A 72089-nucleotide genomic window follows, 5' to 3' on the forward strand; every position below is an offset into this window, starting at 1 on the left:
TCTACTCCATAAAATACTATTTACCTTCTACTTTACAATTTACCTTCTACTGACAATCAAAGTCTGCTATTCAAAGATACCTTTGCCATGTGGAAGCTGGTAATGCAAAAAATTGGCCTTTCATTTCAATGCTCCAAATATCTAGACCCCCTGACATTATGTTTGCCAATTACAGGGAAGGCCCCACATTGGAAGGGACTCAGAACCATAATAGACTTTTGGAAAGCAGAAGATAAATGATACTATACTTTCAGGAATTTAGGAGTAGGACTGAGATAGGAGAAGCCTATTTTCTGATTTATTACAGGATGAAAGACTGCTTGGCAGAACTCCAACAAAACCAATTGGATTTAATGATGGGACAATCCGCAGCAGAATCAACATTGTCCTCTTTTTATGGAGACCTCCATCATTTTCTGTCTAAGAAATAGTATATTCAACTTTTAAAAGTTGGAAAAAAGACTTGCCAGAGACAGAGCTGCCAGCAGATATCCTAGGGGGATGGGAGATGATGATGTACCACCACTGTTAATGAGGTATGGAGAAAAACTCAATATAGCATCACGCATGGAGCAATATGTGGCTTCTTCGGCAGGAAGTGTCAAACAGATAAGATGTATAGTTGCCCCAAGTATCAACAACAGAACACGAACCTATGCCATGGCTTATGGACTTGTCCAAAGGCTCAATCATTTTGGGAGCAAACACGACAATTTATAAGGGATAAACTCCACTTCTCAATCTCAAATGACCCACGATCAATAATATTCCAAATCCAAACTACTAAGCCATCAACCCCTTCCAAAAATATTGCACTTGATGTAATTAGCAGCTAAGCGATGCATTCTGGCTAGCTGGCTACACTCAGATTGTCCAGCAACATCTGAGATAGTTAAATAGGTGAAGCGCAAGAAATCCCTACTGTCCGCAGCTTTTTTTTTATTTATGTTTTGTTGATATTGTTACACCATTTTGTACAACAGCATGGTATTGTAAAGGGCTTTTAACAAAGTCTCTGGGAAGACTGAACACTGGAATGTAGAAAGTGATAAAGTAGATACTTGACCACAAAAAGTAGTGAGATACGGATGTAGTAGAGTTAACACACATGCTTTATGAGACGTATGTGGAGCTCAAACTCTAGTAGAAGGTATCATGTGGGATCTTTTTCTAATTCTTTTCCTTATTCTTTTTCTTTTCTTTAATCAATTCTATAATTGACTCCTTTATATATGACAGAAAAATGAATGGTGCCATTGTCTGTGCTGAGAGGGAGGGGAGGGGGGGGAATGAGGGTGGTATCATGTGTTTTATGTATATGTTTTCATTGTGAAAGAACTTCAGCTGCATGTACTGTGACCTCCTCTGTAAAACCTCAATAAAAAGTGTTTTGTTTTTTAAAAAAAATGAACTTAAGGCATTCGTGGCATATACCCTGATGCCAGTGCCAGCAGCGGCTTAATACACTGGCTTTATTAAAGATGCCGCCAAGTCTAAATTCCACTGACACATGTGTTTCATTAACCAATGTGGCAGACATCTAAAATGGTGCAGCAACCCAAGTATGTAGATAGAAAAGGGGTAGAAAATGGTGGGATATAAGTTGCATGTAATATTTCACAGCTCTATTTTCCAAAACTAATCAGAGTCCTTTGTATTGAATACCATTCTTTTGTAATGCAAGTATGCCATAAAACTGACCTAACTGAATTGACAAATGTGATACCAGCAGTCCAGGCCTGCCACCATCTCCTTTTCCCAGTGGGCACAGCCCCCAGAGTGCAAAGGTGTGCTATTGTATGTTTTGACCTCCCATGCTTGACTGTTTACCATATTGACCCTGTGTCTCCTGTCCTGACCTCTGTCTGGTCATCATATTGACCTTGTGTTGCCTTCCTTGACCTACTGCCTGTTTAGCATTTTTACCAAATTGTTACCGGACAGAAAAAATCGCAAAGAATTGCGGACCCACAAGGAGCCTTAACTATCACCAAAGAAATTGCACAAAAATCTTTGCATAGTAAATATAAATAAACTTTATTGACAATGTAAAATACATACATGAAGATAAAAAAAGGCAGCACAAAGGTGGAACACAAGGGAGAGGAATAGGACCCTGAAGAAGCCAGATCACTGGCGAAACAGCATTGGGTCAGGAGGTGGCTGAGAGATCGACACACCACTCAGGGTATGCAGGGCCGTTTGAAGGAATTTGGGGGCCCCAAGCAAAATAGACATGGAGGCCCCCCCTCCACGCCCTCCCCACCTTACGCACGCAAAGCCTACAGGAACCACAGTTTAGCCATACAGTTTAAGTTCACCCACACTTTATATAAATAAAAAAGGAGGTTTACAGTGCAAATACTGCTGTTGCATTTAATGTGCATGAAATTTGAACATTTTCAACAAATGTCCTACTTACTCTCCCCCTCCCTGTTTTTTTTTTTTTTTACTCCCTACCCTACCTTAGATAAGTTCCTAAGTTAATTCAGTCCTCCGGCTCCTTCCCTGGACCCTGTAGCGTGGCCGAGCTCCTCGCTCTCTACCTCCAGTCCTGGCTGTCACTCAGTGCGGCCGGGAACCGCGTGGTACAGGTCAGGAGATTCAGTTTCCTGTTCCCGGCCGCGGCCGGACTAAAAGGAAGTGAGCACTCCAGTGTACACTTCCTGTCAGTCCGGCCGGGAACAGGAAACTGAATCCCCTGTTCCTGTACCGCGCGGTACCCGGCCGGACTGAGTGACAGCCAGGAGGTAGAGGAGGAGAGCTCGGCCACGCTACAGAGCAGCAGTCAGCAGAGGAGGAACTCGGGAGGTAACCAGGAGTGCTGCAGCCACCTGAGCAGGGGCGTAGCTAGAAATGCATGGGCCCCATAGCAAAAAAAATTATGGGCCCCCCCGGTGCCATCCACAGATCCCCCTCCCCTAAACAGTGCCATCCACAGATCTCCCCCCTAAACAGTGCCATCCACAGATCCCCCCCCTAAACAGTGCCATCCACAGATCCCCCCCCTAAACAGTGCCATCCACAGATCCCCCCTAAACAGTGCCATCCACAGATCCCCCCCTAAACAGTGCCATCCACAGATCCCCCCTCCCCTAAACAGTGCCATCCACAGATCTCCCTCCCCTAAACAGTGCCATCCACAGATCTCCCCCCTAAACAGTGCCATCCACAGATCCCCCCCCCTAAACAGTGCCATCCACAGATCTCCCCCCTAAACAGTGCCATCCACAGATCCCCCTCTAAACAGTGCCATCCACAGATCCCCCCCTAAACAGTGCCATCCACAGATCCCCCCTAAACAGTGCCATCCACAGATCCCCCCTAAACAGTGCCATCCACAGATCCCCCCTAAACAGTGCCATCCACAGATCCCCCCTCCCCTAAACAGTGCCATGATGGCACTGTTTATGGCACTGTGGATGGCACTGTTTAGGGGAGGGGGGATCTGTGGATGGCACTGTAGGGGGATCTGTGGATGTCACTGCCATCCACAGATCCCCCTACAGTGCCATCCACAGATCCCCCTCCCCGACGCTCACAGCAGTATATTTATAAACTAATCAGTAACTACTTAAACTTTAATCATTGCTCATTGCTGAGCTCTTTACTTGGATTATTTGGATATCTTACTTTGTCTTAGCTCCGGTAATAGCAGGCAGTGCGGGGGGCGGCGCTCACTCACTGACGTCACGTGCCTGCGCCGCCTAGTGGGAGGAGCAGGCGCGTGACGTCAGTGAGAGAGAGCCGCTCCCCGCACTGCCTGCTATTACCGGAGCTAAGACAAAGTAAGATATCCAAATAATCCAAGTAAAGAGCTCAGCAATGAGCAATGATTAAAGTTAAAGTAGTTACTGATTAGTTTATAAATATACTGCTGTGAGCGGAGTGGCCCTGTCACCATGGGAACGCCTGGGGGTTAGAATATACCATCGGATTTGAGTTTTTACGATCTCACTGAGCTCGTAAAACTCAGATCTGATGGTATATTCTAACCCCCAGGCAAGCGTCCCCGTCACCATGGGAACGCCTGGGGGTTAGAATATACCATCGGATCTTCTGAGTTCAGCTGCAGCCTTAAAGGAATCAAAACAAGCACCGGCTCTGCTTGGCCCCGGGCCAGCTCGGGGCCCCAAGCAATTGCTTGTTTTGCCTGTCTGTTAGCGACAGGCCTGAGGGTATGCTTATCCTTTTCTTTTAATCACCAAGTCTGTTTATCCTCACATTTGTCTCCATTTGCCATTGCTTGGGGCTTATTGTCTTGAGGTGTCTTGGTGACTAGCATCTGCTTATTATAATATATTTTTCCCTGACTCCTGGTGTGCTGACCTCCCAGGCCCTCCTTGGGTCCTATTCCTCTCCCTTGTGTTCCACCTTTGTGCTGCCTTTTTTTATCTTCATGTATGTATTTTACATTGCCAATAAAGTTTATTTATATTTACTATGCGAAGATTTTTGTGCAATTTCTTTGGTGACTGTTTAACATTGTGCACAAACTCTGCCAGTCCTGACCTTGGCTTGCCCTCTGAAAACACTTCTGCATGTCCCTTTAGTGCCATGCATCGGTATCTCTTAATACACCTGGGACAGCAGCATCTGAATGGAGACCCTGCCGTGAAGTGCAGATTCCTGTACGGGGGAGTAGACTAAAGTCAAATCTGTTCAGTGGAACAGTAGGTCCACATCCACTGCATTACAACAAATCTCTCTCAATGAGAAGATTCCTGGTGGAATATGGTGGTTTATGATAGTGAAACAGGATGCAAGCACATTGGGCGTTATTTACTATCAGATATACGCTAGATTTGCAATCTGCGACTTTTCCCTACTCACACCAGGTCTAAAAAAGGGGGAGTGGCATGGGTGGGGAAGGCCTGCAGGCCCATCTCATTTATCATTTTCTACACCTGTTTTAGGTGGATAAAATGTTCTAAATCTTCGCCAGAGAGGAAGCTGGTGTAGATTTAGACTGGTGGTGGATGCGCCAAAGTTATGTAGAGGCCTGTGCCTCTACATAACTTAGGTGGGTCCACCGCCAGCACAGGGGCTATTAAGACTGGCGTCTAAAATGCCGGTCTTAATAAATGACCCCCACTGTGTTTAAAGTATGTTGAGGTATACAGGATGTCAGGAGGATGTTCCAACATATACCTCCGATGGATGCTTGCGACGTATGCCATTGTATAGCCAAGAATACCCACGTTAAAAACAAAATCAAATACTGCATGGTATGTTTTTTTGCAGGATACCTCTGGATAAGATAGCATTGTTGACTAGGCTATTCTATCCAACACAAAAAAAAACACAACCTTTTTTGTCTTCCTTCAGGTGGCTGGAGGACTATGGATATGTTCATACAACCCTCATTATATCTGTGATAATCTGGGGAAATAAAAGGAATAAACCTTACCTGTAATTCCATTTCATAAGGCTCTGTTAACATCTTCACAGAGCATGCTCCATTATGCAATGACCACTAGCATCCAAAGAAGTCCATTAACTTACAATTGACTTACAATGGGATCCATCATGTTCCATCAAGGTGTTGGTTTTGACCAGAAAAATAGTGCTGCAAATTACAAATATCAGGCTTCAAGCTTCTGAGGCATATGTGAACATAGTCTTTATCTAAATTTCTGTGCTGATTATGTTATATCTTTATACAGTAGGTGTCGGAGCTCTGTTTTTCCTTACAGAGCTAAAAAAAAAATGCTACAAGGTTAATGAAAAATTCTGGTGTTTGCAGCTTTCACTAGCAAGAGTTCACTGCATAAAATGTGTGCATTTTCCCTTGAACTCAATATGAATTATATTATCTACTTAAAGTAAGATCTACTTAGTAGCACAATTAATTTTGTCATTTTTTTCTCGGTTGTCAGGCTGTACATTAGGCCATTTATATAGTGGGGCCACAGAGGGCAGTACTACTTGTACTACCCCGATGGTGACCATTCCAACAGGGCAGCAGAGTGCATGCAAGAACTGTGTGTTATAAACACTTTCACAGTACACACAGTAAGGGCCCATGCACACGACAATGGGGAAGCCGTGCACTTGCCTCTGCAATGCAAAAGATAGGACATTTCCTAACTTTCACTGCAATTTGTGGATCCTGAACCCATTGAAGTCAATGAGTCCACAATGTCGCGTACAAGCGGCAGTGCCCGTGTATTGTGGACCCGTGCTATGAGGTCCACAACACAGGCGGGGCTGCCCCAGGGTTATGTGCATGAGACCTAAAGGGGTGACCAGGGCAAACAACCAAGGCAGTGCTATCAGTTAACCGCCCAAATATTGTAAAGGAAACTGTCACCAAAGAACTGCTTAATGGGAAACTGTCACAACAGTCAGTAAAAAGGTCCCCTTATATAAGTTCCACTTTTAAATAAAAATGGTGTTGGAGAGAGCAAAAGTAACAAACAGTAAAAAAGTAACAAACGAGTAAACTCACCATACCAGTCCTACACTGCTACTGTTCCGACTCTGTTATTTGTCTGCTGCTCTCGTCACTGCTCCTCTCTACTTCCTCTTCTCCAGAAAGGCCAAACTGGAAATGTATTGGCCTGACTGCTCAGCCATTGGTTAGCGAGGGATTGGTAGTAATTAGAGTTGAGCGAACCCGTACTGTAAAGTTCGGGTTCGTACCGAACATTAGGTTTTTCGGCACCCGGACCCGAACCCGAACATTTACGTAAAAGTTCGGGTTCGGGTTCGGTGTTCGGCGCTTTCTTGGCGCTTTTTGAAAGGCTGCACAGCAGCCAATGAACAAGCGTCATACTACTTGCCCCAAAATGCCATCACAGCCATGCCTACTATTGGCATGGCTGTGATTGGCCAACTGCAGCATCTGACCCAGCCTCTATTTAAGCTGGAGTCACGTAGCGCAGCCCGTCACTCTGCTCGGATTAGTGTAGGGATAGGCTGCAGCTGCTGTGAGGGAGAAATCTTATGAAGAACTGCTTTTTTACTCAGCGATCGACAGCAAATGTGTTTTGTGGGTGCAGTGCACAATTTTTTTAAGCCTGCCCTGAGCCAACTACTACTAAAAAACGAACTTCTTTTACTTCAGTTTGTCAATATCTATACATAATCGGCAGCCATTTTATGCAACGATAGTGCACCAGCACAGGATATCTGCATGTCTGCAAGTCCAGAAATACAGCTTTTTACTTACTGGGGTTAAAATAAAAAGGTCCTAATGTCTATCCCTACAGGTAAGAGCCCCGGGCCTGATGGGTTCCTAATCTCTTATTATAAAAAGTATAAAGATATCTTAATCCCGCACTTTGTTGATGCATGTAATCTCCTCCTCACAGGTAATTCCCTGACCCCACAGGCCCAGGAAGCACACATAACGATCATCCATAAAGAAGGAAAGGACAAGGAGGTCTGCGGTAGTTATAGGCCGATCTCATTATTGAATACTGATTTGAAGTGGTGGGCCAAGTTGCTTAATAGTAGGGTGTCTAAATTGCTTCCTGGGCTTGTGGGTGAAGAACAAGTGGGATTCGTGGCGGGTAGGGAAGGTAGACATAATGTCAGCAGAGTGATACATGCGATCACTCACTCCATCAAATTTGGGTCCCCTCTTGTTCTATTAGGCACAGATGCGGAGAAGGCGTTCGATAGGGTCAGCTGGGCCTATATGAGTAAGGTACTAAATGCCTTTGGTTTTCCTGAAAACTTCATTAAAGCTATTTACACTTTATACTCTGCACCATCTGCGAGAGTACTGGTTAACGGCACCCTATGGAACGCCTTCCAAATTAGAAATGGTACGCGTCAGGGATGCCCTTTGTCCCCTACTTTATTTGTACTCACCCTAGAGACGCTTCTTCTTAAGTTCCGACAATCCCCCTTGATCAAAGGTGTGAAAATAGGCAATTACACCCACAAGATGACCGCCTTCGCGGACGACTTACTGCTTCTGATGACTAATCCTGAAGAGGCTCTACCGGAGGTTATGCAGATTTTCGAATCCTTTGGGGTTATATCAAATTTCAAGATTAATTTTGATAAGTCGGAGGCCCTTGGAGTTTCCCTTTCGACTGCTTTACGTAATAAAGTCAAAGCCTTCACGCCATTCAAATGGCCTTCACAAGCAATAAAATACTTAGGGGTGATGATACCGATGGACCCCAAGATGCTGTTTAGGCTTAACTTTCCTCCACTGCTCTCCAAAGTCACCTCTGTTCTCTCTAAGAGCAGTTCTCCTTTCCTTACCTGGCTAGGCAGGAAAAATGTTCTCACCACCTATATCCTGCCGTTGATTATGTACACATTAAGAGACCTTCCCATTTCAATCCCAGCTAACTTCATTAATAAACTGCAATCCACCATGAGCAGATATTTATGGGATAAGGGCCGCCCTAGAATGTCCTTTCGCCTTCTTTCCCGTAGGAGGAAAAATGGGGGTATCTCATTACCTGATCTACCGACTTATATGCAGAGTATCAGTTTGGAGAGATGGCTTAAATTGACCAGACAAGAGACGAACTGTATGCATATAGACTTAGAATTGGCTCTGTTGGGTAAAGAATCTTTTCACAGATTGTGGACACCTGGGGAGGACAGGGGAAGGATATTTGGCTAGCACTTTCACACCATAGAATAGGAGACATGAAAAAGTTTCAAACCTCATCCGACTTCTATACTGCCCTCTCAGGTGATCCAGCTCCTGGCAAAGATTTCATCCAAAGAAATGACTTTGAGAGTATCTGTAGACAGTTTTTGACCTCTAAGTTCATCCCAATTCCAGATCCGACGTGGTTGGAGAATTATGTATTATTACCGAGTTTACCCCATAAATGTACCACCCTCATTTATAGACAGATTCTATGCGCAAGAGATTCTAATGTGCCGCCATGGGTAGCCGAGTGGGGAAAAGAGTTCCAACTTAAGTATGATGACGCTGATATTAAGTGGATTCAAAAATCTTCGCATGGCTTCTCCAAGTGTATAAAAATACAGGAAAATTCTGTCAAGACAGCGCTGCGGTGGTATAGAACGCCCGAGTACCTTTTTAAAATCAAGATACTCTCCACTGATCTTTGCTGGAGGTGTACTGCCGCCACTGGCTCCCTATCTCACATCTGGTGGTCCTGCCCGGCCATCAGACCCTTCTGGGAAGGTATTGAGTCCGCTATTAATGTAATTTGTGCAATGACCCTGAAGCCCCCAGCCCAGCTGGTCTTACTCTGGTTACCTACTCCAGACTTTCGTCCGGGGAAAAACAATTTGGCCACACATCTGCTCATGGCCGCAAAGCTTTTGATCCCAGTAAAGTGGAGATCAATTGATCCACCATCACTAGGGATGTGGCGTGACAGGGTCCACCAGATGTGCCAGATGGAAGAATTGATAGGTTGGACGTATCACAACAGAGACAGATTCTTGCAGCTCTGGCAACCTTGGTTAAACTATAGATCAGATCTTCTCAACTCTCAGCAATGGGACTCTGAATAAGATTTTTGGTAGGTGGCCAACTTTTTCTCCCCTCCTGCCCGTTCTCTGCCCGGCCCATTATAGAGACCTACTCTGGTGACACACAGTCAATATATATGTTTGTACCATACCTCAGACAATACGAGCAGTCCTACCTCCACTACCGACCTGAGCGGGTTACACAATATACTTAGGGTTGACACAATGTTGGGGCTTTGTTTTTTCCCCTTCCTTTATTTATATGTAACTGTTGTTATGTATATTTGTACTGTAAGATCGATCACTTTAAGGGCCTTTTAGCCCTAGACAAGTGGTGGTCACATTCTAGCTTGTATTGTTAGGCAATGCCTTTGATGCTGTATACCTAAATTTGATTGTGATGTTAAACACGCTATATTACGCTTTATACTATGTGATGACCTTTGTTTATTTGATCAATAAAAAGATTTCAAACATATAGTGCACATCTAGGATTAGACGTGCATAAGTGAGTGTCACATTTAGGCCAGAAATACAGATTTTTACTTACTGGGGTGAAAAAAAACCATCTGTTTCATATAGTGCACATCTAAGATTAGATGTGCATAGATGTGCATAAGTTAGTGTCACATTTAGGCCAGAAATATAGCTTTTTGCTTACTGGGGTGAAAAAAACCCATCTGTTTCATATAGTGCACATCTAGGATTAGACGTGCATAAGTGAGTGTCACATTTAGGCCAAAAATACAGCTTTTTGCTTACTAGGGTGAAAAAAAAACATCTGTTTCATATAGTGCACATCTGGGATTAGATGTGCATAAGTGATTGTCAAATTTAGGCCAGAAATACGGCTTTTTGCTTACTGGGGTGAAAAAAAACTCTGATATACTGCACATCTGGGATTAGACGTGCATAAGTGAGTGTCACATTTAGGCCAGAAATACAGCTTTTTGCTTACTGGGGTGAAAAAACCCTCTGATATACTGCACATCTGGGATTAGACGTGCATAAGTGATTGTGAAATTTTTTTTTTTTAATTCGTTTTATTGAAAACACAAAGCAAATAGTAATGACAATCTCAGTACAAAATCCAGCATTATTTGTACAATATTATTATCATGTAGAGATGTACATATGATTTGTGCATTATAATGCTAAATAAAATAAACAAAATAGTAAAATAACAATTGACAATAAACTTCTGTGCTGTATCGCTACTTTGCCTCTTTTATTACTAGGTGAAGGGTCTTCTTCCCCAGAACAAATAGAGTCACATAGACATTATAGATCTATCCCAGCTTATTTATTTCAGAACTTTCTTTTATATTCTATTCCCCTTTCACATCACTAAATCACTACTATTCCCCTTGTTCTGCCCTTAAGGCCTCAGACAATCTATGTGCAGAGTAAGCAGTACTCAGGGAGGTGCACCAAGTCCCCCACACCTTTTGAAATTTAGTTGTACATCCTCTATTCTTAAATACTACATTTTCGTATGGTATAATGACATTGACTAGTTGTTTCCATTGTGCTAAAGTGGGTGGCCTATCTCCCATCCACCTCATGGCGATCGCCTTCCGCGCCAAGAATAGTACTTCCCTAAGGAATATCCTGGTATGATGTGAGTACATATTCTCATCCATTATCCCAAAGAGGCAGATCTTCGGGTGCAATGGTACTACAAATCCCAATAAATCAGTGAGTAGTTTAACTACCCCTTCCCAAAACGTATGCACATAAGGGCATTCCCATATAAGGTGCCAAAAGTCAGCATCCACTGACGTGCACCTATGACACTCAGAATGGGTAAGTCTGCCCATTCTATTTAGCCTCAATGGGGTCAAATAGCTCTGATGAATTATGCAAATTTGAATAAACTTGTTATTCACGGCGGGTGACACTAATGTGGGGGATTCTAGAATATCTACCTCATCTTCATTACTTAAATCTGGAATTTTAGCTTTCCATTTACTAAGTGCTTGAATTGGGGTGCCCTTCAGCTTTACATCCAGTAGGTGGGTATATAAAGCTGAAATGAAGCCACGTGGTCCTTGTGAGCGGATAACTCCAATCATTGGGAAATTGGACAGTGAGATTGGGGTATCCCTGTAATGAGTTTGCATGGCGTGCCTCAATTGTAGAAATCTATAGAAAGCATGTCTAGGCAGCCCGTGCCTATGATTCATGGACTCATAGTCATTGAAAGTATTATTACTGTAGAGATCGCCCAATGTGACAACCCCATGTTCCTTCCAGAATGTATTTTCTTGCATTGCCAGTAAATCAGGGAACATAGGGTTATCCCAAATCAGGGTCTCCTGCAGATCCGTTTCTATGCTGTGCATGCCTTTACTAGCTTTCCAAATCTGAATGGCCACCCTATGAATTGGTAGTAGCTTCCGTGCGAATAAACTAGGTTGCTCCAGTACCGGCCACAAATTGGAGATGCTCAGGTATTCAGCTAGATGTTTCTATTGTCTGCATAATTCACCTCCCTGTGACAACCAAGATTTAATATTTCTCCACTGTCCAGCTAAATAATATAAATATACATCAGGTAGAGACATGCCTCCTTCCTTTTTAAAGCGAGTCAAGTTAACTATTGATAACTTGGGCCTGTTGGTGCCCCAAATAAAGGGTGACATCAACGAGGTGAGATTTTGGAAAAACTTTTTTGGAACTGCATATGGAGCATGCTGCAAAATATACAAGCACTTTGGCAGGACAATCAATTTTATCAAATTGATTCTCCCTGGTGCAGACAAAGGCAGGTTCTGCCATATCCTAAATTTCTCCTTGCAGTACTCCAGCAAAGGTTGAATATTTAGTATATGGAAGGACGTGGCATTTTTGGTGATATGTACACCCAGATATTTGTAGCTGTGTACAACAGGCAGTTCCCCTGAGTCAAAGGTATCATCCAGTTGATATAAAGGACATAGAGTCGATTTTGACCAATTTATCCGCAGTCCCGAGAATTGGCTGAATAACTCAATTGTGGTGATTACCCTGGGTAGTGTAGATTCCGCTTGTGACATGAAAAGCACCATATCATCAGCATACAGCCCAACTCTATCCTCTTGTTCTCCTATTTGAATGCCATTATAATGTGGGTCTGTTCTTATGCGCATTGCCAGTGGCTCTATAGCTAGGGCGAACAGTAATGGCGACAGTGGGCAACCCTGTCTGGTTCCTCTCTTCAGATCAAAGTTGTCTGATAGTATCCCATTCACTAATATACCAGCTCTGGGGCTTTTATATAATAATTCCACCCATTTTCTGAATTTAGGGCCAAAGCCGAATTTCCTCAGGACCTGGAACAAATATGGCCATTCAACCGAATCGAATGCCTTTGCTGTGTCTAACGAAGCCAGAGCCCATTTCTCCTGCCTCTGAACACCAATCTGGGTCACCACCTGCACTCTCCTGATATTATCAGTAGTGGATCTACCCGGCATGAACCCGGATTGATCTGGGTGTACCAGGTTGGTGACCACTCTGCCCAGACGTACAGCCAATATTTTTGCTATAACCTTGTAATCTAAATTTAACAAGGATATCGGACGATATGACCCGCATTCATCCGGTTCCTTGCCAGGTTTCAAAAGCACCACTATGGTTGCATCGTACATTGTTGGTGGGAAACATCCATTTCTGAAGGCGTCATTATACATTTTAAGCAAAATAGGAGTAACATGAGCAGAATATCTAACATACACCTCTAAAGGTAGTCCATCAGGACCTGAGGCCTTGCCCCTTGCCAGCTGTGAGATGGATTCCTGTATCTCTAAAATAGTTATGGGTGCATCCAAACCGTCTACTGCTTCCTGCGTCAAAGTTGGAAACTCCAAATCCCCAAGGTATTGCATTACATCCTCTATCTCATAGTTCACCCTAGAATCATATAGATCTCTATAATATTCCTGAAATCTAGCTGCTATAGCCTCTGGATCTACGAGTATCTGTCCATTAGCTGCTTTAATGCGTAATATGGCAGGGGATGCTTGGCTCTGCCTAACAATGTGGGCTAACAGTTTACTGGACTGGTTGCCCAGCTCAAAGTAAGTCTGCTTGGAGAAAAACATTTTCCTTTGAGCTTTTTCCTTAAGCAGAGTCAAGTATTGTCTCCCTTTATACAACCACTCCTCTCTATTCAGATCATTGGGATCGGCGACATATGCTGCCTCTAATCTATTACACTCTGCCGCCAGGTCCTCCTCCTGCCTAGCCGACGACTTTTTGATATAGGATATGGTGGATCTGAGGCAGCCTCTGAGATATGCTTTCATGGTTTCCCATAATAATACATTATTCGATTCTTGCTCATGTCCCTCCAAGAATACCTTCAATTGGTCAGGGATACGATCAGACGGTCCAAACAAGGTCAACCAAAATGGATTAATCCGAGCTGAGCGTCTGGTCATATCCCCACCCAGCGCAAATGCCAACTGCACAGGGGTGTGATCAGATATGCCTCTAGGTCCATATTCTACACTATACACCAGGGAGCTCGTACTTGAGTTGCCCAAAACATAATCTATGCGTGACAATGTACCATGACTGGCGGAGTAGCATGAGTACTGTCTGATATCTGGATGCTTCAGTCTCCACATATCCGTCCACCCTACCTCTTCCATCAATTCAGCCAGAGACGTCTTGTTGTTATGATGATTATCATCAGCTTCTACCAGGTGGTGCCTATCCAGGTCCCTATCTAAGGTCATGTTAAAATCTCCCATGCTGATTACACGGGCTGATGGATAAGAGGCTGCAAAGCTCACCGCTTGCTGAACCACTTGCATGGAGAAGGGCGGAGGAATATATACACCTATGATAACATACAGTATACAGTTTATGTAAGCTGCCACAAACACGAATCTACCCGCTGTGTCTGCCTGGCACGCTTCCACCTCCCACCTGAGAGATTTGTGTACCATGAGAGACACACCCCTAGACATACTCGTATAGCATGAGTGTTGCGCCCATTGAATCCAAGGCTTTAGTATGCGCCTCGTGTTATCTGCTGTTAAATGAGTCTCCTGCAGGCAGAGGACATGTGGATTAAATCTCCTGACTGCAGAGAATACCATAGCTCTTTTCCTAGCAGCTCCCAATCCCCTGACATTCCATGACATTACTCGCAATTCTGCCATGATGATATTATATAATGAACCGCAGTTATCTTCCACTTCCCCCACCTCTTTGCATTATAACTGATACAGCACATATAACATAACATTTTAACTGTCAGGCTTATCCTGACATATACTGTGAGTGCCTGCATGGTGTAAAGCTTAACCATTCGCATCACTCTTGACACATATAGACAAAAAGCAATATACCTCGTTTGTTCTGTGGCACTACAAGTTAACGGGGTGTGCTTTTGGCATTTAACCGATAGCACCAATGATCTTGAATCTAATACAGAAATGAATCTGAACATACCGTCTGGGACCCAGTCCCTAACCTCTACCAGGACCCCAGGACAAAGAACTCTGAACATCGGGCCAATACGGACATTCTCAGTATATTAGAGGACACATGTGCTATTTGCCCTATCTCTCCTGACCATAATTCTCCCAGTGCCTCGGATACTTAGATCAAATGATTGTTAAACTATATCCTGTGAGTCCAACAAATATATACTTAGGCAGTCCAGATGATATCGTTGGTCCAATGTCCAGGCTCCCGGGCCCCACCTCCGCAAGCAAACAATAAAATAAGATAAAATAATATGTTGAGGAGTGTTCCCACTATTATCTTGGGGCTCTTGGGTTTCTTCCTCTTCCATCCAACCAATTAGTGTCTTCCTCAGGGCTATTGAAGAACCGGCTCACATCGCCATCTGCTACTCTTAGGCGAGCTGGATATACCATAGAATACGGCAAATTCTTCTCACGTAGCCTCCTTTTCACGACACTAAACGTGGCTCTGCGTTTTTGTAATTCAGATGAAAAATCCGGAAAAATCATAACCGTGCTGTTTTCATATTTAAGCTCTTGTTTCGTACGCGACAACTGCAATATATGATCTCTGTCCATAGAGTTCAATAACCTTGCAAGCAAGGGTCTTGGAGGAGCTCCCGGTGGAGGAGGTTTGGCGGGAACGCGATGAGCTCGTTCAATAATAAATGCCGCCGAAAATGCCGCGTCCGGGAAAGAATCTCGGAGCCAGGTAGTGACAAATGCACATGAATCATTGCCCTCAGCTTTCTCCGGCATGCCGATAATCCGCAAATTGTTGCGTCTTGTACGATTCTCGTAATCGTCACATTTCTGCTGCCAAAAGTTTATCTTTTGCTCCAATTCCTGTACCTTATCGGGAAGCGGTTGCAGGCGGTCTTCCACATCAGAGATCCTGTTTTCAGTCTCCTTAACGCGGTCTCGGATGGCCTGCATATCATGGCGGAGTAGGCCAATATCTACTTTTACCTCCTCCAGTTTGCCCACCATGGACGTGCAGCATACAGATATAGCCTGTAACAGTTGTTCAGTTACTTGCTTGAGAGAGGGTTCACTTTCCGCGGCTCCCACTTCCTCAGACACAGCGTCCTCTTTCGCCCTCTCCACTGACGACGCACAAGCTCCCGCGCCATCTTGGTCTTCCACGCGGGCAAACTCACAGAGCCTGTCCACTGCAGACTGCGTCTTATTTCGAGCCATATTCGGGTCACGGGTCTTTCCCGACCTCCTGCCGGTTCTAGATGGAATGTTTGCGGCGATGAATTAACAGGATAATGTAGAAGTTAGGTGAACTGGGTCCGGAGCTCCTCTACATGCGTCCTCACATACCAGCTTCTGGCCACGCCCCAAGTGACTGTGAAATTTAGGCCACAAATACGGCTTTTTGGTTACTGGGGTTATAAAAACCCTCTGATACACTGCACATCTGGGATTAGACGTGCATAAGTGAGTGTCACATTTAGGCCAGAAATACAGCTTTTTGCTTACTGGGGTGAAAAAACCCTCTGATATACTGCACATCTGGGATTAGACGTGCATAAGTGACTGTGAAATTTAGGCCACAAATACGGCTTTTTGGTTACTGGGGTTATAAAAACCCTCTGATACACTGCACATCTGGGATTAGACGTGCATAAGTGAGTGTCACATTTAGGCCAGAAATACAGCTTTTTGCTTATTGGGGTGAAAAAAAACATCTGTTTCATATAGTGCACATCTAGGATTAGACGTGCATAAGTGAGTGTCACATTTAGGCCAGAAATACAGCTTTTTGCTTACTGGGGTGAAAAAAAACCATCTGTTTCATATAGTGCACATCTAGGATTAGACGTGCATAAGTGAGTGTCACATTTAGGCCAGAAATATAGCTTTTTGCTTACTGGGGTGAAAAAAACCTCTGATATACTGCACATCTGGGATTTGACGTGCATAAGTGAGTGTCACATTTAGGCCAGAAATACTGCTTTTTGCTTACTGGGGTGAAAAAAAAACATCTGTTTCATATAGTGCACATCTAGGATTAGATGTGCATCAGTGAGTGTCACATTTGGGCCACAAATATGGCTTTCTCATACTGGGGCATACTGTGGTGAAAAAAAAACATCTGTTTCATATAGTGCACATCTGGGATTAGATGTGCATCAGTGAGTGTCACATTTGGGCCAGAAATACGGCTTTTTGGTTACTGGGGTTATAAAAACCCCTCTGATACACTGCACATCTGGGATTAGACATGCATAAGTGAGTGTCACATTTAGGCCAGAAATACGGCTTTTTGCTTACTGGGGTGGAAAAAAAACATTTGTTTCATATAGTGCACATCTAGGATTAGACGTGCATAAGTGAGTGTCACATTTAGGCCAGAAATATGGCTTTTTGCTTACTGGGGTGAAAACAAAACATCTGTTTCATATATTGCACATCTAGGATTAGACGTGCATAAGTGAGTGCCACATTTAGGCCAGAAACACAGCTTTTTGCTTACTGGGGTGAAAAAAACCCATCTGTTTCATATAGTGCACATTTTGGATTAGACGTGCATAAGCGAGTGTCACATTAAGGCCAGAGATACAGCTTTTTGCTTACTGGGGTGAAAAAACCCTCTGATATACTGCACATCTGGGATTAGACGTGCATAAGTGAGTGTCACATTTAGGCCAGAAATACGGCTTTTTGCTTACTGGTGTGAAAAAAACCTCTGATATATCGTACATCTGGGATTAGACGTGCATAAGTGAGTGTCACATTTCGGCCAGAAATACGGCTTTTTGCCTACTGGGGTGAAAAAAAACCCATCTGTTTCATATAGTGCACATCTAGGATTAGACATGCATAAGTGAGTTTCACATTTAGGCCAGAAATACAGCTCTTTGCTTACTGGGGTGAAAAAAAAACATCTGTTTCATATAGTGCACATCTAGGATTAGACATGCATAAGTGAGTGTCACATTTAGGCCAGAAATACAGCTTTTTGCTTACTGGGGTGAAAAAAAAACATCTGTTTCATATAGTGCACATCTGGGATTAGACGTGCATAAGTGAGTGTCACATTTAGGCCAAAAATACAGCTTTTTGCTTACTGGGGTGAAAAAAAAACTCTGATATACTACACATCTGGGATTAGACATGCATAAGTGACTGTGAAATTTAGGCCTGAAATACGGCTTTTTGCTTACTGGGGTGAAAAAACCCTCTGATATACTGCACATCTTTGATTAGACGTGCATAAGTGAGTGTCACATTTTGGCCAAAAATACGGCTTTTTGCTTACTGGGGTGAAAAAAAAACATCTGTTTCATATAGTGCACATCTGGGATTAGATGTGCATAAGTGATTGTCAAATTTAGGCCAGAAATACAGCTTTTTGCTTACTGGGGTGAAAAAACCCTCTGATATACTGCACATCTGGGATTAGACGTGCATAAGTGAGTGTCACATTTAGGCCAGAAATACAGCTTTTTGATTACTGGGGTGAAAAAAAAACATCTGTTTTATATAATGCACATCTGGGATTAGACGTGCATAAGTGAGTGTCACATTTAGGCCAGAAATACGGCTTTTTGCTTACTGGGGTTAAAAAAAAAACCACTCTGATATACTGCACATTTGGGATTAAACGTGCATAAGTTACTGTGAAATTTAGGCCACAAATACCGCTGTCATATAGAGTTAAAAAAAAAATTATTGTGTGCAATACCCTACATCAGCGTTTTTATTGGCGGTTAATTATTTTTAACAAACTTAACCACTTTTTACTTTGCTTGGTGAATGCTAACTATGAGGCAAACATCTAATAAGGGACGCGGTCATGGTCGTGTTGGTGGAGCCTCTGGTGCAGGGAGAGGACGTGGCGTTCTGCCACAGCTACACGTCCTACTGAACCTATTACCTCAGGTCCCAGTAGCCATCATAATCGACAGCGATATTTGGTCGGGCCTAATGCCGTTCTAAGGATGGTAAGGCCTGAGCAAGTACAGGCGCTAGTCAATTGGGTGGCCGACAGTGGATCCAGCACGTTCACATTATCTCCCACCCAGTCTTCTGCAGAAAGCGCACAGGTGGCGCCTGAACCCTTGCCCATCAGTCTGTCACATCACCCACGTGCATATCTGGGAACCTGTCTGAGCCTCAAGTCATGCAGCAGCCGCCACTACTTCTCCAGGAGAGCCGTGCCCTCCCTGCACAACCAAGTATCGGATAAAATCAAGTGTGCACTGCGCAACACCATCTGTGGCAAGGTCCACCTAACCACAGATACGTGGACCAGTAAGCATGGCTAGGGACGCTATATCTCCCTAACTGCACACTAGGCAAATGTAGTGGCGGCTGGGTCTCAGGCGGAGAGCTGTTTGGCGCACGTCCTTCCGCCGCCAAGGATCGCAGGGCATCATTCTTTGCCTCCTGTTGCCTCCTCTTCCTACTCGGCTTCCTCCTCCTCTTCTACCACCTCCTCATCCGGTCAGCGACAGACCTTCACCACCAACTTCAGCACAGCCAGGGGTAAACGTCAGCAGGCCGTTCTGAAACTGATGTGTTTGGGGGACAGGCCCCACACCGCGCAGGAGCTGTGGCGGGGTATAGAACAACAGATTGACGAGTGGTTTCTGCCAGTGAGCCTCAAGCCCGGCCTGGTGGTGTGCGATAATGGGCGAAATCTCGTTGCAGCTCTGGGACTAGTCGGTTTGACGCACATCCCTTGCCTGGCGCATGTGCTGAATTTGGTGGTGCAGAAATTCATTCACAACTACCCCGACATGTCAGAGCTGCTGCATAAAGTGCGGGCCGTCTGTGCGCGCTTCCGGCGTTCTCATTCTGCCGCCGCTTGGCTGTCTGCTCTACAGTGTAACTTCGGCCTTAACGCTCACCGCTTCATATGCGACGTGCCCACCAGGTGCACCGTGCACATGCTGGAGAGACTGTGCGAGCAGCATCAGGCCATAGTGGAGTTTCAGCTACAGCACGCATGGGTGAGTCGCACTGCGGAACAGCACCACTTCACCACCAATGACTGGGCCTCCATGCGAGACCTGTGTGCCCTGTTGCGCTGTTTCGAGTACTCCACCAACATAGCCAGTGGCGATGACGCCGTTATCAGCGTTACAATACCACTTCTATGTCTGCTTGAGAAAACACCTAGGGCGATGATGGAAGAGGATATGTAGTGTACGGGGACTGTAATGCCCGTCACTACCAAAGTGTCACTTGGTGTGCTGTCGTCCCTCCTAATTATGGGAAGTTGGTATATGTCAGTTTTATAAAATGTCATGTAATGTAATGCATGTATTTCCCTTTTACTGTGAAACTTGCATGTACAGGCCTGCTAGGGGTGTCATTCCAGCTTCTAGTCATTAGAGGGAGCTAGGGAGCCCTAGTCTATATAAGGCCCATTCAGGGAAGGGAAAGGGAGACGGAGTCTAGTGTCTGTAATCTACAGTTGGAGATTAGACAATGTCAGAGACAAGTCCAGGCCCGAAGCCTGCTGTCCAGGAGAAGATTCCCTCCTGAATTCCCATATGCAGAAACAGGAATATCTTAGCTAAAGAGCCTGAGGAAGCTGCGAGAGAGAGACAGAGGCAAAGTGCAGAGAAGCAAGAGGTACTAAAAATAACAGAGGAGGTACTTTCTAAAGCTATAGCCAAGGATATAAAGCCAGAACTAGGTTATTGGGCCTTGGTGAAGAATTGCTATATTCCAGGATCAGACAGAAATAGAGTGCAAGCTCCTGTACTGCAAGTCCTGTGTTCAACACTCTGTAATCACCTTGCTAAATCTGTAATTGCCTGCATCAACCGTATTGCAAAATCGACTGTATGCCAAGGAACTGCGATTCCAATATTGTCTCAGCATGAAAACTACTAAAGTTGGAGTTCTGTTTTAATACCACGTGTTCCTCAATTTATTCCTGCTATCCGCAAACGGCGTGCCACCGTTTACTTGGCACTGGCGTCACGAACAATTTATACCATCACCTGCCCTTGCAGAGAGTCAGCCGTACCAGGTTAGTGTATATTGCACTACATCACCCAGAAACACTTATTGCACACAACTTGAGTACGCTGCATGTGGCCCCGGACGAGGAGGAGAAAGAGGGGTCATCTCTAACACTTTCAGGCCAGTATTTTAGAAGTGGCTCAGAAAGAGGATTTTTGCAACAACAGAGGCCAGGTACAAATTTGGCCAGCCAGGGCCCACTACTGGAGGAGGAGGATGGGGATGAAGCATGTTCACAGCGGGGTGGCATCCAACGCAGCTCGGGCCCATCACTGGTGCGTGGCTGGGGGGATACAAAGGACAAGCTGTCCTCTGTGGGAGGCGTATCGTCTGCGTCCTTCGTATCCCCCCAGCCACGCACCAGTGATGGGCCCGAGCTGCGTTGGATGGGGTGGCATCCAACGCAGCTCGGGCCCATCACTGGTGCGTGGCTGGGGGGATACGAAGGACGCAGACGATACGCCTCCCACAGAGGACAGCTTGTCCTTACCTCTGGGTAGCCTGGCACACTTGAGCGACTACATGCTGCAGTGCCTGCGCAATGACAGCAGAGTTGCCCACATTTTAACGTGTGCTGACTACTGGGTGGCCACCCTGCTGGATCCCCGTTACAAAGACAATGTGCCGTCCTTAATTCCCTCACTGGAGCGTGATCAGAAGATGCGCGACTACAGGCGCACGCTGGTAGACGCGCTCCTTAGAGCATTCCCAACTGACGCCAGGGGACAAGTGGAAGCACAAGGCGAAGGCAGGGGAGGAGGAATAGGTCGCCAACGCAGCTGTGTCAGCACCAGCACCTCAGAAGGCAGGGTTAGCATGGCCGACATCTGGAAAAGCTTTGTCACCTCGCCGCAACAACCGGCCCCAACTGCTCATATGGAGCGTGTTAGCAGGAAGCAGCATTTGAACAACATGGTGGAACAGTACCTGTGCACACGCCTACACGTACTGACTGATGGTTTGGCCACCATTCAACTTCTGGGTCTCCAAATTGTCCACATGGCCAGAGCTTGCCCTGTATGCCTTGGAGGTGCTGGCCTGCCCTGCAGCTTGTGTACTCTCTGAACGTGTATTTAGCACGGCAGGAGGCGTCATTACAGACAGACGCAGCCGCCTGTACACAGCCAACGTGGACAAGCTCACGTTCATTAAAATGAACCAGGCTTGGATCCCTCAGGACTTGTCTGTACCTTGTGCAGAATAGACAGTTCTAACAGCCTCAACCATCCATCCTTGTACTCAAGTGCACTTATTCCTTTTTTTTTTTATATGTTCCAATATTTTGGGGGATATCCCTATGTAAAAATGCAAAATAACACACATCTGTGTTGGCTACCTATTCCTCCTTCGCCGCCGCTTCCACCTAGACCGCCACGTGGGCCTACACGGCCACATCCACCCATTCACCGCCTCCTCAACCTCTTCCTCCTACATCATTCCTAATTTTTATTTTTTTAAGGTCTTTTATGTTTTTTTTAATTCATTTCCCTATCCACATTTGTTTGCAGAGCATTTGCCATGCTCTTAAACACATTTTGCTGCCTTTTGCAGTCCTCTAGCTGTTTCCAGGGCTATTTTAGAGCCATTTTAGTGGCCAAAAGTTCGGGTCCCCAAACCCGAACTTTTTTTTAAGTTCGGCCGAACATCCAGGTGTCCGCTCAACTCTAGTAGTAATTAGAGATGAGACCTTCGTCAAAGGTTTCCAAAAATGTGATTTGATCCGAATGGTGAGTTTAAGTGTTTGTTTGTTTTTTTTGTTTTGTTTTTGGCCTCAAAAATTTGAACTTAGGCACTCCCTTCAAGCTCAGTAATTAGATACCATAACAATACCAAGCTCTGTGCATAGATACAGCAACAGAACTCTGTTACATACATACTTCTACACATGCCGGCACTATTTCATACACACACTGTCATACATGCAGGCACCTTACATACACACATTTTCATACATTCAGGCAGTCTTACATACACACACTGTCATACATGCAGGCACCCTTTCATACAAACACTGTCATACATGCAGGTACTCTTACATACACACACTGTCAGACATGCAGGCACCCTTTCATACACACACTGTCATACATGCAGGTACTCTTACGTACACACACTGTCATACATGCAGGCACTCTTACATACACACACTGTCATACATGCAGGCACCCTTACATACACACACTGTCATACATGCAGGCACTCTTACATACACACACTGTCATACATGCAGGCACTCTTACATACACACACTGTCATACATGCAGGTACCCTTACATACACACACTGTCATACATGCAGGCACTCTTAAATACACACACTGTCATACATGCAGGCACCCTTACATACACACACTGTCATACATGCAGGTACTCTTACATACACACACTGTCATACATGCAGGCACATTTTTAAACCAATTACAATATATGTAGATTCCTTCCCCACCTCATGGCCCTCTGTGTTGCTAGTTGTGTCCCCAAGTCCTGAGCCAGGCTCCTCCCTATCGCAGCAGCAGGGCTCCAGACTGATCACACAGGCAGCAGTCCTTCTAGCAGAGCTGCCTCATTGGAGGAGAGGCTGTCAGTGCTATTGACTGACAGGTATTAGTCCAATCAGCACTCCTGGTCAGAGTAAGGCTGTTTCCACATGATCTAATTTACATAAAATCGCGGCAAAATGTCACGGCCTTTGCTGTGTGCGCCGTGACACTGGTGCCATGCTTGCTGCTGCCGGTAGCAACGTGTTGCTGTTATGGCATGTGGTGGCAGTGTCTCGGCTTTGCATGTGTGCGCCGTGACATGGTTGCCACGCATGCTGTTGCCGGGGGCAACGTTGTGGCTGGTGTGTGCACTTCCCCTTTAAGTTGTAGCCGTCCCCTGTCTGGTGCATTAAGGGTTAACTACCTTGCTGGGTGTGGTCACTAGGTGCTTCTTATACTTGTGGCTTAAGGTCAGGAGTCAGTTGTACTCATTGTCCGATTGTTCCATCTTCCAGTGTGAGGGCCACCTAGTTGGGACATCGATGTCTCCAGCGATATCTTCCCATTCTATCCTCCATGTTCCCCTATCTTACCTGTGCGGTTGTTTGGTGTGGGTTTATGTTCAGGGTTTGTTGTACGTCTTGTTTATTGTTACATGTCTGGGCTGTTGTTGGTGTTTGTCCCTACATGTATGTTTGACGTTTGCCCTGTATGTTGAAGCCTGTTTGCAGTGCTGCTTGGGGCTGCCATGCACTGTGTGAGCATGGGGGGCTCTGGCAGAGTTGATATGCTGGATTCCTGTGTGGGTGGTTTGTACTGTGACCTGCTGTGTGTTCGGGCTCCTGTACTGATGCACGGGTTCCAGTTGTGAAGGCTTCGGCAGGTAAGTGAGTTGTCATGTTATTCTTACCTGCCGTTCCTCTTGCTGCGAATGGTCTCTCCTTTTCCCTTTGTTGCTAGGCCTGTGGAGACTCTGGTTCATCTGTGTCTTGGATGAACCTGGTTGTCTCTGGTCCCTGTCTCCTAACCTCATGGAAATTCAGAGATTTCAGGGTTCTGAGGTTCCAGCGTATGGGCCCTCCTACCTTATGGGTCGGCTCATACAGTTAGGAGAACAGGGCCAGATTTAGGGATGCTTTAGGTCAGGGGTGTCAAACTTAAATTCATCGGGGGCCGCATCAGCAGTTTGGTCACCCTCAAAGGGCCGGAAAACTTACAGTTACTTGGCTTGGCCCTTGGGGATCTCGGACGCCACTTCCACACTTTGGCCGGGGGCTCGGTGGAGCTGATGAGGTGTTTTATCCTAATGAGAAAGATTTCATAATAAGTATTTGGAGATAATAACAGCCCCCAGTAATAACAGCCCCTCTGTGCCAGTAATAACAGCCCCTGCCAGTAATAACAGCCCCCTTTGCCAGTAATAACAGCCCCCCCTTTGCCAGTAATAGCAGCCCCCAGTAATAACAGCCCCCAGTAATAACAGCCCCTCTGTGCCAGTAATAACAGCCCCCAGTAATAACAGCCCCACTGTGCCAGTAATAACAGCTCCCAGTAATAAGAGCACCTCTGTGTCAGTAATAACAGCCCCTCTGTGCCAGTAATACCAGCCCCCAGTAATAACAGCCCCACTGTGCCAGTAATAACAGCTCCCAGTAATAAGAGCACCTCTGTGTCAGTAATAACAGCCCCCAGTAATAAGAGCCCCTCTGTGCCAGTAATAACAGCCCCCAGTAATAACAGCCCCTCTGTGCCAGTAATATCAGCCCCTCTGTGTCAGTAATAACAGCCCCTCTGTGCCAGTAATAACAGCCCCTCTGTGCCAGTAATAACAGCCCCCCCTTTGCCAGTAACAAACAGCCCCCCCTTTGCCAGTAATAACAGCCCCCGCCAGTAATAAAAGCCCCCTCTTTGCCAGTAATAACAGCCCCCCCTTTGCCAGTAATAACAGCCCCCGCCAGTAATAACAGCCCCCCCTTTGCCAGTAATAACAGCCCCTGCCAGTAATAAAAGCCCCCTCTTTGCCAGTAATAACAGCCCCCCCTTTGCCAGTAATAACAGCCCCCAGTAATAACAGCCCCCGCCAGTAATAACAGCCCCCCCTTTGCCAGTAATAACAGCCCCCGCCAGTAATAAAAGCCCCCTCTTTGCCAGTAATAACAGCCCCCCTTTGCCAGTAATAACAGCCCCCAGTAATAACAGCCCCCCCTTTGCCAGTAATAACAAACAGCCCCCCCTTTGCCAGTAATAACAGCCCCCGCCAGTAATAACAGCCCCCCCTTTGCCAGTAATAACAAACAGCCCCCCCTTTGCCAGTAATAACAGCCCCCGCCAGTAAAAGTATTGTACATAATAAAAATAATAAAAAAAAACACATACTTACCTCCATGTCAGTGATGCGATGCAGGCCTCTTCTGGCCTGTGTCCCACGCTGTATGGCTCAGGCAGCGCGATGACGTCATCGCACCGCCTGCGCCAGCCTCTGATAGGCTGCCGGCCTAGTGCCTGCAGCCTATCAGAGGAAGGGAAAGTGACACGCCTCTCCCTCCCCTACCGCAGCACAGGCAGGCATCTGTATCGCTGTCCTGAGGACGGCGATACAGATGACTGGAGATGAGCGCTTCCACAATGGAAGCGCTCATCTCCCTGTGCCCAGCCGCCGCCGCCAGCTCGCTCGCCTGCCACATATCGGCGGCGGCTGCGCGGGCCACATGACGCGGTCTGGCGGGCCGGATTCGGCCCGCGGGCTTTGTGTTTGACACCCGTGCTTTAGGAGGTGACCAGCTCCCTTATTCCACTGTACTGGCCTAGCAGCTCCTATTATCCCTTGACATTGTACAGAGGGGGTAATAACAGTCCCTCTGTGCCAGTAATAACAGCCCCCAGTAATAACAGCCCCACTGTGCCAGTAATAACAGCTCCCAGTAATAAGAGCCCCTCTGTGTCAGTAATAAGAGCCCCTCTGTGCCAGTAATAACAGCCCCCAGTAATAACAGCCCCTCTGTGCCAGTAATAACAGCCCCCAGTAATAACAGCCCCTCTGTGTCAGTAATAACAGCCCCTCTGTGCCAGTAACAAACAGCCCCCCCTTTGCCAGTAACAAACAGCCCCCCCTTTGCCAGTAATAACAGCCCCCGCCAGTAATAACAGCCCCCTCTTTGCCAGTAATAACAGCCCCCGCCAGTCATAACAGCCCCCTCTTTGCCAGTAATAACAGCCCCCCCTTTGCCAGTAATAACAGCCCCCAGTAATAACAGCCCCCGCCAGTAATAACAGCCCCCCCTTTGCCAGTAATAACAGCCCCCAGTAATAACAGCCCCCCCTTTGCCAGTAATAACAGCCCCCGCCAGTAATAACAGCCCCCCTTTGCCAGTAATAACAGCCCCCGCCAGTAATAACAGCCCCCCCTTTGCCAGTAATAACAAACAGCCCCCCCCTTTGCCAGTAATAACAGCCCCCGCCAGTAAAAGTATTGTACATAATAAAAATAATAAAAAAAAACACATACTTACCTCCATGTCAGTGATGCGATGCAGGCCTCTTCTGGCCTGTGTCCCACACTGTATGGCTCAGGCAGCGCGATGACGTCATCGCACCGCCTGCGCCGGCCTCTGATAGGCTGCCGGCCTAGTGCCTGCAGCCTATCAGAGGAAGGGAAAGGGACACGCCTCTCTCTCCCCTACCGCAGCACAGGCAGGCATCTGTATCGCTGTCCTGAGGACGGCGATACAGATGACTGGAGATGAGCGCTTCCACAATGGAAGCGCTCATCTCCCTGTGCCCAGCCGCCGCCGCCAGCTCGCTCGCCTGCCGCATATCGGTGACGGCTGCGCGGGCCACATGATGAGGTCTGGCGGGCCGGATTCGGCCCGCGGGCCTTGTGTTTGACACCCGTGCTTTAGGAGGTGACCAGCTCCCTTATTCCACCGTACTGGCCTAGCAGCTCCAATTATCCCTTGACATTGTACGGTGGGGGGTTTTCACCACTCCTCGCCGTGACACAAAATGCCTGTCTATAGAAAAGCTGAGTGACAACCACTGCGGCCACCATTACAGCTCGTGACACCTGAATTGTCACCTGGCTGCAAGGAACAGTAATCATGCTGAAGGTGGCATGATTGACCTGCCTGGAATCTGGTGCCAGCTCTCTCGGGAAAAAAGTTGCAGCACCTCAAGGCATGACTACAGTCCAAATGGTGCAATTTGCATGTAATGTACCTTTTTTTTTATTTTTTATATTAGTACTCAGATATTAGATTTTCTACATACAAGCCTAGAATGATGTTATACAGCAGGTTGGTGGTGATTTAGGTTAGGTTCTAGGGATGAGTGAATCGATATTGGATACTTCATTTGAAGTCGATTCGCATAAAACTTTGTTTTAATACTGTATGGAGCGAGTGCTTCGTAAAGTATTAGAATGTATTGGCTCCGATGAGCCGAAGTTATTACTTTGCGAAGTCTCGCGAGACTTCGTGTAAAAACTTCGGAAATTAATTTCTACTGTAACAAATCTTTGTATCGAACTCAGGTTTGGTTCCAAGTGGTACCTTGGAATTGAACTTGAGTTCGATACAAAGGTTTTTTACAGTAGAAATTAATTTCCGAAGTTATTACACGAAGTCTCGTGAGACTTCGCAAAGTAATAACTTTGGCTTATCAGAGCCAATACATTCTAATACTGTATGGCTCATCAGAGCCAATACATTCTAATACTGTATGGAGCGCCCACTCCGTACAGTATTAAAACTAAGTTTTATGCGACTCGACTTCAAACGAAGCATCCAAAGTCGATTCGCTCATCCCTAGTAGGTTCACATCTCCACTATGTTAATTCGGCAGCTTGTTCCGGCAGAGTAACAGACCACTGGAGTTACTGAATCTGGCAATCGGATAACCTTATCGGTGATGTCAAGGTAGCCTTATTCCCATCTCAGACAATGGGGGCATATTGCTAAAATATGCCCCCATTGTCTGATAGTTATGGGTCCCAGAGGTGAGACCCGAACCTATATCATAAATGCAGACAAAAACTGTTTTATCTGTGATTTTCACTGACCCATCAACTTTAATGGCCGTGTTTGGCCGGTGTCTTGGACCAAAATAGTGCACGTCTGCATGATTTGTTCACTGACCCCTGGTCAGTAAAAAAAATACTGACATATGAACAGACACATTAAAATAAATGGGTATGTGTGATATCCATGGACAGCGCATGTCTGTGAAAAATGGAAATGTGAACGAGGCCTAAGGGAGTTTATGGCTCTGCTGTTTCTATGACTCACATAGTCTTCAGTGGAGAGGGGCTTGCACATGCACATGTACATGTCTCCTACAGGGCTGTAATATGGGGGGGGGGGCTCCAATATTTTGCCTAGAGGCCTGCACAACCTTGATATGGCCCTGAGGCTTTGTCACTATAGAACTGGGGTGATGGCAGTCCCATGAAGGGAAACACAAGTGCCACATGATGCACAGAAGAATAGTAAACCTATCATCATAACAATAATTACCATCAAACGTATAAAAATACTACTAATAATAAAATAAAATAGTAAACTGATAATAATAATAATAGTAAACATATAATGTCAGTAAACATACATAAGGCAATAATAATTATTCTAATAAGCATCTAAATACAGGGGGGTAATCCGCTGCGTGAAAGAGAGCCAAGCCCCGTTCCGGACAGCAGAGACACGGAGCAGTAACATGATTGATAATGCTCTGTGTCTCTCTGTGACCTTTTTACTACAAAATCACAGTGAGATAAAGTTGTCACTGTAATTTTGTAGTAAAAAGATCAGAGTCGCAACGAGCATCATAAATCTTGATAATGCTCCCTGTCTCTGCTGTCCGGATCGGGGCTTGGCTCTCTTTCACGTAGCGGATTACCCGCACAGATCCACTTGTGTGAGAGAGCCCTAAGGCTAGTGTTCGGTCATACTAAGTGTCAACCTAACAGCCTATATCATAAGGACACCAATGATAATGTATTAGTATAAAAAATTATGCTAATACATTATAAATTTAAAATAAATGTCTGAAACAGTAATCCTTTGTCAGGATTAATTTTTTTATGTAAAATGTTGGGGTTGGTGCATAGCCCTATCTTGCCATGGAAGCTGCGAGATGGGACAACCCCTTTGAGGGGTTAACATGGCATGATCATATTAGGCCCCTTTCAGACTAGCGAGTTTTCCACGCGGGTGCAATGCGTGATGCGAACGCATTGTGCACGTACTGAATCCGGACCCATTCATTTCAATGGGTCTGTGTACATCAGCGTCGTTTTTCACGCATCACTTGTGCGTTGCATGAAAATCGCAGCATGTTCTATGTTCTGCGTTTTTCACGCAACGCTGGCCCCATAGAAGTGAATGGGGCTGCGTGAAAAACGCATCGCATCCACAAGCAAGTGCGGATACGATGCGTTTTTCACTGATGGTTGCTAAGAGATGTTGTTTGTAAACATTCAGTTTTCTATCACGAACGTGAAAAACGCTTTCATGCGCATTTCACCCACGTGATAAAAACTGAACAACTGAACGCAATCGCAAACAAAACTGACTGAACTTGCTGGCGAAATGGTGCGAGTTTTCCTGAACGCACCCTGAACGTCCGGACCTAATCCATATCGTTCGTGTGCAAGAGGCCTTAGGAAAGGCGGTTGGCCTTCCAGCAAAGCATATTGCAGTTAAAAAGATAAGGAGTTTGACATCTGCTAGTCATGTGATTAATTGTAAGAATTTGTTCTATATTCATGGTAGCATTCTGACATAAGGAGAGCCATGTGCTGTCTCGTTCATAGGGTCATAGCAGGTCACGCTGTATTGCTGGAAGATAAAATGTACAGAAGGACATTGTTACAATAGAAATCCAGTACAGTAATAACAATTCTTCAATGTGCTGCTCCTCTGAAGCTTGTTAATCGGTTTTTCTCTTTATTTTTACAAGCTGCACAATACAGTTGTCAGTCCCCAAGAGCCTGGTTCACATATAATAATGGTGTTGTCTTGTATTTAACCCGTAAACCGTGTCTACCAGCTTTCCTTATATTATAGACTTATTCACACGTCTAGCACGACTCTGTTTAGGCCTCATGCACACGACCGTTCCGTTTTTTGCGGTCCGCAAACTGCGGATCTGCAAAAAACGGAAGCCGCCCGTGTGCCTTCCGCAATTTGCGGAACGGAACAGGCGGCCCATTGTAGACATGCCTATTCTCGTCTGCAAAACGGACAAGAATAGGACATGCTATATTTTATTTGCGGGGCCTCGGAATGAAGCAACGGATGCGGACAGCACACGGAGTGCTGTCCGCATCTTTTGCGCCCCCATTGAAGTGAATGGGTCCGCACTCGAGCCGCAAAAATTGCGGCTCGGATGCGGACCCGAAAAACGGTTGTGTGCATGAGGCCTTAGTATGTGTAAGGGTAGCACAAGGAAATCTTCCCTGCTGTTGTTGGGATTAGGCACACTTGAGCACAATTTTGAGCAAGGTACAATCACTTAAATGTTGCAGAACGGGCTACTCACCAATCCTTGGAACTGTATACAAGTGACATAGTGGGATGCTGTTTTCCTGGGGTTTCAAGCAGCTTACTGTCTTCACTGCCACATAGCTACGGCAGCCACTTACCTATGAATCCGTCCAGGTCAACTCCACACTTCTTCAGTGGCCTGGGTCAGGGTTGTGGATACATAGCTCGCATACCCAGTCAGCTTGCTGGACCACACACTGATTGCTTTGGCAGATACTACTCTGCCCTTTTATGATCTATGACCCTGCCCATGGAAAGCCCAACATATAATCACTTTCTCGCATGGTCCTGCCCATAACACATCCCAGGCATAGCCAATGGCACTAAAAACTACTGCCAACCAGCATGTCCAAAGGTGCAATATATTTCACCTGTGAAAATGGCTTGCACAAACATGCTGCATGTGATAAAATATACACAACAGCTTATCATGGGGGAAGAAATCCCAACTAAAGATTGGCAAAGTTTAGAAAAATTTGATTCGGCAACTTCACCGAAGTTAGTCAAGAAATTTAAATCGTTCCAAATTAATTTGTCACAAATCTCTATAAATCAGGTATACCCAGGCCACTCTGCCGAAGTGGCCGTGCTGCGGTGAAGAACCACTTGGCCAATTAGCCCGCAGCTGCATTAATAATGAAGACTGCACTGTATAGTCCTTCATTGTTAATGGCCACAAGACACCCTTTCAGGACCCTTTTTCTTTACGTTTTCTTTTTGCGCTCCCTGCCTTCCCAGAGCCATAACTTTTTTATTTGTCTGTTCACATAGCCATATGAAGGCTTGATTTCTGCGGGACAAGTTGTACTTTCCAATGTCACCATTTAATATTGCATATGATGTAGTGGGAAGCGGAGAAAAAAAATTCCAAATGGGGTGAAATAGCAAAAAAAAAAAGAAGCAATTCCACCACAGTTTTACGTTTTTTTTTTTATTTACGACGTTTAATGTACGATAAAACTGACTGGTTACTTTTATTCTACAGGTCAGTACAAATCCGGCGATACCTTATATGTTTAGTTTTTCTTGCGTTTTGATAGTGATTAAAAAATTTAAAAGTGAGAAACAAATCAGTTTTATTTTCTTATCGCCATATGTGTACGGAGCTGTATGGGGGCTAATTTTTTGAGGGGCAATCTGAACTTTTCATTGATACCATTCTGGGGTGTGTATGACTTTTTAATTACTTTTTATTAAATTTTCTTAGTAGAAAATGAAGCAACCAAAAACAGCGAATCGGCCATTTGGACGATTTTTTCCATTTTGCTGTTTGCCGTATGGGGAATATATTTTTATACTATGGGCGTTGTCGCACATCGCGCCAACCATGATGTGTATTTTTAAAAAAAATTCTGTTCTTTTATTTTTATTTTAGGAAAAGGGGGTGATTTGAATTTTTATGGGTTTTTTTACACTTTTTTATAGTTCCCATAGGGAACTATAACATGCAATCATTAGATTGCTATTCTCATAGACTCCAATAAACTAGCATTGGAGTCTATGAGAACATTTCTTGTTTCCTATGGAGCCCTATTACAGGCAAGGGCTCCATAGGAAATACTATGCAGCAGCCTCCTGTCATTAACAAAGACAGGGGCTGCTGCACACATGCTCCGGCTCCTCCGATCGCCGCACGGGGTGTTTCATGCGCTCAGATGCCGTGGTCAGGATTGACCACGGCATCTGAGGGGTTAAATGTATGCGATCGGCATTACTGCCGGTTGCGGACATGAGCTGCAGGTGTCTGCTATAGGAAGCCGCCACGTGGCTATGGTGCCCGCAGCACTGAGGAACGGGCACCATCTTTAAAGACCCGACCAGCACCGTACATGTATGGCGCTGGTCGTTAAGGGGTTAAACAGGGGCTGTTCCTAGTATGAAGTTTGGCTGGTTAGGTGGGGGCACAATATGCATATTATTGCTGTTCGTGCCGAAATTTCCTGCAGGTTATTTGACAGTAAACACAGAATTTTAGTCAGCTGTGGCATATCCACTTCTCCAACCGAAGCTCTCTCCTGTCCTACAGGTGGGAGCCCTTCTTCTGCAATATGATTTTCCTCCTTTTCCACATGATTTAATATCGATGAGAAAATGTCATCAGGAACATCCAGCTCCTCCTCTCTCTGCATCTTGCTGACTTTTTTAGGACATGGAGACTTTGAAGGATGATTTGGAAGAAGTAAAGCCAGCAAAAGATGAGGATGGTCATCCTTAAGACCTGGCTTCCCCTAATGGGTGAAGACTGGAAGGTATTGGTTGGCACGCTGGCAGTAGCATAATAAAGGCTTCCATTATATTGGTATTGAATTAAATTTATGGCTGATGTACGAATAAGTAAATGTGGAAATAAATAAATAAAATAAATCTGACGCAAAATAAGTCTCCCTGCCTATCCCTCTACAATTTTTTTCTATTCATCATTTTCAGCAACACTGTCCCTAGCGCATGAGCACTTGCCAGATCTCTCTCTATGCTGCGCTCACAGGACAATGGCGAAGATTGTGCAGGATGAAGTTTTATAGGGCTGTGACATCACAGGAGATGGCTATCTGAAGATTGGCTGGCTGCATGGCATTATGGGCGATCTTGTTCCTGGGCTTCTCACTTTAAGGCAACCTGCACACGAACGTGTGCTTCCCGTTGCTGTATTGCGGACCGCATTTGCGGATCCACAATACACAGGTGCCGTTCCGTGGGCATTCCACATCACGGATGCGGACCCATTCACTTGAAAGGGTCCGCAAATCCGGAGATGCGGAATGGTACGGAACGGAACTCTACGGAAGCACTTCGGAGTGCTTCCGTGGGGTTTCGTCCCGTACTTCCGTTCCGCAAAAAGATAGAACATGTCCTATCTTTTTGTGGAACGGCCGGATCGCGGACCCATTTAAGTGAATGGGTCAGCGATCCGCTATGGCTGTCCCACGGACTGTGTTTGTGCATTGCGGCGACCACGGAGCGCACACGTTCGTGTGCAGGGGACCTAACTTTAGAAAAAACTGATTTGTTACCAAAAAGCGCAAGGCAATTCTTTGCGAATCAAATTTTCCTTCAGACCAAATCCCAACCTTACAGGTTTTAAGGTTTCTATAGAGGTGAATGTTGCTTGTATTGTACTTCCATATGCCTCAGATTCCACACATATCCGAACAGATAAAAGCTGTTTTATGCTTCATCGGGTGTTGTATGTATGTCTTAATCATTATAACTTTGCTTTCCGGTTCTGCACTGGGCATTACACTTTAATTGAGCATTTCTTCAGGCTTGTTTATTGCAAGGACATGATATATGATTTACAGCACACCTGCATCAAAGAAATCACTATTGGTACTTGAGCCATGAAAGATATAAAGTTAAGTTACATTTTGAATGGTAAGTGGTGGCATGTTATAGCATTTTTTCTAGGTATAAAAATCCTCCCGATATTTATTGAAAGTGAGCAGTTACAGCACTGAGGCATAAGCCTTAGCATTGCATGAGAAATATTTCATTTGTAAATTCATTTATCATATATAAGGTGTAAGGGATCGCTTGCTCTTAGGCCTCTTTCACACTTGCGTTGTCCGGATCCGTCGTGTACTCCATTTGCCGGAGGTGCCCGTCGGATCCGTAACACCGCAAGTGAACTGAAAGCATTTGAAGACGTCTTCAAAATGCGTTCAGTGTTACTATGGCACCCAGGACGCTATTAAAGTCAGCGCCATCCTTCTGGATTTTACTTATCTCACCCAGTTGAGGAACCTGGGTGAGATATACACCCCTTCCAGGACTTTGACTGTACACCTCACCACAAAGGGTAACAACCTAGCTGGTGGCATGCCCTGGCAATTACTACAAACTAGCTGGGGCCCTGGGCTCTAGATTCTTTAAGAAAGCACTGATGTCCTTTAACCACTTCCAGACAGGGCCATTTACCCCCTTCTTGACCAGGCCTAATTTTGAAAATCTGACATGTCACTTTATGTGGTAATAACTTTGGAATGCTTTTACTTATCCAAGCCATTCAGAGACTGTTTTCTCATGACACATTGTACTTCATGTTAATGGTAAGTTTGAGTCAGTATGTTCCACCTTTATTTATAAAAAATCCAAAATTAACGAAAATGCCAAAAAATGCAGTTTTCTAATTTGAATCTCTCTGCTTTTAATACAGATAGTGATGCCTCATAAAATATTTATTAACTAACATTCCCCATATGTCTACTTTATGTTGGCCTCATTTTAGTAATGTAATTAAAAAAAAATTTAGGATGCTAGAAGGTTTAGAATTTTAGAAGCAATTTTTGAAATTTTGAAGAAAATTTCCAAAGTCAACTTTTTTAAGGACCAGTTCAATTCTGAAGTCAGTTTGTGAAGCTTTCATAAAAGAACCAACCCATAAATGACCCCATTTTAGAAATGACACCCCTCAAACTTTTCAAAACTGGTTTTATAAATGTTGTTAACCCTTTAGGTATTCCACAAGAATTAAAGCAAAATAGATGTGAAATTTCAAAATGTCACTTTTTTTGGGCAGATTTCCCATTTTAATAAATTTTTTCCTGGAAAACATCAAGGGTTAACAACAAAACAAACCTCAATATTTATTACCTTGATTCTGTAGTTTGCAGAAACACCCCATATGTGGTCATATTCCGCTGTTTGGGCACATGACAGGGCACAGAAGGCAAGAAGTGTCATATGGTTTTTGGAGGGCAGATTTTGCTGGAATGGTCTTTGGGCACCATGTTGCATTTTAAGAGGCCCAGAGGTAACACCACAGTGAAAACTCCCCAAAAGTGACCACATTTTGTAAACTACACCACCCAAGGAATTTGTAAGGGGTGTAGTGAGCACTTCACTCAACAGCTGTTTCATAGAATTTTTAATATTTGGGTATGAAAATGAAAAATGGTGCTTTAGGCCCAAACTTTCTTTTTCACAAAAGATAACAGGAGAATATCACCCTCCAATTTGCTACCCACTTTCTCCTGAATACAGTAACACCCCAATTGAGGTCGTAAACTGTTACTTGGGGATACGCCAGAAGGGAAGGATTTTCTAACATGGAATTTTCTGTCATGGTTTTTAAGAGCTTGTTGAATAAGCTACATGAGGGCTTATTTTGTGCAAAACAAGCTGTAGTTTTTATTGGCACCATTTTGGGGTACATTTGGCTTTCTGGTTGCTTTTTATCAAATTTTTAGGAGGTGAAGTCACAAAAAAAGCTATTTGGTGTAATTTTTCAATATTTTTTATTTACACCGTTCACTTGATATGTCTATTATTTTTTTACGTTTTACACAATAAAAACTTTTTTAGAAAAAAAAATCGTGTTTTTGTGTTGCCATTTTCTTACAGCCATATTTTTCTATTTTTTTAGGACTATAGTCTTGTGTGAGGGCTTATTTTTTGGGGGATGAGGTGATGTTTTTATTGCTACCATTTTGGGGTACATACGACTATTTAAATGATATGATGTTTTTGTGAGGTGACTAAAAGAAAACGGTTTTGGCATAATTTTTATTAGTTTTTTTTCACTTGATGGGGTAGATCATGTGATATTTGTGTAGAGCTAATTGTTATGAACGCTCTGATACCAAATATGTATATATATATATATTTTATTTTATTTTTTTCATTTTACACAATAACAACATTTTTAGAAAAAAAATCATGTTTTTGTGTTGCAATTTTCATACAGCCATATTTTTTTTATTTTGGGATACATACGACTTTTTGATTGATTAACATTATGTTTTTTGGGAGGTGAGCACAATGTTTATTTATTTTTTACAGTGTTCACCTGATGGGGTAGATCATATGATATTTTTATAGAGCCAGTCGTTGCGGATGAGGTGATACCAAATATGTCTATTTTTTTTTCTTCTATTTTTTTACATTTTTTAAATAACTGATTTGGGGGGAATTTTTATTTTTTTTAATGTGAAACTTTTTTTTATTTAATTTTTTCATACAAGACCTCTGGGGGACATTTAACTTCATTTTTTTTAACTATTGATTTCTCCTGTAACTGGGGTTGACATAGTAGCCCCAGTTACAGGGGAAATACACCCCCCAGGAGAGGCTGTACAGCATAATACAGCTCTGCACAGCCTCAGTGCAAAGCTGATCGAGGTCAATGGAAGACCCGACAGCTCCTGCACTCACCCGGCCCCTGCGATCACATGACCACCGGGCCGTGACAGGAAGCGGCATAGCGCTGTGTATACAGAGATCTAGAAAGCAGGGACACCAGGAACAGTCCCTGCCTTCTCTCTGGGGTGCTCTGCTGTCACTGACTGCGGGCCCCCCACTCGGCAGCTGCACGATTAGCATGCAGCTGCCATCTCTGAATGGATGTTCGAGAACGTCCATTCAGAGATAAACCGACCGCCCAAGGACATTTAGAGTCACTGGGCGGTCGGGAAGTGGTTAAACTGAATTCTCTTACCCAAGACATTCAGCTCATAAAAGTTGAAAAAGTCACATATGCAGACCGATACAGAGCAAGAGGCAGAAACAAGTCTACTTTGCATTTATTTCTGTATCCGAGGCAAAGTGTCTACTTGATATTAACAGTGGCCTACGACATCCAAAGAAACATTATTACTTATTCCATATACCGAGAGCCTCGGAACATTTACATCTAGAGAGTCACAACCATTTCATGCACATTTTTCCTCAGAATAGTAATAACTGCACAATACCCAAGGCCCCATATTTTATGACGCTATTACAGTTATGATCTGCAATGCTGATAAGCCTTTCATTTCTGCATTTCTAAAAATCCATTTTGTTTGTAATCTTTTGAAAGTTAATTTCCTGTTGTTTCCGTGAAGCAGTAATGCACATCTAGCTGCTGAGTTTATTGCTCTTATTAAAGCATTCACATTGTTCGTGTTATTAGCATCACCAAGCTCTCTAGATAACAGACTAAGGGTTCAGAGAATAACAAAGTGACAAGCTATTTTCTTATTGAATCTGCTATAGAAAACCTATAGATAAGTGCTACCTGGGTTTAACACCCCCTTAAATGGCAGATTTGGCAGAAAAACATTTTTTTTTATATATATATCTCCTTATAATGGCTGTCCCTAGAGATGAGCGAATCAAAGCTGACGAAGTGGAATTCGATCCGAATTTCAGGAAAATATGCATTTGCACCGAAGCCAAATTTCCTCACGCTTTGTGGTAACAAATCACATTGTTTCCTAAAATGGCTGCTGCACGTGTGAGGACATGGAGAAAGGAACTCTGGAAAGGCGGGATCACCCATAATGCCATGCATGCAGCCAATCAGCAGCCAGCAAGCTCTGTGATGTCACAGCCCTATAAATAGCCTCAGCCATCTTGGATTCTGCCATTTAGCAGTGTACTCAGTGCAGGGAAAGACGTCAGCAGGCGCTAGGGACAGTGTTAGGCAACTTTCACACTGGCATTTTGGTTTCCGTTTGTGAGATCCGTTCAGGGATCTCAAAGCGTTCCAAAACAGATCAGTTTTTGCTCTTAATGCTGTCACGGCTGTATGTGAGCAACAATAGTATACACAGTAAAAGAGCTACTGACCGGACCCAAACTAGGGAGGATAAAGGGTGACCCCTGTCAGACCCTCAAAGCTCTCCCTATGCTGCTAAGCACATGCCCGGATCCAAATGGCGGAACGAGGCATGCCCACGTACCTAAGACTGATGACCACTGTAACCCCTACAATAGTGGAAGGGGCACGGCCACCGGTGCCCTACTCAGTATATGGAGGGAACCGTGGCCACCTCAGATCCAGTCAGAAAATAATCTGGTACACAACAATGTCTGTACACTTAGCTGAAGGTGTTGCAGCCGCAGAGAAGACGGATCCAAGGACAGCTGGCAATATCCGGAGTGCTTGCTGCAGCAGAACACAGGTCCAGTGAACTGATAGCTACAAGTGAAGATACTAAAGCAAGAGCTACAACTGAAATGAGAACTATAATCCACGCCCTACAATAGGAGGAGGGGTGATATAAAGAGAGGGAAATCAAACGCATGAGGAACAGCTGGGAGGAAGGAAACCAAAAGTAAACAGAGCAGTGAGAACTCTTCCCAGCTCTAGTAGTGACATCATCACAGGGGTGGAGAAACAGAGCTGTGAGAACATCCCAAAGCTCTGGTAGTGACAAATGCATTCTGAATGGATAAGGATCCGCTCAGAATGCATCAGTTTTGCTCCGTTCCGCCTCCATTCCGCTTTGGAGTCCGTCCGTCTGACGAAACGGAGCCAAACGATCTGTCCTGACACACAATGTAAGTCAATGGGGACGGATCCGTTTTCACTGACACAATATGGCACAATAGAAAATGGATCCATCCCCTATTGACTTTCAATGGTGTTCAAGGCGGACCCGTTTTGGCTATGTTAAAGATAATACAAACGGATCCGTTCTTAACGGATGCATGCGGTTGTATTATCTGAAAGGATCCGTCTGTGCAGATCCATGACGAATCTGCACCAAACGCGAGTGTGAAAGTAGCCTTAGAAAAAACCTCATTGTACTAAAAAAACGATTTACAAGTGCAGGGAAAGATTATTCAAGGTGTAGGGAAAGGATAGGGAGTAGAGTTGAGTGGACACCTGGATGTTCGGGTTCGACGGGTTCGGCCGAACTTCACAAAAAAGTTTGAGTTCAGGACCCGAACTTGACCCCGAACCCAATTGAAGTCAATGGGGACCCGAATTTTGGAGCATTCAAATGGCTCTAAAAAAGTCATGGAAAGGGCTAGAGGGCTGCAAATGGCAGCAAAATGTAGTTAAGAGCATGGCAAGTGCTCTGCAAATGTGGATAGGGATATGACTTAAAATAACATAAAATACACAAAAAAAGAAAAAATCTTGATCTAGGAGGACGAGGTCCATATGTAGTATGAGGTTGAGGAGGTGATGTATGTGGCGGTGTAGGTGTAAGCGGCGGTGGAGGAGGAGGTAGCCAACACTGTTTTTTTGTTTTCATTTATTTTATATATATTTTTTGTTTAAATTAGGGTACACCCCAAAACATTGGGGAATATAACCTGTGATAACCCCTTCCAGCCGTGCTAAATGTTCAGGCAATACACTGGCTGCAGGGCAGGCCAGCACCTCCAAGGCATAAAGGTCAAGCTGAGGCCATGTGCCCAATTTGGAGACCCAGAAGTTGAAGGGGGCAGACCCATCAGTCAGTACGTGTAGGCGTGTGCACACCTACTGCTCCACCATGTCGCACGTACCCTGTCACGGCCACGGCTATGGCCGTGACTCCTTGGGAGCCGCATACAGTTGCCCGCGGTTTTGGGTTGTAGTGTCAACCGCAGCTTGAGGCATAAGGTTGTTAGCCTCAAGTGCGGTTGCCGCGGGCAACAGTTATGTGTGCGGTTCCCTCGGAGTTGTGTGCGCGTTTGTAAGCACTCTTGTATGTCTGTGTGCACTTTTTTTATGTTTGGTGTGCACTGACATTTTCCTTGCACTGTGGCTGTCCGTGGCAACGTTTGGTGGTATGATGTACATGTGGTGGCAGTGTCCCGGCCTTCGGGCTGACTCCCAGGACACGCTTGCCACCCATGTCGTTGCCTGCGGCAACAGCCACAGTGTGTTTGTAGTTTGGACACTTCCCTTTTTATGTTTCCCTTCCCTGGTGCTGGAAGGGTTAACTCCCTTTCAGTGTGTGTGAGTCACGGGGTGTGTCTGACTGTTGGGTGTGGCCTCTTGGCCTATATAGCCTCAGTGTTTGGCATGTCTCAGTGGGTTGCTTCAGCCATGTGTAGCTGGAGCAGCCTCCTGTGTATATCACCTGCCAGTGGGGGCCACCCTTGTGGTCATAGGTTTATCTGTGAAGTATAAGTTATGTTTGCATGATGTTCAGTTGATGTTTCCCTTTGTTTCCTGTTTAGTGCAACTATGGATGTCCTGGTTACCTGTGTGTTATGTGTGCTATGTCCCTTTGTGTTCTGTGGACATGATTAGTGCATGCATGGGTTCCAGTCAGCGTGGCTGTGACAGGTACGTGTGGAACTTGTTTAGTTCGCCTGTCATATCTGTATGTTGTATGTGTTTCCCCATTCCTTGCAGCTTGGCCAGTGAGACCCCTGTTCCTCCATGTCCAGAAGGAACAGGCCGTCTTACCCTGACTCCTAGTTCAGGGACCGGTCGGAGGGTGAGTTAGGGATCCGAGGTTCCTGAGCATGGGCCCTCCTACCTTCAAGGTCGGCCCATTCAGCTAGGAGTTAGGGTCAGGTTAGGGATGTGTTAGGAGGTGACCTGCTCCCTAATCCTGTTGTCCTGGCCGAGCCGCCTTACATCTTCTGTCATCGCACGGCTGAGGATTTTCCCCATCCTCAGCCGTGACATCCCCGTGATGTCCACGATCCAATTGGATATCTGCTCTATCAACTTTCGATGTTCTTTTCTGCGCCTACCATGTTGATCATGGTTAGCGGCGAATCAGGGTTCCACGCCGGAGGGGGAGCGTGAGAAAGGGATACCACATCCAAGGGAGGTCAATGGCTGCAATGTGATCAAGCTGAAATGTGGGACAAGTTATTAAAGCGGAAGGATCGAATGAAAGGGCCAATTAAAGAAGAATTTTAGTCCTTGTCACCTATGCAGAGCAGGGGTTTTTCATCAGCAAAAATGGGTTAATGTTACCCACCAATGGAACAGACTATTTTAAAAAATTTCGGGCCCTGTCAACTATGCAGAGTAGGGGTTTATTCACGGCAAAACTGTGTTCATGTCACCCACCAATTTAACAGACGATTTTACAAAAATTAGGTCCCTGTCATCTATGCAGAGCAGGGGTTTGTATACGACAAAATTGGTAAAATGTCACCTGACAATGTAACAAACGCATTTTTTTAAATTTATGTCCCTGTCACCTATGCAGAGCAGGGGTTTATTCACGGCAAAAATGGTAAAATGTCACCCAAGAATGTAACAGACGTTTTTGCACCCTGCTCCCTCTTTTGCTGTGCTGGTGCCTCTGTGCGACCACCGCCTCTTCCTCCGAACTACACAGGTCACTCGCATGACCTTGATTCCTAGTGGGGTCGAGGACCTCATCGTCCTCCACATCATCTTCCACCCAATCTTCACCCATGCCCTCCTTGTCAGTCTGCACACTTTCGAAAGCCATAGCAGTTGTCACCTGTGTTTCGTCATCATCCAAGACATGCTGCAATAATCCACCCATGTACTCATCCTGAAACATAAGTGGTTGGGCATCGGTACACTCAATCTCTTCCACTTCTGGTGCAGGGCTATGTGGATGGCCCTGGGAAACCCTGCTAGCAGAGTCATCAAAAAACAGAAGAGACTGCTGCATGACTTGGGGCTCAGACTGCTTGGCTGATTTGCAAGGGGGTGAGGTGAAGGACTTATGGACATGGGCTGCAGGTGCCAACTGTGATCTTTCTGCAGGAGACTGGGTGGGAGACAATGTGAAGGAACTGGAGGCACTGTCAGCCACCCAATCTACTATTGCATGTACTTGTTCTGGCCTCACCATTCATAGAGCCACATTCGGCCCTACCAAATAACGCTGAAGGTTCTGTCGCCTACTCGCACCTGAGGAAGGTGTTTCACTTGTGCGTGTAGCTGGCACAGATCGACCACGTCCTCTCTCTGCAACAGGAGCTCCACCAGCAGCACCACAACATGGGCCACGTCCCTTATTTGACGCTCTCCTCATTCTTTGCATTCACCCACCAAACTAACAGATGGTTTATGTCAGGAATTCTTTTTTACTGCCAATAGTCAACAATTAAGTTCACTGAGAGTAAGGCAGTGCCAGTGTCATAAAGAGGAAAAATTTCTTGAGGTCACACAACAGTGTGACAGGCAAATTTTATACAATTACTTCACGGTACCAAAAAAATTTAATTTGTCAACCAAATATGTAACGACAGTATTGACTGATTGTATTTCACTGTGACAAATGCAGCAAAGGCCGTAAATATAGTATCTTGCCTAAAATGGGTGTTTTTTTAATACCAGAATATAACAGGAGTATATAACGCTTGTATTGGACTGTCAGAAATGCAGCAAAGGCCGCAAATTTATTGTCTTGCCCAAAATGGGTGTTTTTTTAATAACAGAATATAACAGCTGTATCTAACGCTTGTATTTCACTGTGACAAATGCAGCAAAGGCCCCAGATGTAGGGTATTGAAAAAAATGGGTGTTTTTTTGAACCCAGAATATAATTGCAGTATTTAAAGTTTGTATTTGACTGTCACAAATTCAGCAAAGGACACAAAATATATTATCTTGCCAAAAATTGGTGTTTATTCAAACCCAGTATATAATTGCAGTATTTAAAGCTTGTATTTCACTGTGACAAATGCAGCAAAGGACGCAAATATAGTATCTTGCCCAAAATAGGTGTTTTTTTTTTATTCCAGAATATAACAGCGGTATATAACGCTTGTATTGGACTGTCAGAAATGCAGCAAAGGCCCCAAATGTATTATCTTGCCCAAAACTTTTTTAATAACAGAATATTATTGCAGTATTTCAAGCTTGTATTTCACAGTGACAAATGCAGCAAAGGCCCCAGATGTAGGGTCTTGCCAAAAATGGGTGTTTTTTTAAACCCAGAATATAATTGCAGTATTTCAAGCTTGTATTTGACTGTCACAAATGCACATATGCTGTGCTGGTGCACTGAACTTGCATAAAATGGCCTCTGACGCCCACCTAACTAACAGACGGCTAAAAGTTATTTTTCTGTGTCACTAGGCTCAGGGCAGGGTAAAAAAAATTGTGCACTGCACCCACAAAACAAAATAGCTGTAGATCGCTGAGTTAACAAGCACTTTTAAAAAAAGATTCTTTCCTATTCTCTCACTCAGAGCAGCAGCATCCTATCCCTACACTAATAAGAGCAGAGTGACGTGCAGCGCTACGTAAATCCAGCTTATATAGAGGCTGGGTCACATGATGCACTGGCCAATCACAGCCATGCTATTAGTAGGCATGGCTGTGATGGCTTTTAAGGGCACACAAGTTAAACGCTTGTTGATTGGCTGCTCTGCAGGCTTTCAAAAAGCGCCATTAAATCGCCGAACACCAAACCCGAACTTTTACTGAGGGTCTGATCAGCCTTAGGCCTCATGCACACGACCGTTGTTGTGTTCCGTTCCGCAAAATGGGGTTCCGTTGTTCCGTGATCCGTTTCCGTTTTTGTTTCCGTGTGTCTTCCTTTATTTTTGGAGGATCACCAGACATGAAGGAAAGTAAAAAAAAGTCTGTCAAGTTTGCATTGCAAATGATAGGAAAAAAACGGACGCGGATGCGCAGACGCGGATGCCAATCTTGTGTGCCTCGCATTTTTTCGTGGACCCATTGACTTGAATGGGTCCGCGAACCGTTATCCGTGAAAAAAATAGGACAGGTTATATTTTTTTGACGGACTGGAACCACGGATCACGGACGCGGATGACAAACAGTGCATTAGCCGAGTTTTCCACGGACCCATTGAAAGTCAATGGGTCCGCAGAAAATCACGAAAAACGGAACAACGGACACGAACACAACAACGGTCGTGTGCATGAGGCCTTAGTGTAAATGTAGCACTGACTATACAGTGCATTGCAATAGATGACTATTGCAATGTACTGTATAGTGATCAGGCCAACTGGATCTTGAAGATCCAAATGGGTCTTGTTAAAAGAAAATGTAAAAACAAGTTAAAAATTTTTATAAAATGTACAAATTTTAATAAAAATAAAATAAAATTAGTCTTTTCTCATATCAGTTCATTTATGTCATAAAAAAATGAAATATATAAAAAAACTACACATATTAAGTATCGCTGCATCCATAACGACCGGCTCTATAAATATATTACATGATCCACCCTGTCCGATAAACACCATAAAAAATAAAATACAAACTGTAAAAAAAGCAATTTTTGTTACCTTACATCACAAAAAGTGTTAACACCAAGCAATCAAAAAGGCATATGTCCCACAAAATGTTACCAGAAAACCGTCACCACATGACCTAACCCCTCAGGTGAACACCGTAAAAAAAAAAAAAAAACAGTGCCAAAAAAGCCATTTCACCTAACATCACATAAAGAGCAACACCAAGCGATCAAAAAGGCCTATGCCCCCCAAAAGGGTAGCAATCAAACCATCACCTCAATCCTCAAAAAATGAGACCCTACCCAAGACAATCGGTCAAAAAATAAAAAAGCTATGGCTCTCAGACTTTGGAGACACTAAAACATTATTTTTTTTTGTTTCAAAAATGCTATTATTGTGTAAAACTTAAATAAATAAGAAGAAATATACATATTAGGTATTGCCACGTCCGTAACAATCTGCTCCATAAAAATGTCACATGAACTAACCCCTCAGGTGAACTTTGTAAAAATAAATAAATAAAAACGGTGCTAAAACAACCAATTTTTTTGGTCACCTTGCCCCATAAAGTGTAATAATGAATGATCAAAAAATCATATGTACCCAAAAATAGTACCAATAAAAACCTCAATTCTTCTAGCAAAAAATGAGCCCCTGCACAAGACAATCGGCAAAAAAATAAAAATTATATTTCGTTCAGAAAATGTAGCCACAAAAACATAACTTTTTTTCAAAAATGCTTTTTTATGTAAAACTTAACTGAAACAAACAAACAAAGAAAGTAGACATTTTTGATATCATTGCATCCATAACAACCTGCTCTATAAAAATAGCACAGGATATACCCCGTCAGATGAATCTTGTAAAAAATAAAAACGGTGCCAAAATAGCCATTTTCTTGTTACCTTGCCTCACAAAAAACGTAGTATAGAGCAATTAAAAATCATATGTACCCCAAAATAGTACCAATAAAACTGGCACCTTATCCCCTAGTTTCCAAAATGGGGTCACTTTTTGGGAGTTTCTACTGTAAGGGTGCATCAGAGGGGATTCAAATGGGACATGGCATCTAAAAATCAGTCCAACAAAATCTGCCTTCCAAAAACCATACGTCGCTCCTTTTCTTCTGTGCCCTGCCGTCTGCCCATAAAGCAGTTTATGACCACATCTGGGGTGTTTCTGTAAACCGCAGAATCAGGGTAATAAATATTGAGTTTTGTTTGGCTGTTAACCCTCGATGTGTTAAAGAAAAAAAATTATTAAAATGGAAAATCTGCCAAAAAAGTGAAATTTAGAAATTTCATCTCCATTTTCCTTTAATTCTTGTGGAACACCTAAAGGGTTAACAAAGTTTGTAAAATCAGTTTTGAGTAACTTGAGTGGTGTAGTTTCTGAAATGGGGTAATTTATGTGGGGTTTCCACTATGTAAGCCTCACAAAGTGAATTCAGACCTGAACTGGTTCTTAAAAAGTGGGTTTTGAAAATTGCTTCTAAAGTTCTAAGCCTTATAACGTCCTAAAAAAATAAAATGACATTTACAAAAATTATGCCAACATAAATTAAACATTTTAGGAATGTTACGTAATAAATATTTTATGAGGTATCACTTTCTGTTTTAAAAGCAAAAAATTGAAAAATGTTGAAAATTGCAAATTTTTCCAAATTTTTGGTAAATTTGGGATTTTTTCATAAATAAAGGTGAAAAATATATTGACTCAAATTTATGACTATCATGAAGTACAATGTGTCACGAGAAAACAGTTTTAGAATTGTTTGGATAAGTAAAAGCGTTCCAAAGTTATTACCACATAAAGTAACTGATTTAGCAAAAGTGTCAGATTTGCAAAATTAGACGTGGACATGGGGGCAATCAAAGACCCTTGGTCATGAAAGGGTTAATATTCTTAAAAAAGATAGCCCTCAGATGAATAAATGCAAAAATACGAGCTTGCTTTCTATCATACAATGGAAATACAAAAACTAGAAGAGATGTAACTTTAGTGCTCAGCAGCACTCGATTGAAACCTTAGTCCTACCGCTTAGTAGAGAGTTCCTTGTTGCAGACGTATCCTGAGTGATGTGGATTCTCATTTCCTGATGCAATTCTGGATGCTGCAAAAAAGATATATATATATATATACGGGGGTGATTGTGCATAAACCCTAAGGAGGCCCTGTGCATACAAATCTAAGCTGACCCTAAAAACTAAGGTAGAGAGCAGCCTAACCACAGGTACTCGTCCTTAGAAGGGTGACCCCGTCTGAAACCTTTCCCTTTGTTCACTGGCCCTGTTAAACCCTATCCTTATTCCCTACATGCACATTTCACTTCCCACAAAAGGAAAAGACTCATCAGGGGAAAATCAAGGAAATTGGGCAAAAATAAATGAATTGCAAATTAGCTACGGGTGCATAAGATGCCAGTATAGTAGCACCTCTAAGCTTACTATGGGGTTCTTAATATAGGGAACTTCTCAAAAGCAGGGAGGGGGTGAAGGCAAATAAAAAGCCTACATCTCCTTTCAGAGGGGTATGATGTCACCCCCGGGTTATGGGTAGCCATGACACCGCTACTCCCTCCAGTTTTTATAGAGGGATTACCTTCAGAATGAGGTCTGGAGTGCAGTGTAAAGACATGCCTCCTGGAAACCGCGCATCTGGGTTCACAGCATTGATGGTTGCCAGGGACGCATCCTGGTCTCCTGACAAACCAGCCAATAGGGAACGCACCGCGTGATAGGTGTGTCCCAGCGTGGCGACGTCATTATACTCTGCTTTTTTAAGTTCCCAATGTTGCTTTTCATCGGGACTGAGCCTGTGCGGGTACAACACTGCGAGCTAACATCATCGTTCACACTGGCAACGCACACCAAGCCTCGGTTTGGGGCATGGAGAGCGTGCATGTGCAAAACAACAAGACGCATCGGCGCGGTTTCCAGGAAGCATGTCTTTACACTGCACTCCAGACCTCATTCTGAAGGTAATCCCTCTATAAAAACTGGCGGGAGTAGCAGCGTCATGGCTACCCATAACCCGGGGGTGACATCATACCCCTCTGAAAGGAGTACCACCTACTAAATCATCCAAAGGATGAACTTAATGTGTGCCAAAAATGTTATAACACAGCCAATTAAGCAAAAGACACACATATACAACTATAACACGAAAATTTTTATTTGGTAATGAATATTACAACAGACCATAGACAAAAGTTATAAAATGAAATGAATAGCAGCAGTGCAGGCAAGCGCTGCGATAAGCAGCTCAACCGCCAGACTCTAGGTATAATAGATCCAAAATCAAAAGGAGGAATAGGGAAATAATAAATGCCGCATGAAGCAAGCAATACAAACCGTACCCCCAATGTATATGCAGGCCTCCAACCCCCACAAGTAACCATACAAAAACTGCCAAGTAAAAGCCATAAAAGGAGCCAGATGTACGGCACCTATAATATGCCCATAAGCAGTATGGGGGAACAACAATAGTAGTAATAGGCATAAATCAAAAATAAATATTGAAACATATTACCTAAAGTTGATAGGAGGCACAAATGGATCGAACCCAGGTCCGGCAGAGAGCGCACCCCGACGCACGTTTCGCTCCTCCGCTTTCTCAGGGGGCATATGAGTGAAAGGAGATGTAGGCTTTTTATTTGCCTTCACCCCCTCCCTGCTTTTGAGAAGTTTCCTATCTTAGGAACCTCATAGTGAGCTTAGAGGTGCTACTAAACAAAATCTTATGCACCCGTAGCTCATTTGCAATTCATTTATTTTTGCCCAATTTCCTTGATTTTCCCCTGATAAGTCTTTTCCTTTTGTGGGAAGTGAAATGTGAATGTAGGGAATAAGGATAGGGTTTAACAGGGCCAGTGAACAAAGGGAAAGGTTCCAGACGGGGTCTAAGGATGAGTACCTGTGGTTAGGCTGCTCTCTACCTTAGTTTTTAGGGTCAGCTTAGATTGGTATACACAGGGCCTCCTTAGGATTTATGCACAATCACCCCCGTATACACTGCGTGCAGAATTATTAGGCAAATGAGTATTTTGACCACATCATCCTCTTTATGCATGTTGTCTTACTCCAAGCTGTATAGGCTCGAAAGCCTACTACCAATTAAGCATATTAGGTGATGTGCATCTCTGTAATGAGAAGGGGTGTGGTCTAATGACATCAACACCCTATATTAGGTGTGCATAATTATTAGGCAACTTCCTTTCCTTTGGCAAAATGGGTCAAAAGAAGGACTTGACAGGCTCAGAAAAGTCAAAAATAGTGAGATATCTTGCAGAGGGATGCAGCACTCTTAAAATTGCAAAGCTTCTGAAGCGTGATCATCGAGCAATCAAGCGTTTCATTCAAAATAGTCAACAGGGTCGCAAGAAGCGTGTGGAAAAACCAAGGCGCAAAATAACTGCCCATGAACTGAGAAAAGTCAAGCGTGCAGCTGCCAAGATGCCACTTGCCACCAGTTTGGCCATATTTCAGAGCTGCAACATCACTGGAGTGCCCAAAAGCACAAGGTAAGAAAGGCTGAAAGACGACCACCACTGAACAAGACACACAAGCTGAAACGTCAAGACTGGGCCAAGAAATATCTCAAGACTGATTTTTCTAAGGTTTTATGGACTGATGAAATGAGAGTGAGTCTTGATGGGCCAGATGGATGGGCCCGTGGCTGGATTGGTAAAGGGCAGAGAGCTTCAGTCCGACTCAGACGCCAGCAAGGTGGAGGTGGAGTACTGGTTTGGGCTGGTATCATCAAAGATGAGCTTGTGGGGCCTTTTCGGGTTGAGGATGGAGTCAAGCTCAACTCCCAGTCCTACTGCCAGTTTCTGGAAGACACCTTCTTCAAGCAGTGGTACAGGAAGAAGTCTGCATCCTTCAAGAAAAACATGATTTTCATGCAGGACAATGCTCCATCACACGCGTCCAAGTACTCCACAGCGTGGCTGGCAAGAAAGGGTATAAAAGAAGAAAATCTAATGACATGGCCTCCTTGTTCACCTGATCTGAACCCCATTGAGAACCTGTGGTCCATCATCAAATGTGAGATTTACAAGGAGGGAAAACAGTACACCTCTCTGAACAGTGTCTGGGAGGCTGTGGTTGCTGCTGCACGCAATGTTGATGGTGAACAGATCAAAACACTGACAGAATCCATGGATGGCAGGCTTTTGAGTGTCCTTGCAAAGAAAGGTGGCTATATTGGTCACTGATTTGTTTTTGTTTTGTTTTTGAATGTCAGAAATGTATATTTGTGAATGTTGAGATGTTATATTGGTTTCACTGGTAAAAATAAATAATTTAAATGCGTATATATTTGTTTTTTGTTAAGTTGCCTAATAATTATGCACAGTAATAGTCACCTGCACACACAGATATCCCCCTAAAATAGCTAAAACTAAAAACAAACTAAAAACTACTTCCAAAAATATTCAGCTTTGATATTAATGAGTTTTTTGCGTTCATTGAGAACATGGTTGTTGTTCAATAATAAAATTTATCCTCAAAAATACAACTTGCCTAATAATTCTGCACTCCCTGTATATATCTTTTTTGCAGCATCCGGAATTGCATCAGGGATGAGAATCCACATCTCTCAGGATACATCTGCAACAAGGAACTCTCTACTAAGCGGTAGGACTAAGGTTTCAATCAAGTTCTGCCAAGCACTAAAGTTACATATTGCTTCTAGCTTTTTGTATTTCCATTGTATGACAGAAAGCAAGCTCGTATTTTTGCATTTATTCATCTGAGGGCTATCTTTTTTAAGAATATTAATAATTAATGTTATGTTTTAACAATAAGTGATACCTATTTAATATAGCTTCTGGCGTTGCCGTTCAGCGCTGAATTGTGATTCTTATATTTATTTTTTTGGGGTGTGTTAATAGGAAAAATAATACGTCTTATTAGCCGGTCTGCAGTGAACCAACGTTGTTATACAGCCATTGTTAGGGTGTATTAATGGGAAAAATAAGTACGTGTTATTAGCCGTTCTGCGGTGAATTTACATTTTTGTTCAGTGGTGAAATTTGTTTGTGATACAGCCTTTTATGGGAAAATTGATGGGTGATTGTGGACTTTCTTCTGTATGAACCAAATTCATTGATTATCCATTCAGTGGTGAAATTTTTTAGTGAAACTGCCTTTTTTGGGAAAAAATGATGGGTGATTGTGGACTTTCTGTATTAACCAAATTCGTTGATTTTCTATTCAGTGGTGAAATTTTTTGTGAAACAGCTTTTTTTGTGAAAATCGATGGGTGATTGTGGACTTTCTTCTTTATGAACAGCCTTACGTCGATTAGCCATTCAGTGGTGAAATATGTTTGTGATACTGCCTTTTTTGGGATAATTGGTCGGTAGCTGTAACAATTTATGTTCTTTAAGGCCCACTGGGTAAATGTGGTTCCTGCCCAGCCACACCAGCAACTTGGCTAGGTGACGCCGCTTCCACCTTCACGTTCTCACGCTGTTGGTCCTGCGACAATGTCCGCCTCTACCTCCTCATTCTCCACCGTGTCCTCAGCCTCCACTGCAGGGACAATTGAATACTAATGGATTACTGACCAAATGCTGACTGAGTGAAGGCGTATGCTCCACAGACAGGAACCGTTTTTTGGGGGTTATTGTTTTGACGGATCAGAGGAAGGGCAAAATAATCAGTGACATCAACACAAACTTACTGCTGACACCCTCTCGACTCTGTCGGGGGGCTCTACTTGTATAAACATTTAATAGAACATGTTCTGTAGACATCTATGTGGAATCAGCTGACGAGGGTGTAAAAGGAGTGCGCTTCTTCTTGACGGTAACATCGACCTGTAAGTCTGAGTTCATACTTGAGTTATTTGGTCGGTTTTGGCCCCATGACTGACCAAATAAGTGAAGTGGGCAGTGATTCTAAGAGCGACGCCTGTCATCTGCATGTCATACTGACTCACAGTATTATTTCACTACCACAGCAGACTCCCTATGCGTGTTACTGCAAGGCACAGTGTTCTTTACCACTATAAAGGCTCTCTGCAGCCAGGAAATAGCGCAATTCGCCACGAATAAAGTCGTATCAAACCAAATTTTGACAAAAATTTTAACGAACCGGTCGAATAGAGTTTTTAGACATTCGCTCATCTCTAGCTGTCCCCAAAAAAATTTCTAACACACATTAATTCTAAAGTATATGATTATAAGGTAGCTCTCCTACGCAATGTAAGGAATGGGTGCACAATTCTCTGTGACTTACCCTGTCACTAAAAGTAATGTAAAAATGTTGAAAGAGACTGCCATTCCATCTCTGGTATCACTATGAAAAGAAATGTATTGTATATACAGTACAGACCAAAAGTTTGGACACACCTTCTCATTCAAAGAGTTTTCTTTATTTTCATGACTATGAAAATTGTAGATTCACACTGAAGGCATCAAAACTATGAATTAACACATGTGGAATTATATACATAACAAACAAGTGTGAAACAACTGAAAATATGTCATATTCTAGGTTCTTCAAAGTAGCCACCTTTTGCTTTGATTACTGCTTTGCACACTCTTGGCATTCTCTTGATGAGCTTCAAGAGGTAGTCCCCTGAAATGGTTTTCACTTCACAGGTGTGCCCTGTCAGGTTTAATAAGTGGGATTTCTTGCCTTATAAATGGGGTTGGGACCATCAGTTGCGTTGAGGAGAAGTCAGGTGGATACACAGCTGATAGTCCTACTGAATAGACTGTTAGAATTTGTATTATGGCAAGAAAATAGCAGCTAAGTAAAGAAAAATGAGTGGCCATCATTACTTTAAGAAATGAAGGTCAGTTACTCAGCCGAAAAATTGGGAAAACTTTGAAAGTAAGGGCTATTTGACCATGAAGGAGAGTGATGGGGTGCTGCGCCAGATGACCTGGCCTCCACAGTCACCGGACCTGAACCCAATCGAGATGGTTTAGGGTGAGCTGGACCGCAGAGTGAAGGCAAAAGGGCCAACAAGTGCTAAGCATCTCTGGGAACTCCTTCAAGACTGTTGGAAGACCATTTCAGGGGACTACCTCTTGAAGCTCATCAAGAGAATGCCAAGAGTGTGCAAAGCAGTAATCAAAGCAAAAGGTGGCTACTTTGAAGAACCTAGAATATGACATATTTTCAGTTGTTTCACACTTGTTTGTTATGTATATAATTCCACATGTGTTAATTCATAGTTTTGATGCCTTCATAGTCATGAAAATAAAGAAAACTCTTTGAATGAGAAGGTGTGTCCAAACTTTTGGTCTGTACTGTATTTGACTCGGTGTGGCACCCAGGATTGCTCCTGAAGCTATTGGAGAGTGGAATAGGAGGTAAGACATATGACGTCATCAAAAGCTCCTACGCCGAGAACCGATGCAGCGTGAAGGTAAATGGGAAAAGAACAGCTTACTTCCAGCAGAGACGAGGAGTCAGACAGGGCTGCAGCCTCAGTCGAACTCTCTTTAACATTTACATGAACGAGCTGGCAGCTGCTCTGGAGTCCTCCTCAACACCAGATCTCATCCTCCATGACACTGAGGTGAAATTTCTCATGTATGCGGATGACCTTCTCCTACTATCCCCAACTGAGAAAGGTCTCCAAGACCAGCTAGTCATTCTGGAGAAATTCAGCACTACATGGGCCCCTCCCATCAATTTAAAAAACGCACCAGAGTTGGTTAAGTGGCTCACTAAGCCTTCCGCTTCTGCACCCTCCTCAATCTTAGCTGTGTGCACCCCCAAATCCACCTTCACCACCACCATAGCCCCTCCACATGAGTCAGAGGAATTATTTTCGCATCCATTCCCAGACCATACCGATGCGCAGCCATTCTTGACATCGGATGAGGAAGAGGAGGTAGCAACAGCCACCACCCAGCGGTCTGACAACAGTACCCAGATCAGCCCAAGGAGGGAGGTCCCCGCTGTTGCTGCCTACTCCGAGATCTGAAATGTCAGTGGTGGTGAAGGTGAGGATGATGACGTGCTGATGGACGTCACGTGGGTGTCCACAAGATAGGAAGAGGAGGGGAGTTCAGAGGGAGAGACGGAGCAGCAGAGAGGGAGGAGAAGCAGGCACAGCTCGCAGGGCACAGGAGGCAGACTGCAAATATATCTGGAGCTAGCCATCCACCATGCACGGTCACTTCTGGCGCTTCCAGGACGCTGGCACATGGCTCTGCAGTGTGGCCTTTTTTTAACGTGTCAGCTGCTGACAATAGTGTTGCCATCTACAGCCTGTGCTGTCAACACAGTAAGCCCAACACTCACCTAGGGACGACCGCCTTAAGAAGGCACCTGGCCTCCCATCACCAAGCCCAGTTGGAGCAATGCCGTCAGAACCCACAAAGCCACACTCCCGACGCTCCACGTCCTGCCTCTTCTCCTTCTCCTCTCTCCTCCCATTTGTCCTCCACTCCACTTTCCACCGTGCCATCGTCGCGTTCATCTGGCAGGATTCCTTGGCCCAAATATTCGAGCGTAAAAAGATGATGAAGCCGGATAATCCTCCTGCCCAATGGCTAACCGCTGGCTTGTCAGAACTGCTAGCCTGCCAACTACTGCCATATAAACTGGTGGACTTGGAGGTCTTTATGAAATTTGTGGCCATTAGTACTCCGCAATAGAAGGTCTCCGGAAGGAAATATTTCTCCCAGAAGGGGATCCCAGAGCTATACGGCCACATTTAGCAGCAAGTGAATATATCTCTGGCACACAGTGTCGGTGCCAAAATACATTTGATCACAGACACGTGGTCTACCAAACACGGGCAGGGAAGGTACATAACTTTTACTGCCCACTGGGTGAACCTTCTGATGGCCGTCAAGCATGTAACCTGTGGCTCCCATGTGGATTTGGTGTTACCATCACGGATTGCATGCAGGCCTGCCTCTTCTCCTCCTCCTACTCCATCCTCCGTCTCCTCCTCGGCTGACTCCTCCTTTTCCACTGCTACCGCCTCTTCCGCTGCACCCCCCAAGCTCCCCAGAAACTATTTGACGTCCCAAGTGAGACGTTGCCATGCTGTGCTGCGGATGTTGTGCCTGGAAGCCAAGAGCCACACCGGTCCTTCACTGCTTTCAGCTCTGCGGTCACAGGCGGATCAGTGGCTAACCCCGCTCAATTTGACAGTTGGTAAAGTGGTGTGCGACAATGGTGCCAATCTGCTGAGTGCGCTGAAACAGGGCAAAATGACACACGTGCTATGTATGGCACACGTCCTGAACTTAGTTGTGCAGCGATTAGTTGGCAAATACCCCGGGTTCCAGGACATCTTGCGACAGGCCAGGAAAATCTCTGGCCATTTTAGAAGATCTTACACGGCCATGGCTCACCTTGCTGATGTTCAGCTGCGACACCACTTGCCCGTCAGACATCTGATTTGTGACTGCCTGACGCTCCTGAACTCCACCTTGTATATGCTTGAAAGGCTGCTCCAGCAGAAACATGCCCTTAACGACTACCTGTACGAACTCTGCGGCAGGACAGGTTCTGGGGAGCTTGGTTTCTTTTCACCACGCCAGTGGCTGCTCATGTGCGACGCATGCAGACTTCTGCAGCCATTTGATGAGATAGCCAAACTTGTCAGTCGCAGCCAGGGTGCCATCAGTGACATTGTCCCTTACGCCTTCTTTCTGGAGGGTGCATTGCATCGTGTCATTGATCAAGCCTTTGAGGAGCAGGAGCTAAAAGATGAGGAAGTCGCAATGCTGAATGAATTCCCAGGGGCGGCTACTCCATCTGAGACAAGTCAGCAGGAGTCTGAAGAGGAGTCAGAGGAGGATGGTGGCTGGGGGAGGAGGAGCAAGAAGAGCAGGCTTTAAACTTTTCGGGGATCCCTGGTGTTGTCCGTGGCTGGGGGGAGGAGACCGAGGACGAGATTCTCCTGGGCGATGAGCAGGAGCCAGGGCACTCCACCACTAGTGTTGAGAGCGAATATTTGAATAACAATTTTTTTTGCGAATATCGCAACTTCGAGAATTCGCAAATATTTCGAATATAGTGCTATATATTCGCTATATCGAATATTCGTAATTTTTTAACATCTGAAAACATGATTCCTCACTGCTTCTTGCTTGTGGGCCAATAAGTCATTGGCCCACAAGCAACTTAAGCAGGAAGGAATCATGTTTTCATGGGAACCCCTGTGGGTTAGAATATACTATCGGAAATGAGTTTTCCCTGAGATCTTGAAAACTCAAATCCGATGGTATATTCTAACCCACAGGCGTTCCCATGGTGACATGGACGCTTGTCGGGGAGGAGTATGCCGAACAACTGTACAGGTTAAAAAAAAGGCGAATATTCTAAATAACGAATATATTCTCTATATTGCTATATATTTGTTTTTCTGAATATTCAACATATTCTAAAACAAGAATATATAGTAATATAGCGAATATTCGCTAAATACAAACATAGAGCAATTTAGCTAATATAGTGCTATAATCTTTTTTTAAGAGTCTTAATTTTTTTTCTCTGAAGTTCAGAAGAGAAAAAAAGTTACAACTATTAGACAAAGAAGATTATAGCACTATATTAGCTACCGTATTTTTCGCCCCATAAGACGCACTTTCCCCCCCAAAATGGGGGGAAAATGCCCCTGCGTCTTATGGAGCGAATGCTGACAGTTTTACATCGCTGGCTGCGATGTACGAGCGAGCGGGGAGGGACTGGGAGGAGGAGCTGGGGGCTGGCAATAGCGGCGGGGCGGTGCAGTCACTGTAGTCCGGGCCCGCCGCTCCAGTGCTGCACTATTCAAATATAAGATGTCTTATTCAATTAAAAGTGATTAAACATGCCCCCTCACTCTTAATATTACCGTACATCCTAACCGCTTCTGTAGAATGCAGGCCGGGCGACAGCGTAACTCCCTGATGTCACGTGCCTGCGCCGCCTACTTTATGAATGAAGCAGGCGGCGCAGGCAAGTGACGTCAGTGAGTGACGCGCCGGCCGTCCGGCCTGCCTGCCTGCATTCTACAGAAATGGTTAGGATGTACGGTAATATTAGGAGTGAGGGGGCATGTTTAATCACTTTTATAAATGAATAAGACATTTTATATTTGTATACTGGAGCTGCGGGCGGGGGGATCTGTGGATGACAGTTTTATGGGGAACATCCGTGGATGGCACAGTTAAGGGGTGGGGGGTCTGTGGATGGCACTGTTATGGGCTGGGGGGTCTGTGGATGGCACTGTTATGGGGTGGGGGGTCTGTGGATGGCACATATATAACAGTGCCACCCACAGATCCCCCATAACAGTGCCACCCACAGATCCCCCCTCTAACAGTGCCATCCACAGATCCCCCCTGTAATAGTGCCAGCCACAGATCCCCCTGTAACAGTGCCAGCCACAGATCCCCCCCTGTAACAGTGCCAGCCACAGATCCCCCTGTAACAGTGCAAGCCACAGATCCCCCTGTAACAGTGCAAGCCACAGATCCCCCCATAACAGTATCCGTCACAGATCCCCCCCCATAACAGTGTCCGTCATCCACAGATCCCCCCATAACAGTGTCCGTCATCCACAGATCCCCCCATAACAGTGTCCGTCATCCACAGATCCCCCCATAACAGTGTCTGTCATCCACAGATCCCCCCATAACAGTGTCCATCATCCACAGATCCCCCCATAACAGTGTCCGTCATCCAAAGATCCCCCCATAACAGTGTCCGTCATCCACAGATCCCCCCCATAACAGTGTCCGTCATCCAAAGATCCCCCCATAACAGTGTCCGTCATCCACAGATCCCCCCCATAACAGTGTCCGTCATCCAAAGATCCCCCCATAACAGTGTCCGTCATCCACAGATCCCCCCCATAACAGTGTCCGTCATCCACAGATCCCCCCATAACAGTGTCCGTCATCCACAGATCCTCCCATAACAGTGCGTCATCCATAGATCCCCCATAACAGTGCGTCATCCACAGATCCCCCATAACAGTGCATCATCCACAGATCCCCCATAACAGTGCATCATCCACAGATCCCCCCATAACAGTGCATCATCCACAGATCCCCCCATAACAGTGTCCTTCACAGATCCCCCCATAACAGTGCCATCCACAGATCCCCAGTAATAGTGCCATCCACAGACCACCATAACCCACCCAAAGCACACCTTTTGGTGGTTAAAAATATATTTTTTCTTATTTTCCTCCCCAAAAACCTAGGTGTGTCTTATGGGCTGGTGCGTCTTATAGGGCGAAAAATACGGTAAATTGATCTATTCTACATTAGTTTTTTTTAATATTCGCTATATAGCAAGAAGCAGGGTGGAATTATATTGGAATTCCCGATTTTTAGCCGAAAATCGGGAACGTTATGAATGATCGCGTGAGGACGCGATCTTATGAAGAAATCGTGTCACGTGTCATGTGGCCTGGTTTCGGTTTCGCTTTTGCTACTAGTGGAGTTTGGCAGTCTGCCTGAAATAAAATCGTAGATAGAAAATGGTGCGAAACTGCTTTCAAAAAGAAAAAGAAGAATGTCTTCTCACTGTAAGTAATATTGTATTACAGCACTGCATTTTATTACATATTGGTAACTATTGCACGTGCCACCGTACCAGCTTCTACTGCCCTTCTGGTGTTCGCCACTTCACCATGTTGTACGGCAGTGCTGGTACTAGGTCCAGGATGGGCTGCGCTGCTGGTGTATGCCTCACCACGTAATCCGACAGCGCCAGCCCCACTCTGCTGCCCTTGAAACGGATCCTGCGCAACCTGTGGTCTAGCAACAAGGGGCCGGGTACGCCTGGTGCTATCAGGGGGGACCTCAACCTCCTCGTCCGAACTTTGGGTCAGACTGCCACTGCTTTCTACAGGTTCATATTCTGACCCACTAGATTCGTCAGATGAGGGTTCTCATTCCTCATCCGACTGGGTCAGAATCCTGTAGGCCTCTTCAGAAGAATACCCCCTGTTTGACATTTGGACTACTAAATTTAGGGGTATTCCCTGAGACTACCCAAGAAAAAAAGCAAGCCTGTCTTACAAAGGGGAGGCTAGCGAAGTACCGGAGGCCGCTACGATTGATAAAAAATATCAAAACTGATTTTTTTTTATCGTCGCAGCGCTTGTAAAGTGATTGTGCAGTGATCAAAAAACAAAAAAAATTTTGTCACTGCGGCGGGGCGGGCGTGGGTGAACGCACGTGTGGGCGACCGATCAGGCCTGATCGGGCAAACACTGCTTTTTGGGTGGAGGGCGAGCTAAGGGGACACTAATACAATTATAGATCTGACTGTGATCAGTTTTGATCACTTACAGATACTATAAAAGTACAAATGCTGATTAGCGATACGCTAATCAGCGAATAAGTGACTGCGGTGCGGTGGGCTGGGCGCTAACCGACGCTAACTACCTAACCAAGGGACCTAAACTATCCTAAAACTATAAATCAATACCAGTGGGAAAAAAAATGTGACAGTTTACACTGATCACTTTTTTCCCTTTCACTAGGTGATTGACAGGGGCGATCAAGGGGTTAATTGGGGTGATGGAGGGTGATCTGGGGGTTAAGTGTGGTGTTGGTGGGTACTCACAGTGATGTGTGCTTCTCTGCTGGAACCAACTGACGAAAAGGACCAGCAGAGGAGCACAGAAGCCATTTAACACATTATATTTATAAATATAATGTGTTAGATGGCTTCTGATTCGATTTTTTGAAAATCATCAACCTGCCAGCGACGATCATTGGCTGGCAGGTTGATGACGAACTTGTCTTTTAAATTTTGCCGGCCCGCGATGCGCATGCGCGGGCCGGCTTTGCCCGAAATCTCGCGTCTCGCGAGAGGACGCACCGGCGCGTCCACCCAGAGTAACAGGACCGCCGCAAAGACGCAATCCTGCCTACGGCGGTCCTGAGCAGGTTAAAGAAGAATTTCTAAAAATTTTATTCCCTATAACCTATGCAGAGCAGGACAATTTTTTATTTTTTTTACCGGTCTAATAGGTATAGCAGTGGTACTTCACACCCAAAAATTGGTGAATTTCACCAGAAAATGTAAATGACAATTTATTTTTATTTTTTACCTGTCTACTAGGTATAGCAGTGGTACATCACACCCAAAAATTGGTGAATTTCACCAGAAAATGTAACTGACAAATGTTTTTTTTTTCTTTACCTGTCTACTAGGTATAGCAGTGGTACAACACATCCAAAAATTGTTGAATTTCAACCGAAAATGTAACTGACAAAGTAGTGAAATGACATAAAATAAAATACGTACTAATAAAAAAAAAAATATTTGATTTATGAAGTGGAGTTCCATATGGAGTAGGAGTTTGAGGAGATGGTGGACGTAGCGGTGTAGGTGAAAGCGGCTGTGGAGGAGGACGAGGTAGCCAACACTGGTTTTGGTTTTAATTATATATTTTTTAAATTAGGGGAACACTACAAAAGAGTGTGAAATATCCAAAATACAAGAATGAGCAATTGCACTGCAGTATAACAATGGCTGGTTAAGGCAGGTATACATGTCTATTCTGCACAAGGTACGGACAAGTCCTGTGGGATCCATGCCTGGTTCATTTTAATGAACGTGAATTTGTCCACATTGGCTGTAGACAGGCGGCTGTGCTTGTCTGTGATGATGCCCCCTGCCATGCTAAACACACGTTCAGATAATACACTGGCTGCAGTGCAGGCCAGCACCTCCAAGGCGTAAAGGGCAAGCTCAGGCCATGTGCCAAATTTGGAGACCCAGAAGTTAAAGGGGGCAGACCCATCATTCAGTACGTGTAGGCGTGTGCACACATACTGCTCCACCATGTTGGTGAAATGCTGCCTCCTGCTAAGGCGTCCCATATCAGCTGGTGGTGCTGGTTGTTGTGGCATGCTGACAAAGCTTTTCCACGTTTCGGCCATGCTAACCCTGCCTTCTGAGGTGCTGGCGGTTGCGTTGGCGACCTCTTCCTCTGCCTTCATCTTGTGCTTCCACTGTGCCCCCGCTGTCAGGTGGGAATGCCACCAGCAGCGCGTCTATCAGCGTGCACTTGTACTCGCGCATCTTACGATCAATCTCCATTGACGGAATTGAGGATGGTACGTTGTCGTTGTAACAGGGATCCAGCAGCGTGGCCAACAAGTAATCAGCACAAGTTAGAATGTGGGCAACTCGGTGGTCGTTGCGGAGACACTGCAGCACGTAATCGCTCATGTGTGCCAGGCTGCCCAGAGGCAATGAAAAGCTGTCCTCTGTGGGAGGTGTATCGTCTGTGTCCTCTTTATCCCCCCAGCCACGCACCAGTGATGGCCATGAGCTGGTCTTGGTGCCACCCTGCTGTGAACATGGTTCCTCCTCCTCCATCTCCTCCTCTTCATCCTCCACCTCGTCATCCTCCAGACCTGTGCCCTGGCTGGACAATTGTGTACATGGCGTTTGTGGGTGCAGGAACCCACCCTCGGAGCCACTTGTGAATGATTGGCCGGAAACCCTACGAAATGATCCCTCTTCCTCCTCCTGTGCCACATCCTCTTCCATCATCGCCAGCAGTGTTTTTTCAAGGAGGCATAGAAGTGGGATAGTTACGCTGAGAACAGCGTTATCGGCACGGTCCATGTTGGTGGAGTACTCAAAACAATGCAACATGGAACACAGGTCTCGCATGGAGGCCCAGTCACTGGTGCTGAAGTGGTGCTGTTCCGCCAAGCAACTCACCCGTGCGTGCTGCAGCTGAAACTCCAGTATCCCCTGCTGCTGCTCGCACAGTCTTGCCAGCATGTGCAAGGTGGAGTTTCACCTTGTGGGCACGTCGCATATGAGGCGGTGAACGGGAAGGCCGAAGTTGCGCTGCAGCGCTGACAGGCGAGCAGCAGCAGGGTGAGAACGCCGAAAGCGCGCACAGACGGCCCGCACTTTATGCAGCAGCTCTGACATATCGGGGTAATTTTTAAGGAATCTCTGCACCACCAAATTCAGCACATGCGCCAGGTAAGGGATGTGCGTCAAACCGGCTAGTCCCAGAGCTGCTACGAGATTTCACACATTATCGCACACCACCAGGCCGGGCTTGAGGCTAACTGGCACAAACCACTCATCGGTCTGTTGTTCAAGGCCCGTCCACAGCTCCTGCGCGGCGTGGGGTTTGTCCCCCAAACAAATAAGTTTTAAAACTGCCTGTTGTCGTTTACCCCTGGCTGTGCTGAAGTTGGTGGTGAAGGTGTTACGCTGACCGGATGAGGAGCCGGTAGAGGATTAGGAAACGGAGAAGGAGGAGGAAGCAACAGGAGGCAAACTGAAGTGCCCTGCAATCCTCAGTGGTGTAAGGACATGCGCCAAACTGCTATCCGCCTCAGGCCCAGCCGCCATTGCATTTACCCAGTGTGCTGTTATGGAGATATAACTTACCTGACCGTGCTTTCTGGTCCACGTACCTGTAGTGAGGTGCACCTTGCCACAGATGGCGTTGTGCAGTGCACACCTGATTTTGTCCCCTACTTGGTTGTGCAGGAAAGGGATGGCTCGCCTGGAAAAGTAGTGACAGCTGGGCACTGTGGGACAGCCACCGCCATAAGGCTTTTAAAACTCTTCATCTCCACCAGACTGAATGACAGCATTTCAAAGGCCAGTAATTTAGAAATGCTGGCATTCAGGGCTAGGGATCGCGGGTGGGTAGGGGGGTACTTCCTCTTCCTCTCCAGAGTTTGGGAGATGGAGAGCTGAATGCTTCCGTGGGACATTGTGGAGATGCTTGGTGACCCAGGTGGTGGTGTTGCTTGAAGATCCTCTGTTTGCGGGGTGGTATTTGGCACTGTCCCTCCAGAGGTGGATGAAGAGGCCGAGACTGCAGCAGAAGAGGAAGCGGGAGGAGCCAGAGACCTTTCTTGGTTTTTGAGGTGTTTACTCCACTGCAGCTCGTGCTTAGCACTTAAATGCCTGGTCATGCAGGTTGTGCTCAGGTTGAGAACGTTTATGTCTCGCTTCAGGCTCTGATTGCACAGCGTGCAAATCACTCGTGTCTTGTCATCAGCACATTGTCTGAAGAACTGCCACGCCAGGGAACTCCTTGGAGCTGGTTTTGGTGTGCTCGGTCCCTTGCTGCGGTGGGCAGTAGGAGGTGTACTGTCTAGAGGACGGCCGCTCCGCTTTTTCACCCTGCTCCCTCTTCTGCTGTGCTGGTGGCTCTGTGCGACCACCGCCTCTTCCTCCGAACTACATCGGTCACTCGCATGACCTTGATTCCATGTGGGGTCGATGACCTCATCATCCTCCACATCATCTTCCACCCAGTCTTCACCCCTGCCCTCCTTGTCGGTCTGCACACCTTCGAAAGCCCCAGTAGTTGGCACCTGTGTTTCGTCATCATCCGAGACGTGCTGCGATGGTCCTCCCATGTACTCATCTTGAAAGATAAGTGGCTGGGCATCGGTGCACTCAATCTCTTCCACTTCTGGGGCAGGGCTAGGTGGATGGCCCTGGGAAACCCTGCTAACAGAGTCTTCAAAAAGCAGAAGAGACTGCTGCATGACTTAGGGGTCCGACTGCTTGGCTGATTTGCAAGGGAGTGAGGTGAAAGACTGATGGACATCGGCTGCAGGTGCCAACTCTGATCTTTCAGCAGAAGACTGGGTAGGAGACATTGTGAAGGAACTGTAGCCACTGTCAGCAACCAAATCTACTATCACCTGTACTTGTCCAGGCATCACCATTCATAGAGCCGCATTAGGCCCGACCAAATACCGCTGCAGGTTCTGTCGCCTACTCGCACCTGAGGAAGGGGTTTCACTTGTGCGTGTAGCTGGCAAGGATCGACCACGTCCTCTCCCTGCAACAGGAGCTCCACCAGCAGCACCACGACCTGGGCCACGTCCCTTATTTGACGCTCTCCTCATATTTCTCGAATTTAGGATCTTGCCCTAAATGGGTGTTTAATTAATAGTAGAATAGAACGACAGTATGTACAGGGTGTATCTCACACGCCCTGAACCAGACTAGGCCTCAATTAAATTTGTTTGCCCAAAATGGCTGTATTTCAAATAACTGAATGTAACCCAAATATATAAAGGATGTATCTCACAATGACATCTGCAGCAAAGGCTGCCAAATTATTTTTTTTTGCGCAAACGGGTGTTTGTTTAATAACTGAATATGATAGCAGTATGTAACCCTGGAATTTCAAATGTCTTGATGCTGCAAGGGAGCAACAATTGTGTATTTTGCCCAAAAAAGGGTGTTTTATTAATAGAAGAATATAACCCCTGTATATACAGGGTGTATCTCACATGCCCTGACCCACACTAGGCCACAATTAAAGATTTGTGCCCAAAATGGCTGTATTTCAAATACCTGAATAGAACCCCTGTATTTAAAGAGTGTATCTCACACGCCCTGACCCACACTAGGCCGCAATGAAAGATTTGTGCACAAAATGGCTGTATTTCTAATACCTGAATAGAACCCATGTATTTAAAGGGTGTATCTCACACGCTCTGTCCCACACTAGGCCGCAATTACAAATTTGTGCACAAAATGGCTGTGTTTCAAATAACTTATTATAACCCAAATATATAAAGGGTGTATCTCACAATGACATCTGCAGCAAAGGCTGCCAATTTTTTTTTTTTTGCCCAAACGGGTGTTTGTTTAATAACTGAATATGACAGCAGTATATAACCCTGGAATTTCAAACGTCTTATTACTGCAAGGGAGCAAAAATTGTGTATTTTACCCAAAAAAGGATGTTTTATTAATAAAAGAATATAACCCCTGTATATACAGGGTGTATCTCACACGCTCTGACCCAAACTAGGCCGCAATTAAAGATTTGTGCCCAAAATGGGTATTTGTTTAATAACTGAATATGACAGCAGTATTTAACCCTGGAATTTCAAATGTCTTGATGCTGCAAGGGCGCAACAATTGTGTATTTTTCACAAAAAAGGTGTTTTATTAATAATAGAATAAAACCCCTGTATATAAAGGGTGTATCTCACACGCCCTGACCCACACCAGGCCGCAATTAAGGATTTGTGCCAAAAATGCCTTTATTTCAAATAACTGAATAGAACACCTGTATATAAAGGGTGTATCTCACAATGACATCTGCAGCAAAGGCTGCCAATTTTTTTTTTTTGCCCAAACGGGTGTTTGTTTAATAACTGATTATTAGTGCTGTTTATCAAGTTTGGATCTCAATGTCACAAAAGCTCAGATGCAGTGCTGGTGCACTGAGCTTGCATAAAATGGCCGCCGCCCACCTAACTGACTTATAAAAGTTTTTTTTTTTTCGGTCACTGGGCTTAGGGCAGGATAAAAAAAATTGTGCCCTGCACCCACACAACAAAATGTATGTAGATTGCTTAGATTCACGCTTTGAACAAAGATTCAGTCCTATTCTCTCCCTGAAATCACCAGCCGCATCCTCTCCCTACAACAGCAGAGTGACGTGCAGCGCTACGTGACTCCAGCTTATATAGAGGCTGGGTCACATGCTACACTGGCCAATCACAGCCATGCCATTAGTAGGAATGGCTGTGATGGCTTCTAAGGGCACACAGTTAACCGCTTGTTGTTTGGCTGCTCTGCAGCCTTTCAAAAAGCATCGAACACCGAACCCGAACTTTTACTGAAATGTTCGGGTTTGGGTCCGGGCTCCAAAAATCGTAAAGTTCGGGTTCGCTCAACCCTAGTGTTAACTCTACTACATCCGTATTTCATCCCTTTTCAAATGATTACCTAATACCTGGTGTGACATGTACAAAATCTTCTGGTTACATCATACATCTCTACCTCGCTGAGATTGTATATATATAGTTATACACACAGCGCGGTACTGATGTATGATGTCACCGGATGATTTCATACGTTTCACACACACATAAATATATATAGATCTTTTTGTTTATATATACATAAACTGCAAACATCATTCAATATTCCGGTCAAAGTTCCCGACCATTACATACATCCCCCACACAATTTGCATGGGATTCAAGATTTTATATATATATCTATACATATTAAAATGGACGTATGTGTGTATGTATGTATGTATGTATGTATGTATGTGTGTATGTTCTGCAAAAACTCCAAAACGCAACCATCAATTTCAACTAAACTTGGCATACACATCCCTTGCTACCTGGAAATAAATCTTGTGGGGGTCTCTGCTCTTTAGGACGTACCATTCCCGAGATATTCCCAAAATATGACATGCATTAGCCAATACAAGCCTGCCAGCCTTTCACTTAAATCCTAACTGCCAACTGACGGGCACTGTGGAGTTCACAGTTAAAGGGCCAGTCACCGTGAAAGTCACTGTTAAAGGGGTGGTCACCGTCAAAGTCACTGTTAAAGGGGCGCTCTCCGTCAAAGTCACAGTTAAAGGGGAGACTTTACCCCTCCTTATAATTATAAAGTGACCGTGACAACTAAATCAACAGGGAGGGAGGGCGGGCTGGCAGCAGATCTTCAAAATGCGGCTTGGCAGACAGTATAACGCTGGCAGCCACAAAAAATTATATACCCAACATAACACCATCCAATAACCCCTTATCTAATTTCCGAACTGTTGTTTGGTTTCCCTAAACGTCAATAACCCAGCCACAATACCCTATATATGACACCTTCCTAACAAATCCACTGTTACCTCATCCTACCTTGTAACTTAGACTAGTTCTACCCATCTATAACACTGGTTTTGGCATGTTATTTACCAACAAAATTAGGCAAATCCACTATTGGGATCATTCATAATCCCATGCAGATTCCCCCATATAGGAATTTCTTGATCTTTACCTTTGTTATGATTTCTGAGTTGTTTGTCTAAATTCTTAACATTGTTTGATTATTACAGGTCAACCCGTTCCCTCCGTCCACCACCACAAAAAATAAACATTTAGAGGAGGTTTTCCATGGAGGAGGAGGAGTGTGAGGAGCAGGCGGAGGGAGAAGACGCCGGACCCTCAGATAATGTTGAGGCCACTTCCCCCCCTGATATGTGCGCTACGGAGGAAGTTGAGGCGGAGGAGGCCAGAAATTCCCAGCCACCAGATTCTGCCCCCCCCCAGCTCCAGAAGAGGGGAAGGAAGAGGTGGTCTACACCCCCTACCAGGAGGGTAAATATGTGCACACATTACTATAATTCGGTATACATAACATACTCACAAGCATCCCACGATCCCCCCACCACCCTGCATCTCCGGAGCTGCAATGCACATGTGTAACAAATCTGAAAAATAGCAGCCCTTAGTTAACATGGCTGCCTGTTTAGCTGAGCAGCATTTGAACCCCGGTTCACAAATGTTTATGCCTGGGGGCAGGGTGTCTGTTGGTCCGGAATAGACTGTCCCTCTGTGTCAAGTCACGTCCCGCTGAGGCCTACTCTTAATGGCCGGCCGTGAAGTGGTTAAAAGTGGCAACAATGAGGGGACAACAGAAACTAGTGTTATAGGAAAATATTTTTTTTTTTACATAATCTGTAAACTACCAAAAAACTATTAACTAACCAAATAAATAACATTATACTCTATCTGAAATATAACTAAGCAAACCAAAATATAATTAACGTAAAGTTCTATAGTTATTGTATTTAGATGTAAATCGGCAGTGTTTAAACACATACTACACACAATGCACTAATTGTCTTGTAAGTAACCGTAATTGAAATACTTTTTTTTTTTTCAGTAGTGAACAAGTGCATAAAGAACATGGAAGAAATGAAAAAAGAATATAAGAATGACATGCTTGAAATGAAAAAGCTGCAGCATCGGGTAAATAAGAAGGTGCGAGACATGGAGCAAAAGCACCTTCTCCGATTTCAAAAAATGGACGAGCTATTATCGCAGCTCAAAAAGTTGCCCTAGAGGCGTGTTTTATTATTATGTGTTTTCAGTTTGATAACACGTGCTTTAATTTTTTATAATGTAATGTTACTGTGTAATTTTCTAAGTTAGTTGTAAGGCCCCTTTATTCCAGGGTCAAACTCATCTGGATCAGGACAGACAGCAGAACAGACAGCAGTAGGTACATGGTAACACTGTAGTATACGGTCCACACATAACTCAGCAGTGTCAGGACCTACAACAGCAAATATCGGTAACGGTGGAGTATAAGGCCCACACATAACTCAGCAGTGTCAGGACCTTAAACAGCAAGTATCGGTAACGGTGGAGTATAAGGCCCACACATAACTCAGCAGTGTCAGGACCTACAACAGCAAGTATCGGTAACGGTGGAGTATAAGGCCCACACATAACTCAGCAGTGTCAGGACCTACAACAGCAAGTATCGGTAATGGTGGAATATAAGACCTACATAACTCAGCAGTGTCAGGACCTACAACAGCAAGTATTGGAAACGGTGGAGTATAAGGCCCACACATAAATCATCAGGGTCAGGACAGACTTCAGCCTCAGCAGCAGGTAGATGGTAAGGGTTGAGTATAAGGCCTGCACATAGCTCGGCCTAACTCAGCAGGACAGGCAGCAGCAGGTTTGAAGTGTGCAGCAGGAATGTGTTCGCAGGAATGGGCCCCCTCCAGACCAGGGCAACACTAAAAATAAACTAAGACGCCTCTGACAGCAGCATGTTGTAAGTGTGCAGCAGGAATGAGCTAGCATGAAAAAAAAAAACACTATTTGACATTGTTACATTTTTATTAAATTTTTTTTAAAACTTTTTTAAACCACAAAGAAAAAATTATAATTAGCTAGACACGCCGCTTACCTCCAGCTGCTATAATTATCCAGATCGGGCACATCTAGTCTGTGGCGGAACTATATTATTAACAAAAATCATAGTGTAGGCACTTCAGGTCACACCATTTTTTTTGTATTGCTTCTTTTTCATGCCAGAACCCATATTTTTTATATAATTCGGACCAAAGAGACTGTATTATGGCCAGTTTCTCCTCTCTTTTACTGGTCCTAACATATCCCCGCACAAGAAATCGCTGATGTATAAAGATGAAATCATATAATCAAAACATTTTAAGTATACCAGTTTTTAAACATATATCCCCCCAAAAAATAAACCTCTTTGAAAGACAAATTTTACTTTTCATGTTACTGTTAAGAATCCTGATTGTATTGCGATTGTATGTGTGTGTGCTCTGACCAATCAGATATTGGCCAAGTAAGCTGAGATGTACCTGTCTTGTTAAGTGACGATACCGTATGGGTTGTACAGCAGGTTCGCCTCGCCGGGGTTTACCATGTGTAATGAAAAATTAACCCTCAAAAACCTTCGTTCAGACTAAGAAAGCTCATGGACATAAAATAGAATCTATATATATTGTGTGTGTGTTACCGTATTTTTCGCCCCATAAGACGCACTTTTCCCCCCCAAAATGGGGCGAATGCTGGCAATTTACATCGCAGTCTGCGATGCTGCAGCATCGCAGACTGCGATGTATTAGTGAGGAGGGTCTGTAGTAGGCGGGGAGAGCGGCGGGCAGTGCAGGCACTGTACTCTGGCCCGCCGCTCAGTATGTACTGTATTATACCTAGTGTTAATCATAATATCTAAACTGCGCTCCCCCTGCTCCCCATCGGTACCGTACTTACCGGTACACATGTCACACTCCGTCTCCTGTAGTAAGCGCTAGCAGGCAGGCCGGGCTGCAGGTGGCCGTAACTCACTGAGGTCACGTGCCTGCTCCGCCTACTTTATGAATGAAGCAGGCGGAGCAGGCACATGACCTCAGTGAGTTACGGCCACCTGCAGCCCAGCCTGCCTGCTAGCGCTTACTACAGGAGACGGAGTGTGACATGTGACCGGTAAGTACGGTACAGATGGGGAGCAGGAGGAGCGCAGTTTAGATATTATGATTAACACTAGGTATAATACAGTACATACTGAGCGGTGGGGCCAGAGTACAGTGCCTGCACTGCCCCGCCACTCTCCCCGCCTACTACAGCCCCTCCTTAGGGATCTATGGATGGGATAATGATGGGGGTGGGGGGTCTGTGGATGGCATTATGATGGGGGGATCTGTGGATAGCATTATGATGGTGAGGGGATCTGTGGTCGGCATTATGATGGTGGGGGGATCTGTGGATGGCATTATGATGGGGGGTCTGTGGATGGCATTATGATGGGGGGGATCTGTGGATGGGACTGTTATGGGGGGATCTGTGGATGACACATATAGCAATGTCATCCACAGATCCACTACCCCATAACAGTGCCATCCACAGATCCCCCCCACCATCATAATGCCATCCACAGATCCCCCCCACCATCATAATGCCATCCATAGATCCCCCCCACCATCATAATGCCATCCACAGATCCCCCCCACCATCATAATGCCATCCACAGATCCCCCCACACCATCATAATGCCATCCACAGATCCCAAAAGCCTATTCCAATGTTAATACTATCGAAACAATAATGACAGTCAATCGCTCTAAGTCTAACCAACACAGAACCACCAATGATCATCTTGAAACCAAAAATCTAAATATTATGACTAACAGCTTTAGAAATGGAAAACAGGAGGGATCTAAACACACCTTACCCCTAACCACTAGTAAACCCTTGTCCCCCAAGTCGCCTTGCGAGATTGCCCCTATACTAGACCTAGTTGCCCATGATCAGCCGGCTAATAATACTACATCACCATTACTAATGGCAACTCCGAACACCAGTTCCACTAACCCATTGTCTCCGAAAGAATGTGATGTACTTCCGAACATCTCCACGCCACCATCCACCTCCCAACCCGACCCCACTCCAATCAACCTCTCCAATATCTCAACATACCCAGTTTCCCCACCCAGCCCGGAGGATTTCCTTGCTCTACCTACCAACTTGGCAGAGAACTCTTTTTTAGAGCAGGTTTCCCCTACCCCACACAGAGGACCACCGGCCCCTCCATCAAGACAAGTACTCACCAGTTTCCTAGCACTAAGTCCCCTTCTACGTCCAGCCGACTCCCCTCAGCTAAGAACACCAACCACATCGCAGTCCCTAAAAATAACCCACTTCTACACCCCATTGTCCAGTATGAAAAAGAAAAGACCAAATATAGATTCAGAGGATGTAGGGGAAGTGGAAAACAACGCTCCACTAAACAAAAAATACAAAAAACTAAAACAGCAAAAACCAACCTAACTAATACATCATCTGCAGAAACCATTCAAAATACCATTGAATTAGAAAGAAAAATGGGAATTTTCAATCTTTCCAAATATACATTGGAGAAAAAAGAAATCGAACTGCTCAGTAAAGGTCTCTCCTTTTGCCCCACAAACCAACCAGATATATTCGAACTGTTTGTAGACCTAAACCAGTTTGCTAGAAAACTCACCCTCCACCGACATTTCACCATAAAAAATCTAACTCAGGGACCAAACATTAGTGTCCCGTCCGTCTCCCTTCCTGTCCCTTTACCCACCCTCCAACTAGAGAACACTAGTACAGACACTAACATGTTAGAAGATTGCTCCATCCACCTACCTGATTTGGGTGAAAAAGAGCGAAATATGCTAGACATGTACCTATCATACGACCACTTAAAGGATACGATCGCTCCCCTACAACCAACACCGATCCTGTCAAATGTCAGAATCAAATCAGGCTTTTATCCTCTCCAAAGCAAAGGCCCCCACATAGAGAGCTTCTTTAATATAGTATTATCAGATTTTAAAGACCACTTCTCAACTCCACCCAGCCTACCTGGGAAAAACAATCTGAACCTAGACCACGCTAGAGCTCTAAAAACCCTCACTAATAATAGAGAAATGGTCATTAAAAGTGCGGATAAAGGTGGGGGAATTGTTGTCATGGACTCGTCCTACTATCTAGCCGAATCATTACGAATTCTCTCTGACAAAGAATACTATCAAATCTTACCATCCGACCCTACGAATAACTATAAGAAAAAACTGATTTCCTTAGTTGACGATGGTTTTAAGTCAGGTATCATTAGTAAAAAAGAAAGAACTTTCCTCAAAACACCACATCCGTCCCTAGCACGTTTTTATTTTCTACCTAAAATACATAAGTCACCGACGAACCCCCCTGGAAGACCCATTATTTCTGGTATTGGATCACTAACCTCCAACCTGTCCGACTATGTGGACAGTATTTTACAGAAATACGTCCTGCAATTACCCTCGTATCTACGTGATACTTCCCATCTTATTAATGCCTTGGAGACTTTTGAATGGAGAGAAACCTACCATTGGGTGACACTAGATGTCACCTCCCTCTATAGTAATATCATTCATTCTCTCGGCATCCTTGCTGTAGACAAAACCCTTTGTCAAGACCCTAAATTACCTGATACACAACGAACCTTCATTATAGACTCCATTAACTTCATTCTCCATCACAACTATTTAATTTTTCAGGACACAATATATCAGCAATGCAAA

General features: G+C 44.7%; 1 long non-coding RNA gene across 1 annotated transcript; it reads right to left on the bottom strand.

Moving 5' to 3' along the window:
* Positions 1 to 8990: 8990 nt before the first annotated feature.
* On the bottom strand, positions 8991 to 33361 carry LOC120991379. Its single transcript, XR_005776649.1, has 4 exons — positions 33350 to 33361; positions 28230 to 28234; positions 18768 to 18774; positions 8991 to 9119 (listed from the first exon to the last, which is right to left on the bottom strand). It is a non-coding gene; the product is annotated as an uncharacterized LOC120991379 (long non-coding RNA).
* Between the last annotated feature and the right edge of the window lie 38728 nt (positions 33362 to 72089).

Source organism: Bufo bufo, chromosome 2 (genome assembly GCF_905171765.1).
Source record: "Bufo bufo chromosome 2, aBufBuf1.1, whole genome shotgun sequence".
Lineage (NCBI taxonomy): Eukaryota > Metazoa > Chordata > Amphibia > Anura > Bufonidae > Bufo > Bufo bufo.